This window comes from Sylvia atricapilla, chromosome 2 (genome assembly GCF_009819655.1).
Source record: "Sylvia atricapilla isolate bSylAtr1 chromosome 2, bSylAtr1.pri, whole genome shotgun sequence".
In the NCBI taxonomy this organism is placed as follows: domain Eukaryota; kingdom Metazoa; phylum Chordata; class Aves; order Passeriformes; family Sylviidae; genus Sylvia; species Sylvia atricapilla.
This window is the reverse complement of record NC_089141.1, coordinates 1,462,845-1,531,440: the sequence shown is the minus strand read 5'-3', so window position 1 is coordinate 1,531,440 and position 68,596 is coordinate 1,462,845. Positions and strand designations below refer to the sequence as shown.

The 68,596-nt window shown below is 55.5% G+C and overlaps 3 protein-coding genes across 6 annotated transcripts; 1 reads left to right on the top strand and 2 right to left on the bottom strand.

The window, feature by feature from the left end:
* The first annotated feature begins 9,388 nt into the window (after positions 1-9,388).
* WDR73 (WD repeat domain 73) lies at positions 9,389-15,168 on the top strand. Of its 2 annotated transcripts, XM_066340632.1 has the most exons (8): positions 9,389-9,443; positions 9,520-9,587; positions 9,925-10,013; positions 10,702-10,790; positions 11,863-11,930; positions 12,613-12,777; positions 13,829-14,203; positions 14,774-15,168. In XM_066340632.1, the coding sequence occupies exons 1-8, from the start codon at positions 9,403-9,405 to the stop codon at positions 15,010-15,012; spliced, it is 1,134 nt and encodes a 377-aa protein (XP_066196729.1). In that variant the 5' UTR covers positions 9,389-9,402; the 3' UTR covers positions 15,013-15,168. The 2 variants fall into 2 exon arrangements, with proteins under 2 accessions (XP_066196729.1, XP_066196730.1); XM_066340633.1 differs by lacking the exon at positions 12,613-12,777.
* A 3,485-nt stretch (positions 15,169-18,653) lies between these two features.
* Positions 18,654-31,884, bottom strand: ARRB1 (arrestin beta 1). Of its 2 annotated transcripts, XM_066340630.1 has the most exons (16): positions 31,468-31,882; positions 26,443-26,473; positions 25,779-25,839; positions 25,279-25,323; positions 24,739-24,935; positions 24,095-24,154; positions 23,919-23,986; positions 23,371-23,506; positions 23,207-23,291; positions 23,038-23,110; positions 22,563-22,700; positions 22,287-22,370; positions 22,067-22,090; positions 21,157-21,227; positions 20,730-20,781; positions 18,654-20,102 (listed from the first exon to the last, which is right to left on the bottom strand). In XM_066340630.1, exons 1-16 carry the CDS (start codon positions 31,485-31,487, stop codon positions 19,991-19,993), a joined length of 1,257 nt encoding a protein of 418 aa, XP_066196727.1. In that variant the 5' UTR covers positions 31,488-31,882; the 3' UTR covers positions 18,654-19,990. The 2 variants fall into 2 exon arrangements, with proteins under 2 accessions (XP_066196727.1, XP_066196728.1); XM_066340631.1 differs by lacking the exon at positions 22,067-22,090 and having other exon boundaries at positions 31,468-31,884.
* Positions 31,885-35,996: 4,112 nt separating this feature from the next.
* Positions 35,997-56,305, bottom strand: PDE2A (phosphodiesterase 2A). 2 transcript variants are annotated; one of them, XM_066340629.1, is made up of 30 exons: positions 56,193-56,305; positions 45,328-45,417; positions 44,694-44,782; positions 44,203-44,312; positions 43,722-43,777; positions 43,587-43,646; positions 43,329-43,488; positions 43,189-43,241; positions 42,625-42,699; positions 42,472-42,513; positions 42,317-42,385; positions 42,066-42,196; positions 41,826-41,937; positions 41,700-41,739; positions 41,221-41,284; positions 41,051-41,129; positions 40,790-40,967; positions 39,890-40,002; positions 39,555-39,632; positions 39,237-39,359; positions 38,963-39,033; positions 38,484-38,606; positions 38,293-38,380; positions 38,136-38,183; positions 37,954-38,028; positions 37,698-37,797; positions 37,350-37,462; positions 37,054-37,092; positions 36,800-36,906; positions 35,997-36,618 (listed from the first exon to the last, which is right to left on the bottom strand). In XM_066340629.1, exons 1-30 carry the CDS (start codon positions 56,283-56,285, stop codon positions 36,393-36,395), a joined length of 2,805 nt encoding a protein of 934 aa, XP_066196726.1. In that variant the 5' UTR covers positions 56,286-56,305; the 3' UTR covers positions 35,997-36,392. The 2 variants fall into 2 exon arrangements, with proteins under 2 accessions (XP_066196726.1, XP_066196725.1); XM_066340628.1 differs by lacking the exon at positions 56,193-56,305 and having other exon boundaries at positions 45,328-46,125.
* Positions 56,306-68,596: the final 12,291 nt, after the last annotated feature.

The following is a 68,596-nucleotide window of genomic DNA, read 5'->3' as shown; positions in this document are numbered from 1 at the left end:
ATGAGCTGGGATCATCCACATCTGCACCTTGAGTGAGTCCTATGGCTGTTCACCAGCCTCAGTTTACCCATGTGCCCAGTCTGGGCTGTTCAGATTATTTGCTCCATGAATCAACCCACTGACACCCACTTCTCAACCCACTCCCCAGAAAATTCACATCTCTGCCTATAAATTTGGGGCTGCTCAGCTGAACAGCATCCTGGAGGCTGTGTGGCATGAGCTGCACGAGACTGACTGCATATTTGGGAATCACCGAGTCCTTCACCCCTTTGTAACAGGATGAGACATAGTTGGTGCACAGGAAAAACACAAATACAATGGGGGAAGGAGGGTGCCATTGTCCTTCTGACTCTGTACCTCTCTCAGGTGTTGTTCTTGCAATTTGAGCACTGAGGATGATTTGTATAAACTTCACGTGCTGTAGGGAAATGTATTTTTATGGCATCCAAATACAGATTAGATCCAGCCATGTCACTCACCATATTCATAGCATATCTGTTTATTAATCTGCCCTTATTCCACTATTTTATTAAGAACTGATTGTGCACACTTGGTAAAGCTGGGGAGGTGAAGAGTGATACCAAGTATTTTATCTACATAAAAAGAAATGAGCATTTTCCTACCCAGGACTTTTGAAATTCCAAATCAATGGTGTGGTAAGTAGTTTTTTAAACTAGGGCAAGCTGGGATCTTTATTCCTGAGGCATTTGTTTGGTCCTGTTTGGGATCATGCCCAGCTCTAGTAGGGAGTAGGGTGGAGGGGAAGAACATAAGGTGAATGCAGAGCTGACATTTGAATGCCCCCCACTCCCTCCTCCTGAGGTAGGAGAAGGAGATGCTCTACAAAATCAGTAAAGGAACCTACTGAAGGAGAGAATAGAGGTCTGAGCAACCTGGTCTAGTGGAAAATGTCCTTGCTTATGGCAGCAGGTTGGATAGATGATATTTAACAGCCCCTTCTAACCCAGACCATTCTGCAAGTCTATATTCTTGTGATTCTGTAATTCTATGAATAGTTAAAAACAGATAGGCAGATATGTTATTTTAATTTTAAGAAAAAATTAAATAAAGAGAGTAAAATTTAATTCAGATAGCATCAATATAAGATTTTTTTTTACATAAATTAATGCTTCGCTGAATCTTTAACTCTGGGATCTATGTGAAAATTAAAGTATTTCCCAGAAAGTCATAATCAGGAGAACAAAAACCCTTGCTGTACCCTGGGTCATCCACAGAACACAGCAGTGTTCATGAGTTTACTTACAGATGGACAAAAAGAAATGGTTCTAGGATGATGCCCTGCATCTGCAAAGCAGCCTGAAGTGTAACCTTTCTCTGCAGCCCAGGTCCCACGAAGATCCTTCACGTGGGCAGAGCTGCAAAATAAAATAGAGTTGAAAGGGTTTCATCTCATTAGAAGCCCCACTGCATGCTCTCTAGGACCCAGGCCATCTGATGCTCAGGCTGTGTGAGGCTTCAGCATGCTCCAGCCCTGACTGTGCAAGCCTCGATTGTGTTTGTCTCCGAATATTAATTATTATGAAAAGCATTCCTAAAACTCCAAAGATCTCCAAGTCACTGAGAGACCAATTTGCACTGTTTTTACTGGTACCGCCACCCAAGTGGAAGAATTTGTATTTCAAAACAACCACATTTGGAAATACAACTTCTCCCAAATGTTTACAGGGAAGGTTTTTAATATGAGTGTCCAGGGACTGCAGCACGAGGGCCACCATGTCCGCTTGTACGCAATCAGAAATTCAAGTGGGAAATTGCTCTCGCAGTCATAGGATATAAAATCACAGAATTATTTGGGTTGGAAGAGCTCTCTGAGATCATCAAATCCAATGTTCCCCCAGCACTGCTAAGCCTACCATTAACCCATGTCCCCAAATGCCACATCCATGTGGCTCTTAAATCACTCCAGGGATGGGGACTCCACCAGAACTCTGGGTAGACCATGCTAGGGATGAACAGCCCTTTCCAAAAAGAATTTTTCCCCAGTATCCAACCCAAACCTTGGCACAACTTGAGGCTCTTTCCTCTTGTCCTGTTGCTTGTTATTGGGAGAAAAGACTGATCCCCACCTGGCTACAGCATCAGAAGAACACAGACCTCTTGGATCAGATCTGGAGGACATCCCAAAGATATTCTGAGGGCTGGAGCACCTCTTCTCCAGTCAGCCTGGAGAAGAGAAGGCTTCAGGGACACCTTGGAGCCCCTGCCAGTGCCTAAAGGATCTCCAAAAGAGCTGGAGAGGGATTTTGGACAAGGGTCTGGAGGGACAGGACAAGAGGTAATGGCTTTCCACTGTGAGAGTGCAGGTTTACTTCAAAAATATCAGGTGGGAAGAAACTACTAATTTTCCTTCAGTTTCCCATTGGCCTTGACATAACAGCTTATTTCCACTACATGACAAATGCTGGGTAGTGGAAACTCCTCTTTTGCTGCTCCTGAGTATATGGTTATAGCATCTCCATCTGCTGTGAGGGGGATTTAAAACTGTTGAGATGCTCTTTTGGGATAATAACATGTGGATTAAATAAATGTGTGAGCTCAAGCCAAGAAAACCTCCCAGAGAGCATCTGTGGAGAGCAGGGCAGCAGGCTCAAATGTGATCAGTATCAGCAGTAGCTGTGCCCATTGATTTATTGAGTGCAGGACTTAGGCACTTCCCACTAAGGATAACACTAAGGAAGGGAAAACACATGTTAACTCCAAAGTACAAGTGAGTCATTGCTGCAACTATTCAGTTAATAGGAAAATATTTTTCAGACTAATTAAGTGTTTCATTATGATTTATTTTTTTCTGTTGGGGTCCAGGATGGAAAAGTATTATTGTAATCCATGTCAACAGGCTCCAAGGGATGAGAATTTGATCTAATATGTCTGAAAACAACTTCAAATCAATGCTAATTTTAAGGACTTTACATGCTGGGAATTTCATTTCAGTACAATAAACTATCTTGGGTTCTTTAATATCATGGAAGTTTTGTATAAATTACATCCTCAAAGCTTACCAGTCTGGGAAAAAAAAAAAAAAAAAACAACCAACAAAACCAAGGATGAGAAGTGGAGAAGGTTAGATTAGATGAGAGGTAGAGAGTAAATAAAATATCAATTGCACTTAAATCTTGGAGCAGCAGAAAATCTATTTATTTGTAGTATTAAATGGATCCCTCCTATATGGTTATGGAGATGAGTTTCTAGGTGAAAGGTAAAACTATCTGAAAATTACCAGAGATTTAATAAAGTACGGAAATTGCATGAGATCAACCCTTACTCTAAACTACTCATGGTCATGCACAAAACATTTCCAAGTGAGCTTTATTTCCCTTCCCTTAAACTGGGATAAGGAAACCAAGGAAAAATATAAAACCTTAATTAAGCCTAAAAACCTCCTTTTTTAGCTTAAACCTAACAAATACAAGGCTGAGGGGTTTTTCTTAGAAACATTACCTTAGTTATGATTTACACACTGTTAGAGAAAAGAGATAAATTCCCAAGGAATTTGTGCCCATGAAAGGTCAGAAGCTCTTTTGTGGCTTGAATTGAAGTTGTTGCAAGTTATTTATTTCTTTATTCCCTCTCTTAGCGTATGTTAATAAAATCTATCTGGTTTTGCTTCTAAGTTGAGCCTGCCTTTGCCTTTTTCTCCCCAAATCCTATCTCTCAGCAAACAAATTTGGCAAATGTAAAATCTCCAGACAAATGGTGCCGTGACTTGGATAAGCAAACCTAAACCACTGTACACTACCAAAAATGTACACACAGATTGGAATTCATTGAAAAAAGCGATGAGAAAGGATTAATCTAAACATAGTGGTTGATTTGGGTGGAAAGTGTTGGTTTTAAAATGTCTGTAGACTTTCACTGTTTTCCTGTTGAGTCCATAATGGACAGAGCATCTTCTCTATCACAAGCATGTGAGCAGAAGCTGTGTAAGAGTCACCACAGGCAATGGCATAGCATCATCTTGGTTGTGTAAAAGTGGCTACCATGCTCAGGGGCAGATACTCTTCCTCCACATGAGGAGGCACCATGGGATCCAGTCAGGGAACATCAGATGCCCATGTATTAGTTAGCACATGGAAACTCAGCACTGATCTCATTTGCAAGAGAAAAGACCTGCAGAAATGTCAAAGGAGAGATTAGCACCTTGCTGGACCTTGCTGACACACTAACAGGCACACCACGTTGAGGGCTTTAATGGGACAAGGAAATCTCTAATGAGCTTTGAAGAATTCAAAGGATTAGCATGAGTTAGAGGTGCCATGTATCATAAATTCTCTCTTGGTCCCAACTTTTGCAGACTGTGACTTTTGTGTCTTGAGTTGACATCTCCTTGCAGCACCACAATATACTTTGATATAGTTCAATTGTTTTCCGTTTTCAGTTGAAATCCTTCCCCTATAATGACCAGTGAAATGTTCTTTCTGCTTTACTCTCACTGTTAAAAACTTAAGCTTTATTCCCACTTTGGTGTGATTCATTTCCCACCACAAGAACTTTTGTATTTTTTTGTCTGACACCAGATCCCTGTGGCCTGTGTAAACTCACACATGATGATCCAACCCTTGCATATGAAATGAGTGCCCAGAGGTTCAGACTGTAAGACACACTTTCCAAACTTTCAAAAATTCTCTGGATTATTCTTCCAACCCTCTGTATGTTCTAACATCCTTTTTAAAGAAAAACCATGAAAACTCAGTATAATAATCCCATATTGGTTGCAGCATCATAAAAGAGAGATTATCCTTACCCAGTGGTTCCAGCATTTCCCTCCTGGAATATATAGGATTGTGTGACTCTTCTCAATAAGTCGTTTCTCAGAGACAAGTGTTCCTGAGGAAAAAAAAACCTCAATATATGAATTTCAGCTACTGTTTGGATTGCATGGATGTTTCCAAGTTCCCCAAGGATGGGAAACAGACAACACATCAAACAGGGAGCTGTGCAAAGCCCAGCACTGTGGAGGTGCATATCCCAGAGGGGTGTCTTCCAAACCATCAGGGCATAGGCTGATAGCATTCAGGTTGGAAAAACCCTCTGAGACCACTAAGTCCAACCATTCCTGCAGCCACCTCTAAATCATGTTCACTTGTACTTGGCAGTACTGGGAGAACAGTTGGATTCAAAGTCTCTCAAGAGGGCTTTTCCAGCTTTAAGGATTTTGTGATTCTATGATTTTAAGGGAATAAACCTCCCCCAAACCACAGGTGTCCCCTCTGGGTGCCTCACAGGGGCTGTCTACAGGAGCTGCACCAGAAGGCATCATTCCAGTACATTTGTTACATTGGTTACATCACACTCACACAAATCCACTAAGGAAGGGGCTTCTGGTGCTAGAGTTTTAGAAGCAACCACTGGATGGCTGGAGACATATCCTGTGCCTGACACCACTGCCCAGAACACCATCCTGGGCCTTGAAAAGCAAGACATGGCACCCCAGAAGGAACTGAGGTGGTTCTGACAACAGAACTTATACAAAAAACAGCCTTGCAGAGACCTGAGGCAGAGACCACAGGATTGAGAGGGTGTATCATATTCCCTGTCAAGCAGTCTCTGGGAAAATTGAATGGTACAATGGACTATTAAAAATTACAGTCCCAGTGGGACCTTCAAACACTGGGATATATATTTAGAGAAGGCCATGTGGTTAGCTAAGAACTGAGGCTCTGCCAGTCAAAACCTCTATGAATCACAGAAAGGGATAAAGTCCTTATGGTGCATATGAGAAATGTCTTAGGGAAGAGAATTTGGATTAATCCTGCCTCAAGTAAAGGCAAACCCATCCTTTGGGATTGTTTTTGCTAAAGGACCTGGGTGTACTTGGTGGGTAATCCAGGAATAATGTGTTCCTGGATGGGAATCTGACTTTTCAGAACAGTCTGTAATGTTGAATTCTATAATATTGGTTGTTGAATGATACTCTATGTCACAACTGCCATGGCCAGTGAGGATGGATTGCTCCAGATACACCATCTGAGTGCCCCTGATGCAGCAAGCAGCCAACAGCACACTCACCCTCATGCCCTGAAAGACATCTAAAGACATTTCTCTTTCTAAAAGAGACAGGGCTCACAGTCATGGACTGAATAAACTCAGCAGACACCTGGAAGGATGGCCATGACTACAGAAATTATACTTCTGCTTGTGTATATTTTTATGTCCATGTATATAGTTGAAAGGCATAGGATCTGGGCATGAGTAGATGGTACAGAATCGGGGGAGGGATAATATGCTAGTTTTTCTCACAGGTATGGAGAATGGGCAAAGCTTAGAGCCATGTGGGCATGGCAAGGTTGCTATTCTACACCACTCAAATCATCACCAGGGTGCAGCTTCGGGGGGAAGGAAGAGGTGAACACACACCAGAAGTGGTGCCATTCTCTTCCTTTTCTTCTTTGGAGAAGTTGCCACAGTTGCCACTGTGGACTCCACCCTTGCTCCCACTGCCCAGAATTCATCATTCTGAGGGATAAGAAGGATATGCTGTGCCTTCCACACGGGCACCAGTGCTGGAAGAAGCCACAGGGAACAGAGCAGCAGCAAGCAGAGCTGAGCTGAGTTAAGCCAAGCTCAGCTGAATACTGCCAGACACAGCCAAGCACAGTGGAGCAGTCAGAGCAAAGCAGCCCAGACAAGGTACAATACAGTCCTGCTCTGGGTCTGACCCCCTTGGGACTTCATTTAATGCATCTTTGCATCTTGGCAATAAAGATCAACAACTGCTCTCTTTGTCTCTGTTTAGTATTCACCTTATAGTGAATCGAAATTCTATAGCAAATCTAAATTCCACTGCCACAGTGTGCTTAAATAACACAACAACAACAACAAAAAAAGCTTTAGCAATGCCAAAATGCACATCTCTGCTGTTTCTTTTCTGTTGAGAAACTCAGTTTCCGTGTTTTCAAAGGAAATTCGTTTGCTCTGACATCATTTAATATTGTGTATGACTGATATGGTTGTTTTCAGAAACACCTTGGTTAAAAAAATAGTATATTTGCTTTGACTTTTATGAATGCTTTTGAAGTTTGTGAGGACTTTTGTCATTGCTGCTCCTGCTTTCAACAGAGCTGAGATAAAATGTTATTTTTGTACCTTTGAGTGTGGAATATTTATAGCAACAGCCTGGCCTATGCCAGTGCACTGTGATTGCATTAGGTGAACAAAATAAGGAGTGACATTCAGAGATGCTGCCTCCTGATAACAGTGTGAAGCATTCAGGTGAAAAAAATTACTTATCAGCACTTACACAGTTTTATAAATTGCTACAGTTTCACTGAATTTACTGAGAACTTACCAGGGCAAGAGGATAATTTATAACAATAATAACAATAATATGCTATTTGTTCAACAGAGAGGTGAGTCTCCATGTTCAAAATTACTTTTAGCAATAGCATCTTTTTAGCCATGCAAAAGCCAAAGCATTTAGAAGGTCTACAAGAGTGAAAGCATTTAGAAAGTTGTCTTTCTGAGAGATAGCAAACCCTCCTCCTCTCTTCATGGTAGAACTATTTGGTAGAACAAAGCACCTAGGAACTATTCAAGGGGAATGCTAACGTGTCTTCTTCATTTCCATTTTCCAGCTTATGCCAAAGAAGTCACCCATGATTCTGTAGGGTCAACTTCTTATTTTTCTCATTGCTTGACCAAATCTGCAGATCACAAATGCCACCTGGACAGTATCACTCACCCTTATCAGAGAGGGGACAATGCTGCCACTGAACAACACCACGCTGGGAGGAAAAGAATGCCTCCAGCTCCAGGGCCCCCAGCACAAGGACATGAAGCTGCTGGAGCAAGTCCAGAGGAGGCCAGAGAGATGCTCTGAGGGCTGGAGCCCCCGTGCTCTGTAGCTAGAAGAGCTACAGAAGCTAGAAGAGCTAGAAGAGCTTGGGTGGTCAGTGTGGAGAAGGCTCCAGGGAGACCTCAGAGTCCCTGCCGGTGCCTAAAGAGGCTGCAAGAGAGCTGGAGAGAGACTTTGGGCAAGGGGCTCAAGTGACAGGACAAGGGGAATGGCTTCCCATTGCCAGAGGGTGAGGTTAGATGGGATATTGGGAAGAAATTCTTGGCTGTGAGGGTGGGGAGGCCCTGCACATTGCTGTCCTATGTGCTGTCCTATGATGCTGTGGCTGTCCTATCCTTAGAAGTGTTCAAATTCCAGGTTGGTTGGGGCTTTCAGGGATGGGGCAGCCACACCTTCTCTGGGCAATCTGTGCCTTTTTTTCCTGCTCTTTCTGAGTATTTGTCTCTCTAATTCAGATATCTTTTCCATAGGTGATAGTCCTCAGAAGAGATATAATCTTTCCCCTTAACAGAGTGATCCATGGCATCTCAACTAAGAGACACGATTAAACCCACTTAATATTTCTATTTTCTTGTCATTTTACTACTTTTTTTTTTTTTTTTTTTATGTCAGAGACCACATGACTCACCTGCATTCAGTTGAAGGTACCTAGTCTTTGATTTTTGCAAGATGCCATTGCCACACAGTCACAGAACCATCAAATGGTTTGGGTTGAAAGGCACCTTAAAGTTTATCTCATTCCAAACCCCTGCCATGGAGGAGGCAAAGGATTTCAAGCATGAAGCATTGAAGATTCTACTACATGAAAAGCTGGATATGATCTGGCAAATGAGAGATGTGACTGTTCCTGGCTCTGGCTGCTAACAGAGAACATCCTGCAGTTGTTTGATTGTAGGCTTGTGTCATGTCTGTAAAAGAAAACAGACCAAAAGGAAGTTGAACAGGAGTGAGGCTTGACATGGGCCTGGAGCAACAGAACAAGGGGAAAAGCAGGTTTTATGTTTAGAAGTAACACATTCAGCTCTGGGACCCCAAACATCAGGACATTCAGGTGTGCAGCAAGTGCAGGGAAAGCCATGGAGATGCTTCAAGGGCTACAGCCCCTCTGCTCTGGAGACAGGCTGGGAGAGGCTGAGGGTCAGCCTGGAGAAGAAAGGCTCCAGAGAGAAAAGGAACCCCTGCCTGGCTGAACAGGGCTCCAAGAGAGCAGGAGGACTTTGGGCAAGAGCCTGGAAGGACAGGACACGGGGGCATGGCTCCCCACTGCCACAGTGCAGGGTTAGAAATGCCTGTCTGTGAGGGCGGTGAGGCCCTGACACGGGTTGCCCACACAAGCTGCGGCCGTGCCATCCCTGGGAGCGTTCAATTCCAGGTTGGATGGAGCTGGGAGCAACCCGGCCTAGTGCAAAACGCTTCTCCCCACGGCAGAGGAACAGAAGCGGGTAAACCCTGAGGCCACCCCAGAGAAACCCGCCGCGCCGCCTCACGCCGCCCGCCGCCCTTCCACTAATGGCGGCGCCTCGGCGCCGTGACGTCACTGCCGCGCGTAGGCGTGTGACGTCAGCAGCGCGCCGGGGGCGGCCGTTGTCATGGAGGCGGCGGACGAGTGGCTGCTGCAGTCGCTGCGACTGTGAGGGAGCCCCGGACCCCCGCAGCCCGGCGCTGAGCCGGCCACCGCCGGCCTCATACCCGCCCTCTCTCCGCAGGTACCGCGACCTGCACACCTTCGAGCTGCAGGCGCCCACCCGCCTCATCGAATGGGCCCGCGGGAGCCGTGAGTGCCAGGCGGGGAGGGCTGAGGGGACAGGAGGCGCCGGGCTGGGCTCTGCCGGCGTGGGGCGGCCGCAGGGACAAAGGAGGGCCAGGGGCCGGGCCGGGGGCCGTGTAGAGGGAGAAGGGGGAAAGGAGACTGTGGGGTTGGGCCAGTCTGAGGGTGCACGATCAGAATCCCAGAAGTGGAGCTGAGTGGCTGGAGCAGCTCCGAGTTCAGCCTGGGCTCGAGCTCAGGGTCTGCGGGTCTCTGCGGTAACTCGGGTTTGTCTCAGGGAGGGTGGGCTGGGCACGGGGACAGCCCTCACCGTGTTCCTGGCTCTTCGTGCCCACCCTCCAAGGTGTCTGTGTGGCTGGCTATGGACGGTCTGATGGGAACGAGATCCTGCAGCTGATCCCACCACCAACGCTGCTGACAAAGGAGACCCAGGTGGGTGTTGCAAGCCAGGGTGGCACCAGGCCTCTCTGACCTCCTTGCCCTGATATTTTCAGAGACCAAGCCAGGGCTTGGTGGACTTCATGAGCTGTTACCTGTTGCTGTGACAAGGGCATGGCCAGGGATTGAGCAGCTTTGGTTGAAAGGTAAAGCACATAAGTGACCTGTTTGTTGTCTAGTCAAGTTATCCTGCAGCTGCTCTGCAGACAGCTTGGGTTGTGGACACTTCATCTCCAGGTATGTGAATAAAGGCGTTTCATGGGAAGAGAGGACAGATGAGGACAGCAAGCCAAGTGAGGAAGGGGCTTGCAGAGCAGCCCAGGCATGGGGGACCACGCTGCAGAGCAGCAAGGTTGGCCCTTGGGTGGGTGTTCTCTGCACTAGAGTAGAAGGTGGTGTTTGGTCAGTGGGTAGGTAGAAAGCTCCTGAGCCAGATGTGTACAGATGGCAACAAACACAGGCAGAGGGGCAGAGGTCTTGGCAGCAGCTTTCTCCAGATTTTTGTTCTCTATGACTCTTTTGGGATCCTTCAGTTCTATATCTCCTGTTGAAAAAGGCAGTGCTGGACAGGGCAGAGCTATACCAAGCAAGAGTTTGCCTCGTGTCTCTGTCATTTTGCGTGATAACTGAGCACAAGTTGTGCGTCACTGTGTGAAGAAATGGCTTTGCCTCTGATTTCTAGGGCCTGTGTCCAGAGAGAGATTTCAAGGTAGAATGTGGTGGATTTTCAGAGCGCCCAGTGTACAGCCTGAAATACGTGCCAGACACCAGGTATGACCACAGGGTGTATTGGAGATGGAAGGGGGACTTATCCACTGAGAGCAAACTGCTTTTGCATGCCTGCTTCCCAGCCCAGTTGGTAATCCTGCCAGCTTTGAGAACAGTATGAGTCTGGGCCAGTGACATACCAAGAACTGCTGATGTTGCTGTTCCCTACCCCACTTCTGAGCAGGAGGGGTCTGTAGAGTTCTCCTGCTCTACCTTCCCTTCCTTCTGCATTTGGCAATGTTTGGAGGTTCTCAGTAGCAGAACAGGACACTGGTGACTGGTGCCACTGCTCTGCAAGACCCTGTGTGTGTGCAGGTTCAGAAGCCTTTTTTCCTCCTCTGGATTTAGACCAAACAAACACCTCTGGCTGATTTATATCCCTTGTTCAGTCTCTCTTCCTACACAAGTCTCCATTGACTGCTTTGGGGCTGTCTGCATCGTTCTTACTCTAGTCCTTCTGGAAAGTGTGATAATTAAATCACAGAATCATAGAATCATTTAGGTTGGAAAAGCCCTATGAGACCACTGATTCTAACCATTCCCTTATCACTGCCAAGCCCACCACTAACTCGTGTCCCCAAGTGCCACACACGATTTCTACATCCCTCAAGGGATGGCAGCTCCACTCCTTGCCCTGGGCAGCCTGTACAAAAGCTGGACAACACTTTCAGGGAAGGAATTTTCCCAATATCCAACCTGAACATCCCCTGGTGCAACTTGAGGCCGTTTCCTCTTGTGCTGTCCCTTGTTCCGTGGGAGCAGAGCCCAGTCCCCACCTGGCTGCACTCTCCTGTCAAGGAATTGTAGAGTACAGAAAGGTGCCCCCTGAGCTGCCTTTTCTTCAGGTTGAGCCCCCCACAGCTTTCTCAGCCACTCCTCATAAAATATTCTTGTACATGCTGTTGCCTGGGACTCTGTTGCATGAGGAGCTCTATGGTCCTTCTAGAACTCTGCTCCAAGCAGAGGCAAGAGTTCCTGCTTACAGGAGCAGCCGAACAACTTTTCCCAGGCTGGGGAAAAGAAGGCTTTTGTCTGCTCCTGAGGAGACTCTTGTGAGACTCTTCTTTCTCCTCAGCTTGCTGGTAACAAGTGGCCCACCCGACAGCTCCCTCCAGATCTGGCAGGTGTCAGCAGAGGATTCAGGTAAGGGTTTCTGAGCTAAGGTACTTTCTTCATACTGTTGTTGCATCTCACATGTCTAGTTTCCCCTTCTTCCTGTGTGTCAGATGAGGACAGGAGTGCCACTTCCACGTCCTGAGTGACCACCCTTGTGTGGCACAGGCTACAGAAGGGCACAAGACAAGGGTCTACATCAGTTTTGGTTGTTTGGACTTAACAGCCCAAACTTCATCAGAGAATATGTATGTTTAGGTCTGTCACAGTAGCCTTGTACTGCATGTAGTTGGCACAGTGTCCCCTTAGTAGCACCAATGGATAGAAATAAAGCTCCATCCATTGCCTTTTGGGATAGACTGTGATCCACCTTACTTCTCTCAAAAAAGAATCACAATTGTGATTCAGGCTGCTACTGAGAAATACTTGTAAACCACCAGAAAAGAAATGCAAAAGGAGAAGAAAACTTCTTCACTGAACATAAACATCTCAATTTACAAATTTTCATTTGTTTTGTTTGGTGTTTTGTCAGTCCTTGCTGGATGGGTTGGGAAAAGGTTTTACCCTGAAGAGAAGGTTAGGCATAATTGTATTTCTTAGTGGGTTTGTAGGTCAGTTTTACCTATGTGAGGTATTGTTATGAAGCAGCTTAATTGGATGGATTGCTTGGTTCTCAATGTGTTTTACATCTGTTTCTTTCTCTTCCTAACAGATGTTATTAAATTTGTAAGCACCTTAGCAACAGAAAATGACACTGGGCAATCCTGGGCTAAAATTGCCACCATTTCAGCCAAAGCCCCATGGGTCCTTCACGGCTCAAGACTTGACAGAGTCCAAATTACAGAGGTTGAATCAAAGAAAAATGTCTACACAGCAGGTATTCAAGGCAAGCCTAATGTGTTATTTTTGGAAAGGTGGAGTTTGGGTAAAGCAATGCTACCTACTTGAGTAGCAAACATTTCGGTGAGCAGGTACTTTTGGACATATGCAAGGGGTTATAAAGATACTTGCCACAAGTATATTGTCTTGGGGAAAGAGGTGACAGTGGTCAGGTCCATCTCCAGTTGTTTACCACTCACCTTGCTCCAAATCTGGACACTGTCAGAGTCCTGTGCTGTCCAAAACAAGGGAGGTGACAGCCTGGTTACAACAGGGGGTGGGTGCAGATCTGGTTTCCTTGGGGATCTGGGGACTCTCTGCCTTCACCTATGCAGTACAACTCAGTCCCCACAGAGCTCATCAGCAGGGAGGGAAGAGGAGATGTGTATATCCAGTGGCAGTATCACACCATGGAGGAAAAAGAAAATCTCTCTGTCACTGTCCCTGTGCCACAGGGACTGACAGAATATTGGAGTGGTTTAGCTTGGAAGAGACATTTAAAGCTCATCTCATTCCAACTCCCTGCCATGAGCAGAGACATTTTCCACCAGATGAGGTTGCTCAAACCCTGACCAACTTGCAGGCACGAGGCTGCCACAGCTTCTCTGGACAACTTTGTCAGGGCCTCACCACCCTCACAGACAAGAATTTCTGCGCAATATCCCATTTAACCCTGCCTTCTGTCAGTGTGAACCCATACTCCCATGTCCTGTCACTCCAGGCCTTTGTCCAAAGCCCTTCTCCAGCTCTCCTGGAGCTTCATTAGGCACTGGATGGGGCTCCTTCTCTTCTCTCTGGAGCCTTCTCTAGACTGAACACCCCAAGCCCTCCCAGCCTGTCACCAGGGCAGAGGGGTTGCCCTCAGAGCCTCTCCATGGCTTCCTCTGGATTCATTCCAGCATCTCCACATCTTTCTGATGCTGGGGGCCCTGGAGCAGGACATACTACTCCTGAGCATACATCCTGCTTTCTTTCTCAGGCAATACCACAGCACAGCAATCCTGAAAATGCTCCTCATTGGACCTGAGACCTGCCTCTCTTTTTTCCAGCTTCCAGAGGCAGCGAGGAGCTCAGTGGCCTGGCTTTCCTGGACTGCAACACGCTGCTTCTGTGCTGCTCCACCGGCCGGCTGTGCCTGGCTGACATCCGGCAGCCACAGAGCCCCGTGGAGGCCACGCCGGTGCCCTCGGCGCCGGGCAGCGAGCTGTGGTGCCTGGGCACCAGGCAGGGAGCTCAGGCCTTGGAGCCCAGCTCACAGCCCGTGGCTCGCCTCTCGAGCAGGGGGCTCCTAACCCTGACAGACCTCAGGAAAACCTCCGAGTTCTTGGCCTTGGCAAAGGTCGGAGTTCCCTCTCCTGGCTCGGCTGCCGAGTTCCTGTGCGTCTCCTGGGCTCCCGCTCTGGAAGGCTACCTTGCCGTTTCAGGTAGGTGCTTAAGGCAGAGATCTCCTTTTCTGGGTGCTTTTTGGTTTTAAATTTTTGTCAAGGCCCAGTTCACTCCATCTAAAACCCCCCCAGTGACAGGGTGGCTTTTCAGGGCTGCCCCTGGAGCCAGTGGAGATGCCAGGTAATCGTCCTCTGCAGCTGCTGCTTTCCAACAACTCCGGAAGGGGCCTGGGTGGGTTCTGGAAGATGCCTGCTGCCATTCTGTGAGATCAAAGGCCCCAAGCTGACCACAAGTACTGCCCTGATAGTGCCAGTGACAGCCTGGCTGCAGGCTACAGCATTGATAATGCCAGCTGGGCAGCAAGGCTGCCTCTTGACCAGGGCCTTGCATGTTCATGCTCATGAATCAACAAACTTTAGGGAACTGGTCTGGGCTCTCCACAGCAGCTGTTTCCTCGAGACACTGTCCTCAGAGGCAGGGCTGCTCTCTTCTCACAGGTTGCTAGGCTGGGCCACTTTTCCTTGTTCCTCCTGGGAGGTGATCCTGAGCCCAGTTGGACTAGAGCAAAGCAATTAATTTCTGCACTTTCCAATTCCATTTTGTCCAAGGTTTTGATGGCACTGTGCATGTGTATGACACGCAGAGCTGGGACAGCTCTGGCAGGGAAGCAGAGCCCGTCTTCGTTCACAAAGGCCACGCATTTGGTGGAGCAGGTGGCAGTGGGGACCTTCCCCTGGTCACTGTGCACACATGGCATCTGCAGAAACCCAGAACTTTGTTGTCAGCAGCAAATGATGGTTCCTTGCACGTCTGGGACTGGGTTCAGCCCTGTGGGAAGTGTGGGTAGGTGGTGTTTTGGTGAGCTGGGGCATTTCCTGCCTCTGCTCTAGTTTGCGTGGGTTGCAGGGTGTGTGTTTGCCTGCAGATACTGTTTGGTGACTGTTGCAGTGAGCAGAACTGTAAAATTTCTATTTTAATAATAGTAAAAATTTTGGCTATGTTACTTGTTCTCTTTTATACCAGCTTTCAGACGAGAGCTGTGCTGTGGTTCTGACTGTGACTGCTGGCAGAGAATGTCCTGCTGTTGTTTGATCATAGGCTTGTGTCGTGTCTGCAGAAAGGGAGAGGAACAAAACGAAGAGATACTTGAGAAGGAAGGGCCTGGAGTGACAGGACAAGGAAGGGCTTCACACTGCCAGAGGGCAGGGTCAGATGGGATATTGGGAAGAGGGTGGGGAGGCCCTGGCACGGGTTGCTCAGAAAAGCTGCTGCTGCCTCATCCCTGGACATGTCCAAGGTCAGATCTTTCAGCAGCCTGGTTTAGTGGAAGGTGTCCCTGCCCATGGCAGGGAGTTGGAACTGGATAAGCTTTAAGGTCCCTCCCAAACCAAACCATTCTCCAATCTTATGGAAAAAATCAGGAGTTTGAGGAAACAGGCTCTCCTGTGGGATATTTACCCACTGTATTCCAGGCTCAGAGCACCAAGAGGAAACTGCACCCCCTGAGGGGTGTTGACATTTATCACGTGCACGTATGTCACAAGCAGTGACCTCTGCTCAGGAAGTTTCAGTGTGACCACTTGACTTGTGTTCCTGCTTGCAGCCTGCAAAAGGAACAGGAACAACCTTTCCAGCCCCAGCCTTCTCCAAACTCTGCCCCTTCCCCTCTAGATCCTGAGAGCACCTGGTCTGAGACAAGGCTTTGGTGTCCTTTGGCTCTTTTCCCACCAACTGCACGTTTAGATTCGATGGAAGTGATGTGATTTCCTGGGCTGAGGAAGCAGGCAATGACTCCTGCAACACCCACACTGTTACCAAGGTGTTAATTGGGAAGTAACAACCTGCCTGCAGAAGCCTCCCTTCTGCTCTGGGTGTCGGCTGAGGTGAGGAGGGGTTGAAGACAGACGAGTTGGGGTGAGGGCTGTACTCAAGAGCACCTGGGGAAACCTTACACTGGGAATGTGCTGTACTGACTCACTCTGTGCCATGGCAACACTTGTCTGCCTGGCAGCTGAGCCTGGAACCTGCTTCGTTCATTTCCCAGGACAAGCCATGTGGGCACTGCCGCTTCCAAAACTGCCTGGCAGCATGTAAAGCAGGGGCAACATGTCCTGCCCAAGGCTGGGGATGTCGATGTTTTGTCACTTACTAAAGGTATGGATCTGTGTCACCACCAGCAGCAAAGGGAAAAGCCTGTTTGAGTCCTAGAGGAGCTGAGTTCTCCTGCACAAGTGCCTGAGCATCCTTTCCACTGCCAAAGGTCCACAGCAAAACCAATCCATCTGAGCCAGAGCAGAACTGGGGGAAATGGGTTCTGACCAAGAGCCTGGGAGCATTTCTGCCCCAGTGCAGACAGCAGGGAGGGCTCCTGACTCTCTTCATCAGCTCTTGAGTCAGTTCCTTCCTGCTGTGGTAGAGCTGAGCGTGCCCCTCCCTTGCACAAAGACCCGCAGGTTCCTGCATTTAGGAGCTTGCCTTTCTGCCCCATGACTGAGACCCGTAGCAGCCCCAGGAAGGGCAGCAGGTAGCACACAGACATGAAGGGTTCCCAGAGAGGGATCTTGGACTTCGGGGGGTTTTCCTCAAGCATCCCTGGGAGCAGGTGATTTGACAAACAGAGGTGCAGACTCAGATTGTGTGGCTCCTCCTTCCTGGGGGTAACACCCACAGAGGGAGGAGAGAAAATGATCCCCCTCCTTGGAGGAGGTGAGCTCTGAGGCAAAGAGAAGACCACTGGAGCCTTCCCAGTACCCCAGCTACATCTTCCTCACTGCCTTCTTTGCAGGGACGTGTGGAGGAACTGACCCCCTCCCACATCAAAGTGATGCAGACAGTGCAACAAGGACAGGGAATCAAATTTGCTTGGCTTTCAAAATGGGGCTTAAGCAATAGCTCAGTTTGTAGCCATCTAAACTTCCCTTTTTTTTTTCCCCTGAAATAACTTAAGCCTTCTTGTCCAGCTTGAACCAGATTTGACAGGCACTGGAGATTTCAAAAAATAGTAAGTACTCACAGATGCTGTGGGAAGGGATTATGCACACAGGAAGGATCTGGAGAGTTGTGCTGGGCAATAGAGACACTGCTCCCAGGAATGCACCACATGGAGCCTCTCACAATGCCCATGTGGGATCAGTCTGGTTGTGTGACTGTGGAGACTTTGGCTTTGCTGGAGCCAGATTTGTCTTTGGCAGGGAAGGTTGGGACAGCCTCTGGCACAAATGCTGACACCCATGACGTGAACCAACTTAAGGACAGTCTCTCCCTCCCCACAGCATCAGCATGGCAAGGGGAGCTCAAGCTGCATGGGACATGAATGTGTCCAACTTCTGCTCTCCCTGGGACCACAGAAGGGTTCTCCAGAAGGTCTGTCTTCACTGAGGTCACAGAGTTTTAACCCCTGGGCAAGGTAACATAGCTAGGGACATAGAATCATGCAATCATTCATGTTGGAAAAGTTCTTTAAGACCATGGAGTCCAATCTTTACCCACACACAGCCAAGCCCACCACTAAACGATGTATGTCCTCAATTGCCACATCTACATCTGTTAAATCCCTTCAGGGATGGGGATTTAACCATCTGCAACCACTGCCCTGGGCAGCCTGTCCCAAGGCTGAACAATCCTTTCAGAGAAGGAATTTTCCCTAATATCCAGTCTAAACCTCCTCTGGCACAACCTGAGGCAGGGTTTCTCCTTCCTTGACTGTGAGGGGACAAGCCACAGCTCTTCTATGAGGGACTGTCTGTGAATTCAGGCCCATAAAAATGGAGCTGTTACTTGGCTCATTCCCCAGTCGTGGCTCCTGCTGTTCTCAAAGGGGATGAGAAGCTCCTTGCATCATTAACAAATGTTTGGATGTGGCTCTTGGAGACATGCTTTAGTGGCCTTGGCAGGGCTGGGGGAACCACTTGACTCTACAATCTTAAGAGGGTTTTTTCAACCTCCATGATTCTGTGATCCTTAAAACAATCAGCTCAGAGCAGCTCCTCAGCAGGACACAGACTGGACATGGCTTGCTTAACAAGCAGCTCGTAGTGCCCTGTGCTCATCAGGTACTGCATGGCCATGCATTTCATTTCCAAAACAATGCCAAATCCCTGCTGCAGGATACAGAATCCTTCATCCTTGGCTCCTCTCTGCATGTCTCTGCACACCAAGGAGGCTGTCATCAGTGGAGGGATGGGGTGGCCTGAGCAGGTAGGTAGCTGCTGCTCCCTGGTGCTTGCACAGGAGAGAAAAAATTCTCCTGTGAGGGTGGTAAGGCCCTGGCACAGGTTGCCCAGAGAGGCTGCCCCATCCCTAGAAGTGTTCAAGGCCAGGTTCAATGGAACTTTCAGCAACCCGATCTAGTGGAAGGTGTCTAGGTGGAGGACGGAACTGGATAAGCTGCAAGGTCCCTCCCAACTCAAACAATTTTATGGTTCTGTGGCTTGCTACCTGTGCCAGTTCCCCCATCCTTAGCCAACAGAAGCGTCCAGGCATTGGGACTATATTTTACTGCTTTTTCTTTTTTTTTCTTTTTTTTTTTTTTTCTGAGTTTAATAAACTAGAATAATTTATTCGACAGAACACAGAAACATCACAGACAGGGTGGAGAAACCAAAGCAGCAGGTATCAATGATCAGTACAAAGGAACCACTTTACAAAAAGAAGTACCACGCTGCCCATCAGCTTTACCCAAAAATTATGGGGTGAGGGGGGGTGGGCTCAGCTCACCGGGTGAGGGGGATGGAGCTATTCCCACAAAATGCTCTCAGATGACAATGCTGACTGCAACAGCACAATAAATAGTGGGAATGGCCTCTCAGTGCATGGTGGGAGACCAGAGACCCTTGGAGGGAGGAAGGGGTCCAGGCACCACCAATCCAGGAGGTACAAGCATCTGTTGAAACACTGATTAGGGTGGCAAACACTCTGCTTCTCCCCTACCCCCAAATAGGTGCTAGATCCCATGCAGGCAGAGCAAAATATCAACCAGGAGGGCTTTGCAGCTCGGCAGGACAAAAGTATCCCTGGCACCATCCCGCTGGGGACAAGGCTATTCTGCCACAACACTGCCATGGCTGCGAAGAGGCATTTGAGGCATCTCCCACAGCAAGCAGTGCATGGCAGATGGCACAGACCCACAGGGTCCCCTCTGCCACCTTAACCTGGCCCCAGCAGCTTCCAGCTCTGAGCTGGTTTCCTCCAGGGAAATTATACTGGTGTGAAAACGGATGCAGCTGGGGTTGGTCACTTTGGGGGGACTTGAAGAGAAGTGGGGGTGCTGCCCATCCCCTTTGTTTGGAGCAGCTGGGGCAGGGGCCAAAGTCAAAGCCAGGCTCGTGCATCCCAGGGAGGGAACACATGCAGCAGGGCTGGACAGTGGGGGACTGGCCATGGGTGAAAGGAGGGGACACCGAGGTGCACTGGTGCCTTTTCCCATGAGAAGGCTGCCTAAAAAAACCACATCCCCCCCCATTCTGCTGCAACCCCCCTCCCTGTAGCAAACTGGTGTTGAGACTGGGCTTATATAAAACTCATAAAAGAGGCAGCTCATAGGCAAGGGCTCTGGTAAGTGGCAGGAGGCTGGACATGGACGGGGTTATGGTGAGCCCCACTGCCACCAGCACCCCCATGGCCGTGCCCTGCACGGGAAACAGCAGCTCTGGCAGCTGGATGAAGAGACAACATGGCACAGCTGGACGGTTACAGGTCCTGTGGCCATCAGGTGATTTGTAGGCTCCCAGTACAGGTAGAAAACAAAATTAATTAATTATAGAAAAGAGAAGCAGCCTAATGTAGGGGTGTCCCTGGGGCGGGGTGGCGAGCAGTGGGGGGCTCGCTTATCTGTCGTTGAGCTGGGGGGAATTTGTCCGCTCCTCCTCGTCCTCCTTGTCATCCTTCATGCCTTTCAGTCGCTGGCGGGCGAAGTCTTCAAACACAATGTCATCATCGCTGGTGGGGACACGAGGGAGAGGGTTTAGGTGGGGTGCAAGGTGAAATACCCCCTGCCCCGCTAAGCTGTCCCAGCTTGCCCAGTCAGCTCAACAGCCACCATGTTACAGCAGCTCAGGGGGCCCCAAAACCCCCCATCCCTAGCAAACAGCCTCGGTTTTCAAAGCCTTATTAATCCTTGCCCATTGCACCCAAAAAAGAGCCCCCAAGCTCTCCAGCAGGTGCAGCTTTACCAGGGCCATTGGCATTTGCCCCACTTTGGGGGAATCACAGACTGGCAGGGAGTAGCTGGGTGGGTAAAATACCCTAAAACCTCCCAAACATATCACCAGCCCAGGGAACACTGTGGTGACAACCTCCCACACCCCCAACACGATCCCAGCGGCCTCTTACTGCAGTTTCTCCTGTTTTTTGGAAAGCCATGCAGGGAAGGGTGAAGGAGGAGAGAAGAGAGAGGGGAACAGCACACGTCATGCATTACAGGTGACATGCGTGGGGTTTATCACACGTGCCAAGCCCATGGCACAGCAGGTGTTAGAGCACTGGGGGGGTGCTATGCAACCGCCATGTTTCACATTCCCACACCACATGTGGGAATTGCGGGAGGGGATTATTTTAGTCTCTTACTTTGTATCGAGCTCTATCAGGTTTGTATCTATGGGTGCTTCGTTCTCTGGAACTGAACAAAAGGATGACACAGGATTAATCACGGGGTTGCGACTGCCATCCCACCAAGGTGGGTGACACCTTCCCTCTGGGATGGTCTCTGCCCTCCTACCAGGGTGGGTGACACCCCCCTGCAGTCATCAATGCCATCCCACTGGGGTGGCTGAGATTCCCCTAGGGTTGTCACCACTGTTCCAGTGTGTGGATGTAACCCCCGTGGAGTTTGGCTGCACTGGGGTGATAGGAGCACCCCCATGATTTTAATGCTGAGGCCCTGTGAACAGGGCCAACAGGAGCCAAGAATCTCCCTCACACAGCCTCACTGACCCTCTTTGCCTCCACCCACCCCCAGGGACGCTGGCCCTGTCACCCAGGGACAGGCACTCACTGTCCCGGTGTACTGGTTCCTCCCTGGGTTTGGGATGCATCAGCGTGAAGGGCAGCTCCACTGCAACGTCACTGCAAGAGACAACAGGGTAAAGCACGGCCACACCTGCACTTTACATGCAGAGTGAGGCAGATTTGCAGAGGGGGAACAGAACAGCACCCCCCATTACAGCTGCTGTAGAGACCACAAATCTGGGAAAACCCCTGTTATCCCCCATGGAGCTGCTCAGCAGCTCTCATGCCTCTTGGCTGAGCTTGGAGCCCACGATGGGGGATCAGCACAGGCCCCCTGGGAAGTAAAGGGGCATCAGAGGGAGGACAGCATGACAAAAATCTGTCCGTAGCAGCTATGGGGGGGATCCGAATCCCCTGGGCTTAGGCTCCAGCTAGCAGTGCCGTGGGAATGGCAGGAGGTGCACCAAGTTTTCCCAGTGCTCAGTGGGCACAGTGACATCAGGGTGTGACAGCCTAAGCACAGCCCTGAGCTGCCCCAGGGGCAAGTGGGACAGAGCTCAAAGTGTCCCAAAAGAGGACAAGTAGTCCCAAGGTCCCCGTAGGACCCTGTGGGAGGGAAGTGATGTGAGGATGAAGACCTGGGAAGCCCCAGAGACTTGACTCCCCACATCCAGAGATGCTCAGCCCTGTGAAGCCACCTCTGTGCCCTGCTCCCTCTCCCCAGCAGCACCCACAGGCCTCTCACTCCAGTACAAGTAGGAGGATGCACGAGTCAAACCCTGCCAGCATTCCCAGCCTCACCACCCCAGACCCACCTCTGCCAGGCTTTTTGCTTTAGTGAGACAGCATCCCCAACACAGTGGAATCCCACGGACAGACATGGGATCAGGTAGCACCCTGAGGGGCTGGAGGGTGCATTGAGGATTGGGGGGACGCTGGGGGGAGTGGGGTGTTACCTGGAGGCGAGGTCTCCCAGCAGGCTGGCATGAGTCAAAGGATACAACACATTAGTCACTGTCCCCTCACAAGGACACACAACCCCCACACACCTTTTGTCCCGCCCGTGCTGCTTAGTCCCAGGGGAGCTTTAAGGATGATGGGGCCCCACCTGCAGCACAGACCAGTCCCAAGGTTAGAGAGGAGGTGCAGCACGGTGGGTGGGTGCCCAACACTCACCCTCCTCGTGACACCACCAGCTTCACCTTCACCTTGTAGGAGACAATGATGCCCAGGATCTCCTTGTTGGCTCCATCTCTTAACCTGGAGGAAGGGGCAGGTGGGCATCAGTGAGGGGACGGCCATGAGGACCAGCCCCGTCCTCCTGAAGGTCCCCCCATGGGACCTCCTCCACCCCTAGCATCACCCCTGGGGCAGGGGCTGGATGCCCACCAGGGCCAGGTCCTGCCCCCATGCTTCAGGGGAGACAGGAGCCCTGGGGATAGAGGGGCTCACAGCGTGCTGGAGGCCAGGTTGGTGTCCTCGTGCTTGAGCTTCCCATCCAGCGCCAGCCCCCGCTTCTCCCGGTTGTTGGCAAGGAAAGGGGTCAGGGTGTAGACTTTGCAGAACGTCGAGCTCGGGGCCACCATGTCACTGGAGATGATTGCCACCATCAGCCAGAGCCCCAGCCACCCACAGCTCCCACAGACCACCCCAGACATCTCCATCTTAGCCTGGTGAACTTCTCCACGTATTCCCATCCCTGCCCCAGCCTGATGAACATCTCCTTCCTGGAGGATGCAGAGGGTGACATCCCCAGGATGCCATCAGAAAAAAGGTCTCCACCTCCCTGTTCTTCCCACCGGTCCCTGCTTGCCAAGTGCAACATCCCAGTGGGGCTGCACTGGGGCAGGAGACCTCCAAGGTTCCTCCAAGACCCCTCTGAGGTCTCCAGGGCTCCTCATGATGTCCCCAAGGGGCCAGTACTCACTCAGCATCCTCCACAGCCACCGGGCACTTGTACTGGGCAGTGTTGAAGAGGCAAATGTCGGCATACTGGCGCACTGGGGTGAGACACAGCGACGGGGATCAGGGTGGACCCCCATGGCGATGGGGACAGTAGCACCACTGGGGTGGGGGACATCAGCCCTACTCCTCACCTGAGATCTTGATTTTCTTCACGGTCTTGTTGGTGTTGTTGGTGACATGCACATTGACACTGATGGGCTCCCCGTGGTAGTAGATCTGTAGGGGACCAGAGCAGAGAGGATGGTGAGACCCCCAGGGTCACCCCACCGGTGTACACTCCCCAGTCCTTGCCCACCTCCTTGTCCAGGGATGCCTCAAGGTGCAGAGGCTTGTCTGACATGAGGAACTGCCGAGTGGTCTCTGCCATGGGCTGGGGACCGGGTCTCTCTGGTGCATACTGGACCTTACGGATCACCAGGCGCACCGAGTTCCTGGGGGAAGACAGCGAGAGGAGAACTCAGGCTGCCCGCAGGCTACCCTCCTTCTTGGTCCATTCTGGGTCAAATCCCTCTTTTCTTCTGGTCTGCTGCATCAGAAAGAGGCCATGGAAGGTCTTGTCTGGATGCCCACCAGAGCTACAAGGGGAAAGCCCCATGGCCGGACCAGGTTGCCCACAGCAAGTCGCTCCTTGCACAGTGGTGGATATCCCAGCCCCACGATGTTCTCTGACCCATCCCTACCCTGGAGAACACCTCCATCCAAGCCCCATCCTGGAAGACAACTCCATCCCATCCTGGAAAACATCTCACCCAAGGTGAGTAAAAAACTGTGGCGTCCCTTTCCTGCTGCCAGCACCAGGAGGATGCTGCTCCCATTCAGGGTGGATGGATCCTCTCTGCTTACCTCTTGTGGATCTTCTCCTCCAGGTTCTCAGCACAGAAAGCTTTGACCTCGTAGTCCACCCCACAGGCCTGAAAACCAGGAAGGGGAGAGAAGGAGGCAGGGAAACCCCTTTGCACTCACTAAGGAGGTGGCCACTCACCACAGCTTAGTGGCATGGGAACATGGGGGGACCTTACCTTCCCCGTGTCCTCTGGGCCTGGCTGCAGCGTGACAGAGCAAGGCAAGTTGGGGGGGATCTGGAAGGGAAAGGGGGGTGAGGAGTTTTTTTGGGAGCTACCGGTACTCCCCTTTCCTATTCACACTGGAAAGAAGGAAATCCATTTAAAAAAATCATTTTACTGTTGCAGTTTCCAAATCCCAAAGTGTTACAAAAAGACATTATTTTAGAGGGTTTTAATTAATCAGGGCAATTCTGAGAAATCAGGGTGTCAGATCCATTTTTGAGGCCACAGGATTGAGCACTGTAAAATGTCACAGAGCTCCAGAGGGGGTAACCACCATTGCCAAAGCTGTGCTGGGGAAATTGGAGGAGCAGGTGCATGAAGCAGGGGGTCTACCCACACCAAATTCCCTGCCAGAGCTGTCCAGTGCTGGTAAGGATCCCCAGTGTCCCCCAGTGCTGGCACAGATTGCCAGTTTCCCTACTGGTAGCTGCTTTCTGCTCACGAGTTTGACAATCCATCCACCAAAAGCTGCATCTTGATCACAGACAGCAGCAACTCACCCCCAACCACGACCCCACAGAGCCAGATGGGACCCTGATGTTCCCATCACAGCACCTTGTCCCTTGGAGCACCCAGAGCACCCGCTGTCACCCTACCTCGAAGGTGAAGGGGTAGGCATGCTCGCCCAGCTTCTTGATGAGCCGCTCCTGGAGCCGTGTCAGGGGCTTTTTGTCCTCGGGGACTGGGGGGAAGGCCTGAGAGTTGGCCACAAACAGGTCCTTGCGGAAGGTCAGCCCCAGGACATCCAGGTCCTCACGGCCATAGCGGAAGGCGCAGGTCAACGTCACAAATACTGCAGAGGGTGACAAGGGGATGACAGAGGGGACCATCATGGCGTGGGGGCACTAAGGTGAAGTGGCATCCCAGCTCGTGCCAGTCCCAGCAGCACTGGGAAGGAGTGGTGGCTTGAGGACATGCCATGTTGAGGATGTGAGGATTCGGCGGCCAGCTGTGCCTTGGGATGCCCACAACAGCATCCCCATTCTCCACAGGACAGGGACCCTGCCATGGGGACAGGGGCCTGGAAAGATGTCACCAAAGGGCCCAGAGATACCAATGCCTGCATGGGACTGCACAGGGATGCTAGCATCACTCTGTGGCAGTGCCACTTCTGTGGCCCCAGGGGTAGACATTACCTTTTCTCTCCTTCAGGTATTCAGGATCCACCAGCACTACTCCATCTGCAACGGAACAGCCGGGTCAGAAATGCTTCATGGAGACCAGGGGGGACACACTGGCACATCAGGGAATGCAATGGCAGGGTTAGGGGACATGCTACTGGGATGGGGGCACACTGCTGATGGGGACACACACTGTCAGGGGACATGCTGGTAGTGTTAGAGGGGAATGTACAGGCAGGGGATGGGGGGACACCAGCACAGTTAATGGGGACATGCCCCACTTTACACAGAGAGTCATCTCCTCCAAGCTGCCAGCTGTGGCTTGGGGGGAGCATGTTGCCAGCAGGGACAGTCTGCACCTACCACACCCAGTGTATATGCAAAGCCACAGCAGGACATGAATATTGTCCCAAATCAGCTATTTTCTGCTCCCCAAAATCCTTCCTCCCAAACAGCCCGGCCCACCCTGGAATGCTTCTCCCTGTGACTGAGATCCCCTTGCTGCAATCACATACCCACGGGGTCCACCACATCGATGTGGTCCACAAAATCTCTCTTCCCAAGGTAGACAGTGAGCTGCAGGGGGGAACAGGGTGTCAGGGGTGCACAGAACAGACCCCTCAGGGTCCCCCACGTTGTCACCATCCATTGGGGTCCATATTCCTCATCATTCTCAGTGTCACCCTGTCCCTGTGGTACCCAAAAGCCAACCCCACCCCATTCCAGTCAAAGCCTGGAACCTTTCCAGATGTCCCAGGAGCTGGAGATGTTTTGCATCTGGAGACTCTTGGGTGGGACCCCAGGGGTTTGTACACCACTGTCGGGCAGGGATGAGCCCCCCAGTGTCACCCTCTCACCTTTCTCCTGATGGGGAAACTGAGGCACGGGGCAGGCAGCTGGCAGGCAGGTTTTCTGCCTCAGCTCCTGCTGCCAGACCCAAAACCCCCACAGGCAGGGTCACCTGCAACCCAGCACTTCAAAACCTCTCTGCTTGACCCCTGACCTTGGGAAAGCCCCTCCCAGCCCCACTGTGCCTCAGTTTCCCTTCCTGCTGCCCTGGCAGGATGCTGAGGCAGGCAGAAGTGCACAGGGTGGAATCTGGGGTTCAGGGACATGCCCATTCCCCAACTCCCAACCATCCTTGTGACCCCATGGTTTCCCCCACCATGTCCCCCTTACCTTCCCATTAGGACTGGCTTTCTTAAAGACCCTGCAAAACAGCAACGGGTGGGGATGAGTGCTGGAGCAGTGAACTCCACTCCTGAACTCCCCACTCTGCTCCTGGCTCCCTGCCCATGGAGCTGTCCAGCTGTCCCCTTCAGGAAGGGTTCCTGGGGGAAGGAGCATCCACTGGCACAGTCCATGGTGGGTGCCAGGTGCATCCAACCCTCAGCACCCACTGGCTTTGGATAATGGAGGTGTCAAGATCCCAGCCCACCCTTTTGCCTGAGGGTGGCACCCAGAGACTGCTGTGAAGGGCAGCAGCAGCCTGGCACACAGGGTCAAGGCACACAGGATGGGAGCATCATCCCACGGGATGAACCTACCTCACCATTACCTCACATGGATGCATCCCAAAGCCACTGGAAAAGCAAGAGAAGTCGGTGCTCCTGTCCCCAGGGCTTTTTATTCCCATTGCAAACCATGGCACTAGCCCCCAGACAACCCTCTCAACTCCCCAAAATCCTTCTGGAACACCCCACAGAGACATGGGATAAAGGATGTGGGTCCAACATGCCACTGCTGGGAAATGCCAGTGTATTCCCAGTCTGTCTGCTGCAGGCAGGGAGTGGGCAGAGGCAGGTAGGGTGCCTGGCACTGCCACATTTTTCGGAGTCTGCCTTGGCACAGAGCCACCCATAATGGGTTCTCCTCAGATAATCCCTCCTCGTCTTTAAATTCCATTAAAACCATCCGGGAAGATTAGCAGTGGTTTTAGGCTGGAAAAAAAAAAAAACAATTTCCCAGGGCAGCTGCTTGGCTCTGCCGAAATGTCCCAGGCTGCTACTGGATGATGGACCCTTGGCCACACTAGGCCACCCTGGTGCCTGCAGGTGCTCACACTGAGCCAAGGGGCAGGCAGGGAAGGCAGCAGCTGGTGGGTGACTACTCGATGGAGCAGGATAAATCCGGAGATGTGTGGGCACACCTCTCACTCCCATAACCCTGAAATCCTCTGTCCTCACCTCCCCGTGTCCCTGTGCCTCCACATCTGTGCACATGCATGTCCCTGCACTCTTGCATGCCCAGGTCTCCACATCCCACTCTCCTGAGAGCCATGGAGAGCCTGGCCAAGCTCTGCCCAGGAAGCAGGATCTGGTCTGTAAGGGAGGTGGGGGCTGGAGGCCCTCATTCCCTTGTCCCCAGACAAACCACAGGAACCCTCTGCCAAACACATAAAATACTGGGGACATCCTTCTGGCTCTCCCAAGCCACTGGGAATGTCAGGAACATCCTGCTGGCTCTTCCTGGATGGCTTTCCCCTGTGGGGGTTGGGATTGACTTTTCCCAGTCAAAATGGGAAAGCATTTGCACAGTAGGACGTTTGCTGGTGAAGGTGTGGTCCTGGGCTGGTGCAAGGAAAGACAGAATTAATGGGAATGCTGCTGCAATTAAATAACTTGGGGAGTTAAAGGCCTCAACTTGCCATGGAAGGGCATCAGCACCCCACAGTTTTTGGGGTGTGAAAGCCTTGGGGGGATCAGTCTCTAGGGTCAGGGAAGGAGGGGCAATGAATGCATCCTCCAGAGAGCGCAGAACAACTGACAGCAGGATTTTCATGGGTAGTTAATGAGGCATTACTTCAAAGCAGGATGAGGAGCATCCCCTGACAACCTGTCACCCCCTTGTCACCCCACAATCCACAGACCAGCTCCCAAGGGAGACCCCAGAGAGCATGCAGCATGCTGGATCACAACCAGAGGTGTGCTGGGAAGCCCCAGAAAAGGCAGCCAAGGCTGGAGGCTCAGTGGGTGTCACTGCCAGACCCCTGGGACACAGGTGACATTCCCCCCCGAGCCCCTGAGACACCAACAGAGCCACTAATGAACCCAGGGCAAGTGAGATGGATGGCAGGCGCCGCGGGAAGCCACTCCTCAGCACTCTGCCTGGCACACACTCCTGCTGGCCCCACACCATCACGGGAGCCCCACAGAGCCTGACACCTGCCCAGCCACACGCTGCAGGTGCAGAAAGCCCCGTGTTACGGCTGCAGAAGCTCCACAGAGTTTGAGACCCACACTGTGTCTGCAGGAGCCCAGGCTGGCTCCACAGCGTGGGTACACCAGTGTGCAGTGCCCTCATCTTGTGGGTGCAGCAGCTTTGCCTGGCCCCACACCACGGGGGCAGGAGCTGGCATCTCCCCTAAAGCACCAGAGGGGGAAGGGAAGGGACACATGGGGACACGGTGGCCTGTCGCTGCCAGCCAGGGTGACCCTCACCCGCCACCGGATCTAGAGGGAGGAAAGGAGGAAGTGTGAAGCCTTCCCTTCCCCCCCCAGCCCTTCCTGGTGTCGTAACATGGAGAGTCGAGGCAGGAAGTGGCCTCCACCACTGCCCATCAGGGGCCTCACACCATGGGCTGGCAGTCCCCGTGTCCCCTGAGCCTGTCCTGCTGCCACACAGCCAGATCCCATCCCTCCTGCCCTCTCCCTGCCATGGATCCCATCCCTTAATGAGCTTGTTAGGCACCCAGCCAGGGCTAATGATGGCTATATCGGGTGGCCAATAATTGAGTGGGGCCCGTTGGATCCTGGTTGAGAAGATTTACGAGGATTTGATTCCCCTGGGCACGGGAACAGGATCTGATGGCAACACCACTGACGGCCTTTGAACCCGGGGCGGAGAATTCCGGGGTTTTGCCAGACCTCACCCTAACAAGGTCGGCTGGCAGGTCTAATTAGCTAGAGCCACGTTAAAAGGGACCTCTGGGAATAACGGAACCACCAGCAACCACATCACAGGCACCGGCACAACGCCGTGGCGGCGGCCAGAAGCTCGGTGCCAGCTGTGCTGGGATGAGCCTGGAGAACCATTCCAGCCAATCCCACAGCAAGAGCATCCCACAGGCCCAGTGCTGCATCCTGCATCCCCGCTGTACCCATCCATGTATCCCCTGCCACGCTCAGCAGCAGCAGCCCCCAGCTGGGGCACAGCTCCACCAGCTTCCCTGGCGAGGAAACGCCTCAGCTGTGTGCTCCAGGATGTGTCTGGATCCTGCTGTTAGTGCCAGTTTGCTCTCCAAACAACATCCAGGAAGCAGGAGTCTCCCGTCCTGGGCCACCTTTTGGGCTCTTTCTATTCTCAGTGGAGATCTGTGTCCTGCTCCAGATCCTATGGCTTCATCCAGGAGGATAAATGGGATTATAGAGGGACTGAGCAGCAGCTCTGGTGGCAGGTGACTTTGTCACCCCCCTGGCAGGAAGATGTTATGGTGGAACACTACAGAGGGGCTGGATGGGACTGTGGGGCCAGAGGAAAGGTGCAAGGGGTGCTTAACACCAGCCAAAGTGGGCTCTGGTGTACTAGAACCAGAGCAGCACTTCCCAGCCACCAGGAAACCACCCTCAAACCACAGGCTAGGAACCCCAGCAGCCAGGAATTCCAGTAGCTGGGCATCCTGTGTGGGGTTGCAGCTGCTCTGGCTGAGTCCTGAGTGGGAAGAGCAGGGAAAGGTGATCAATGATGCCAACAGCCACCAGCTCAGTTGTTTCCTCCAGCTCTTCCCACTGCAGGGCCTGGTGACTCCCAAGAGAAGTGGGGTGCCACGGCAAGAATCAGAAGAAATGGGCTTTTGGGGAATCATATCGTAAATCAGTTCCTACAGCTGAACCTCCTCGTCAAACCCAGTGGATCTGGGTTTGGAGATCTAAACTGGAGAGGAAGAGGGATTTGTCAGCCTAATTCTTCCTTTCCAACCCCCCCCTGCCCCCCCTGGCTGCCTGTGTATACGCTGCGTAGGCAAAGAGAAGATCAGCTCCTGTCTCTGCTGCCGACACGCCTGCTGATGGGAATGCCGCTCACCAAACTCCCCATGGTACCCCCAAAAACCAGCTGCAGCCAGGGGTTTGCACCCAGACTCTGGGGGAACCCAGTGGGTGCTCCAGCCCCCTGACCTGTGGGGCTGTCCGCCTGCTCCAGCAGCCAACACGAATTCTCAATAATTCATGAGCATGGAGGAAGAGGATGCTGTCAGCTGTCAGAGGACCCTGGGGTACCAACACCCAGCAGGCTGGCAGCAGCAACAACCGCTTCCCAAAATGCTGGAGGAGTTCAACAGGAACCCACAACTCCCATCCTGCCGTCCCAAAACCCTGCATTGTTTCTGGAAGGTTCTGCCCAGGCAGGCCCAGACCCCTCATCCTTCTCTCTGTCATGGCCATGGGGGAAGGGGAGGGGGTAGAGGCTGCACGGAATCCCCCCTGATCCTGGTGCCAAGGGGACACGGGGATGAGCAAAGGGAGAGCAACAGGAGCACCCTGAAATCTCTGCTTCTCCACGATTAATGGCCAAGGGTGAAGAATGAGAATGTCAACTCCTTGAGCACTCTGCCAGAGGCAGCAGGTGAGCAGATGTCACTGGAGATCGCCCAGGTCTCCCTGCAAGGGACTGGCAGGGGTCATCGGGCTCTCTCAAATCCCAACAGCCTCCTGCAGGATGTGCAGCCCGGTGGGTCCTGCCAGGATCTGCACTTGGAGCCCTGGGGAGCACAGGGAGGTCCCCATCCCCCTCTGCACAGGGGTCCCCAAAAGCCAGCATCCCCACGGCAGCATTCCCATGGGATGCGGGCGTCGCACGCCCTCGTGTCCCCGCGCTCCAGGGAGCTCCACGTGCTCCCCGACACCCCCAGCTGTGCCGCACGCTGGCAGTGACATCAGGGCCCGGGTCCCCTGGCGTCACTGGGATGACAACAGCCTCCTCCATCCCAAATCCATGCAGGTTCCAGAGCTGGCGGGGAGGGAGCAGCGACGCCCCCGATAACTCCACGCACCCAAGGCGGGACTCCCCAAATGTCCCCCTAACCACCGGCAGTCTCCGGCTCCTCACCACCCCTCGGGGGGCACCACATCCCAGCGGCTGGGGACATCCCAGCCCCGGGGACCGCGGCTCCAGGGCAGGGCACGGGCAGCGCCTGTCCCACCCCTCCCCCGCCATACCCAGGCGTGTCCCCGCGGGATGCTCCGCTCCGTGCCGCTCCTCACTCACCGGGTGCCTTTGTCTCCCATGGCCCCGCCGATCCTGCGGGCTCAGCCGGGAAGCGCCGGCCGGGCTTGGAAAATTACTGGCTGGCTGCTGGAGGGAGCGGCGGCGGGGCGGGCGCGGGGCCCGCTGCGGCCCTGCTCGGGCCCGCTCGGAACCGCTCGGAACCGCTCGAGCAGGCTCGGAAACGCTCGGAACCGCTCGGCTCGGCCAGGGCGGACGCCGCGCCGGACGGTTCGGGGTGGCTCGGAACCGCTCGGGCAGGTTCGGAACTGCTCGGAGTCGCTCGGAACCGCTCGGAGTCGCTCGGAAACGCTCGGCAGGACTCGGCCCGTCCCGGTTCCGGTGCGAACGCCGCCGCCGCCGCCGCCGCCGCCGCCGCCTCCGCCCGCCCCTGAGCGGCGCGGTCCCGGAGCCGGGGGCGGCGGCGAGCGAGGGCCGCACGGGCCGGGAGAGGGCGCGGGGAGAGGCTGGGGGCGGGCGGGAAGGCGGCGAGGGGACCGGAGAGCGCACACACAGACACACAAAACACACACACACAACACACACAACACACAGCACACACACGGAGCGGCGGGAGCGCGCCCGCGCCTCGGAGCGCCCCCCAGCGGCCGCGCCTGCACACACAGGGGCGGGGGGAATCCCGCGTGTGACCGCGCAGGGACACGTGTGTCACCGTGCAGGGACACGTGTGTGTGTGAACAGGGGTCTGCGTGTCACCGGACACACGTTTGTGAGCACGCACAGACGCGTGGGTGAGCACAGACACGCGAGTGTGAATACAAAGGACGGGTGTCCTTGCACCTACACGCACCCGCACCTGCGTACCACCGCCCACGCACGCGTGAATTCACGCGTGCACACACAGATGTGCACACACGTGCACATACATGCATGCACAGGTGTGTGCCTCCACGTGCCCAAACACACATGAACACACGCATAGGCGCACACAACACGTGCGCCCGCACACACATACACACGTGTGCACGTGTGCGCACAACACACACACACACACACACACACACACACACACACACACGCACGCACTTGCGCACACTCCGGCCCCGAGATGCCCCTCCCCTCCTCCCATGGAATCCGCCTTCCCGGGAGGAACACGGCCGTCCTCCCGCCCGCCTCCTGTCGCCGAGCGGCCCGTGGCCAACGGGCTCCCGGTGATTCCGGTGGCCAACGAGCTCCCGGTGATTCCGGTGGCCAACGAGCTCCCGGTGATTCCGGTGCTACGTCAATCCCCGGCTGGAGCATCCCCTGGGTATGCCGCCCCCACGGCCACCGCGGGGCGGATGGAGGGGACTGACAATGGACAAGGGGTGTCTGCTCTGCCCCATCCTTGGGGAAACCTGCATCCCACCTTAGGGACCAAAGGACAGAGAGCAATGACGAGCCGAGGCTGCGGGTCTGGAGGGAAGGCTGTGATACCCTGATGTGTCCAGGGAAGGGATGTCACCCAAGGGCCATCAGTGGCAGAAGTGGGGCAGCTCCTGCCTGGGGACCATAAGCCCTGCTCTGGGATTTATGGTCGGAGGATTAAAGGGATTTAATCCCAGGATTTGAATGGGTGCTTGGAGCAGGATGTGGGCATTTGGTAGTTTGGGCAGTTTTTCACCCCAATTTTGGCAGCTCATGGAGCACCAGAGGATGCCAGCATCCAAGCCTCCAGGGACTTTTCTTCTGGGTATCAAACGCCCAGGATAAAGCTGTCACATTGAGCTGCGATGGAAGTGCTGCATTGATCTTGGGTAATAAATTGCTCCTTAGTCAGATGGCGGGAATGCAAACCACAGCCCTGGTGCACGGATGATGGGCACACTAAGGGATCCCCTCTGGGACTGTGCAAGGATGGCTGCAGGAGCCAGAGGAGCAGCTGGATTCTTCCCCAGCCCTGGAACATTTCAGGTGGGAATGGCACTGGGACCAGAGCAGCTGGAGCACTCAGAGGGGATCAGTGAATCCTGGGGCATTGGAGCATTCCATGAGAGAGCAACATCCAGGGAGGAGTTGGAGCTTCATGGAGGGGTCAGAACTACATGGCCCAAGCTGGATTCTCGCCCTGAGGGTGATTTTGGGGTTCATAAGTTTTAACTGGAGCTCCCCAGACCCCAACAAGGCCACCCACCAACCTGTCACGGGGAGGTTGACATATGAAATTTATTTAGGAAAACCAGAACCCACCAAAAAAAAGAGAAATAATAATAATAAAGAAGGAGAAGGAGGAGGAGGAAGAGAAACAGTAGGGGGAAGAGGAGGAAGAGGGGGAGAAGGAGGAGGAAGACAAGCAGGAGAATAAGAAAAGAAGGAGGAGGAGAGGAAGAAAGAGAATTTATCTCCTCCTCAGGCTCCATTGGAGTCCAGAACAACCAGTGCCGCAAGACAGAAAGACAGAAAAGCTGGAGAAGGTTTGCACACCCACACACGCCTGTGCACACTCGTGGGTGAGCTGGGCTGGGTGCGAGTTGCACTCCCCAGTATTCAGAGGGGTATGTACAGGGGCAGGAGCTGGGAAAGCATTGACTACCTACACACACCAGCAGCAGGGGCTGGAGAAGTGGGATACAACTGGGAAACGGGCATCCTCGTGTGCCCCCACCATGGTGTGGTACCCGGGATGCAGAACCCAAGCGCAGGACACTCCCACATCAATTGGATGGAGAGATCCACGCGGCATCTGGCATCCCTGGATCAGCACTGGGATGCAGGGACTGTCTTGGAACAGTTGTACCTACTGGCATGTTGGTACTAGGGCTGTACCAGCGTCACAACGGGGATGGAACTGCTGTCCTCTTCTTGCAGCTCGGGGGTTTGCTGCCTTCTGGGAGCATCCCCACCCCCTATGGCAGTGTGGGGAGGGGGAGAAGAGCTTAAGGGGGGTCTTGGAAGCAAAGCCATGGGCCAGCAGACAGACTCAGTCACCAGGTGGGTCCCACCAGGGTTTGGGCAAAGCATCTCACTAAAGGCATCTCCGAGTAGGTAAGGCAAAAGGAATTCAGGTCACTTCATCCACGTGGAGCAGCTCAGTGGTGGGGTCTCCCATTGCTCCTGCAGACAGACACTCCACGTATCTCGAGCACACAGGCAAGTCATCGCTTACAGACAAGCCAAGGAGAGAAGCAGCCGCTGTGTAGCCCAAATCCAGGAGGGACCTGCTGTGGCACCGCTGGGGACAGTGCCATGGGATACTGCAGAGGAGTGGGGATGGGGCAGCAAATGGCCACATGTCCACTCTTGATCCCAACACAACCAACAGCAATGCCTGCAGTGCCAGAATTTTACCACGCTGCTCCCATCGCCTTTCCCTGGGGTGGTGGTGGTGGACTCATCCGGCTCCCACAAACTGCATGATGCAGCCTGAGGGCTCAGTGCACCCTAACCTCTCAAGGCTGAGCACCCCCTCTCAGCCCCAGCCCCCTCTTCAGCTCTGCCCCAGCAGGGCAAGCTGCTCCCTGCAGTTCCCCTGCTCTTGGGTGTTTCAAGTGGCTTTAGCTGGGGTGACAGAGCCCTGGGTCACATACAGCTGGTCAAACCCTGGAGGCTAGTGGAGCCCCTGGGACTGAGAGGGTCCGGATGGGTTGGATTGTGAGACTGGAGAGACCACAGGAAGGTCAGCAGGGTGTGTGCACAGTGGGCTGTAGGACAGGAGGAACCAGAGGAGAGCATTGGGGTCCATGCATGGTGGTCTGCAGGACCAGAAAAACCGCAGAAGGTTGGTGGGGTGCATGCGTGGCAGTCAGGACAAGAAGGGAGTCATGGGAGAACACCAGGGTCCATGCATGACCAGATAAACCATGGTAGGCCAACAGCATCCATGCATGGTGCCAAGTAGAACCAGAGGGACCACAGGAAAATGGCAGGGTCCATGCATGGCGGTCTGCAGGACCAGAGAGACCACAGGAAACCAGTGAGGTTCGTGTCCAGTGGTCTGCAAGACCAGAGAGATCCCAAAATGTCTGCAGGATCCATGCACAGAGGTTGGTATGGCAGGAGTTGTGAAACCACTGTGAGCCAGGGATGCTCACAACATGGTCACCAGAGAAGCTGCTTGTAGTGAGGAGGCTCCCAGCTGGACACCTCAGAGGAACACCAATGTAGTGGGGACATTGCAAGGACATGTATGGGACCAGATGGAGCCCCTGTGGAGCACAGCCTCCCCTGTGCATGCAAACCAGCAGCAGGACCCCCCAGCCTTGGCAAGTGTGTAGCCCTTGTAGGGGACGCGGTTGTGTGGTTGCATGGGACTGGGCTGTGTGAGAGAGATGAGCCCTTCCATGGGTGAGTGGGTTCAGGGGTCCTAGAGGGGCTTTTAGCCAACAGGTGCTCAGCAGCTGCTAGGAAGAGGCCAGAGCTGGTTCTCTGGGGTGGAACTCAGCATGGCACATCCCCATGGCCGTCCCACTCTAGTGTCTCTTCCCTCCTCCAGCTGGAGCCAACCTTCTTCCATGGACCTGATCCATGGCAACATCCCCCATAGATTCTACAGCCACCCCACAGCTCTGCTACTGCTCCTCACCACCCTGCCCCACACACCCCCATGCCATGGTGACCGACCACTCCATGGGTGCTTCCACCAAGGACATCATTCCTATTGTCACCCCATGGGGACAGGACCTGCAGTCTTAAGGCAGCTTAAAGCACATCCATCCCCCAGCCCCACTGTGTCCCTTGGTGCTCCCAGCCACCAAGGCAGTTTCCCAGGGACCACCAGGTGGACAGGACACCTGAACTCCTGCCCCGGAGGGAGGAGATAGTCACCCAGTGTTGGGGAAGGACGGGTGGTGAGTGCTGGCAGCACACAGCCCTTGCTGTAGTAGTCCAGAGTCACTGATATCCCCCCAAACCTCCTCCCCACGGGCTGGGGGATGAGGCTTGGGGATGCTCCCGGCCCAGCCGCGGCTGTGGCCCCCCCATCACCTCCCTCACTCAGCCCCAGCCTCAGGAGGCTGCCCCGCCTCAGGTTCCAGGCAGCCGTTGAGCTGGGGGTCAGGGGCTTGTGGGTCATATTCCTCATCCAGAAAGTCCAGGGAGTTGTTACTGGGCAACCCCCGGATGGTGAATTTGTGGGAGACCTTGGTCCACTGCTCCCGGTTGCTGGCCACCCGCTCGTAGAGCTCCGCTGCCTTGGGGAAGAGATCCTGCAGCAATCTGGGGAGTGGGGGATGCACTCCATCAGCACAGGGCTGCAACCCACTTAGTTAAGTGCAACCCCATGCCCATTGCTTGGAACAGCCCCCAGCATCTGCCAGACTTCCCAGAAAGCACCCCATCCCGCCCTAAGGGAGGTGGGGGGGCAGGGGGTCCTCCCCATCCCGGTTCTGGGGCTCACTTGTAGATGGGCATGGCGATGTGCTCCATGAAGCTGATCTGCAGCTCGGGGATGTAGGCTTTCTCCCGGTCCATCATCTCCAGAGGGCTGTTCCCCATGGCTTTCTCCTGCAGGGATGGCAAAGCGGAGTCAGTGCCAGCGACACTTTGCTCCCATTCCCAAGCAAGACCTCTCTGCTCACTGCCCACACCCCCCATCCCATCGGTGCTTTCTAGGAGCACTGGCCAAGCCCAGCCCTGCCGGGTGGTACCTACCAGGTCACCCTGGGAGAAGAACTCCTTGTAGATCAGCTCCTGCAAGAGATGGGTGTCAGCACAGGGGGTGCAGCCTGGGATGATTCCCCATCTCCCCTGCCCTCCAGACCCCTCCCCACAGCTCTGAATCATGCAGGGACATGGTCCTGGCTTGGAGGGACTGCTGCCATGGTCCAGGGTCCTGCATGGAGGGACCCACTCCATGAGGGGAAGGTGTATGCCTGGGGACATGCAGGTGGCCTACGTGGGTGGTGAGGTGGCGTTTAGGGAGTTTGGCTCCACGGTGTGGCACTCACTGCAATCTTCCTGGTGGTCTTCCAGCCCTTGGTCTGGTCAGAGAGGTCACAGGAGGTCATGAGCAGGCAGAGCAGCAGGCTGCGGTGCTGCTTGTTCTTGGGGTCATATCCCACTGTGGGCAGAGTGTGGGGCAGGGGTTGGGATGGGGGCCTCATGGCAGAGCTCCATAGCCCCCATCACGCCACACATGAGGACTTTAGGGACAGCCAGAAGTGTGGCTTTTTCTACCGTGTCACATCCCAGCCTTTATCACACACGACAAAAGAACCTCCTGTGCCACCTCCCAGCCTCGGTGGGATGAGTTCCTAGCACCCCTCAAATCCCAGTCTCCATCCCAGGAGCTTCACCTTCTGCCATTTTCTGGAGATCCTTGAAGATGCGGAGGTGGTGGGCCAGGTCAGTGGCCAGGATGATATCCCTCATCAAGTCCAGCATGCGCTGGTAGTCCTGTGGGCAAGGCAGTTGCCATGACCATCTCTGTGCCCCTGCCAGCTCCCACATCCCCTAAGACCCAGGGATGGGGAGCAGGAGGTCTGCAGAGGACACAGGGGCTCAGCACGGGCAGGGCGTGGCCTGAGAGAGGTGTTAAGGTGGGGGGCTCACCTTTCGGGAGAAGTGGTCAAAGATGTTGCAGCCTTGGCTATTGAGGATAGCGATGGCTTGGGCAAAGTGGTGTCTCTGTGGGAGAAGGCAGGACCGTGAAAGCAGGCAGGGAGCAGGCAAGGGTGCTGCCACACAGCCAGAACCCAGGAGAGCTGGGCAATGAGAGATTTGGAGGATCTTACCTCCATGACAGAGCCCTCTGAACTGTAGAGCGCAGCCAGGACTGATTTCTGCAAGGCAGAGCAGCTGGAATGATGGAACTATGGGGGTAAAGACCCCCACAGCTGTCCCTATATCCTCCCTTCCCCCTTGCCCATCCCAGCCCTGGGCTCGGCTCACCGAGGCCACCTGGAAGGAGTTATTTGTGCCTCTGTGGTCCAGGTCGTGGCACATGCAGGAGATGAAGAGGGCAAAGATCTCGATGTCTCTGGGGAGGGGGAGGAGGGAAACTGAGGCAGGCAGGAGAGCAGGGAGCACCCCAGCCAGGCCAGGGTGTGGAGAACAGGGACAGGGATAGCACCTGGCCTTACTCCAGGTAGTTAACGAGCTCCAGGTTCTTATAGAGCAGGTAGCAGAAGTGGGAGACGGAGAATGCGTGCATCCAGTTGTGGTAGGGAGGGTCACGGTACCCCTTCTTCACCATCAGGCAGAACCTGGACAGGGGGCAAAGCCATGCAGGGGGGTCTCACCCCACGGGGACCTCCATCTGGCCAGATGTCCACCAGGCAGGCACGGGCATGAGGATGGGGATGAAGATGAGGATGGGGAAGGGTTGGGGATGGGCAATGGGAGTGGGATGGGGACAGGGAAGGTAGACAGTTATCTGGATGGGGTGGGCATAGGGATAGGGATGAGGATACAGACAGGGGACAGAGAAGGTGGACAGTGGTGAGGATGTGGATGGGACGTGTGTGTGGACGGGGATGGGGAAGAGGAAGGGAATGGGGAATGTGGATGGTGATGTGGATGAGGATGGAGACAGGGAAAGTGGACAGAGATGGGGACTCACCTGGTGAGTGTCTGACGGTCCATCTTGTAGTTGTTGATGAAATTCATGTCCTGCAGCATGCTCAGGATGGCCTGCAGAGGGGACAGGGTGTGTGGCAGGGAATGGCAATGCTCAGCAAGGTCCCCAGCAGGCCACCCCCACCCCTTCTCAGCAGGAAAATGCTCAGGGGTGCAGCCACATCCCTTCACCCCAACACCTCAGGGTTGGGATGTATGACCTGACCGAGGGCAGGCAGGGCATGGTGGCAGTTGAGAGTTGTCCCCATGGTCCTCACCATGGAGGTGTCATCCTCAGGCAGTGAGCGTGGGGTGTAGGTGAAGCTGGCAAAGTTGGGATCAATGGTGGACACAGGCTGGATGCCTTCACTCAGCAGTTTGGCGTACTCATCGTCGGACACCTGCAGGAGGCACAGCCAGTGGCCCACACTGTGACCACGTCACCAAGTGTCCCAAAAGCCACATGAGCCACAGTGAGAGCAGAGAGCCCTGGGGTGTCACCACCAACAGCTGTGTGACCCCCCTGGAGTAAAGTGTGGGGGCCTCATGCTGGCAGCAGGGGTCCCATCCCTGTCCCTGTCCTCATGCCACCTCACCTTCATGTGATACATCATCATCTCATTGGCCAGGTGGCTTCGGTACTGCGCCTCATTCACCTTCTTGTACAGCAGGGACTGTGGGGCAGGATCAGAGCATGGCAGTGCTGGGGGTGGGCAGACACCCTCCAGCAGCCCCAAGCCCACCCTGGCACCACAGCACATCTTTGTGCCCGTGAATTCCCTTCCCATCCCGTGGCCACCATCCTTTATCCCCAGTGGTTGGGGATCACACACACACATATCCCCCCATCCCCACCCCTCTGTGCAGTGGCAGAGCTGGGAGCCCACCTTGTGTGTGACCCCCTCCAAGTGGAGGACCCCCCAGCACATACATGGGCGATGCTGATGCCGCAGTAGATGGAGAAGGCAGTGGCCAGGTCCTCGTCAAACTTGCTGAACCAAGGGCCATTGATCTTGTTGACCAGCTCTGCCACCCCAATGACCTCTGGAGCAGAGGGGGGAGACAGCAGGGGTGTCAGGCCCTTGTGCTGGGGACAGGGTCATGTCTGTATGCTGGGGACAGCACTGTGTCCGTGGGCTTAGGGCAGGGTTGTGCCCAAGTAGCAGGGACAGTGCTATGCCTGTGGGTTGGTGACAGCATGACACCAACATTCTGGGGACAGTGCAGTGCCCAGGGGCTGGACAGAATCATGGCCACGGGCTGGGGGACAGTGCTGAGTGTCTGTAGCGGGACAGGATCATGCCTGCAACTATGCTGAACGCATGGGCTAGGACAAGATCATGTCTGTGTGCTGGGGTCAGTGCTGTGTTTGTCTGTGGGGGTACAGGATCACACCCAGGAACTGTGCCCTTGTGCCACGAGACAGCACTGAGCCCAAGGGTTGGGACAAGACCATTGTCCCACATCCATGGGACAGAATAGAGCCCTAATGCTGGGAACCATGGCATTGGGACAGGGTCATGCCCATGTGCTGGGGCTGTGCTCTGCCTACGGGCTGGGGACAGAATGGTGCCCATGGGCTGGGGACAGAATGGTGCCCATGGGCTGGGGACAGAATGGTGCTCACATGCTGGGGAGAGTGCTGAGCCAGGATTGTGCCCCTGTGCTTGAACAGGATCCATGCCCCAGGCTAGGGATGATGCTGTGCCTTGCATGCTGGGGACAGTGTCACGCCCACATGGTGGGTGACCAAACCACCTTGCTGACTAAGGCACCTGCTGGGCCAGACCTGTGCTCCCCTCTTCCCTGTGTGCCCCCATCACTCCCTCACCCTGGCTCTCGTTCTTGATGGGGAAGCAGAGGATGTTGCGGGTGCGGAAGCCGGTGCTGTCGTCCACCCCGCGGTAGAAGAGCGGGTGTGAGTAGGCATCCTTGATATTCAGGATCTTGCCAGTGGTGGCCACGTGCCCTGCGATGCCCTGGTCTGCTGGGATGCGGATCTCATAGCTCTGTGGGCAGAGGAAGAGGATCACCAGCAAGGCCTGGGAGGAGTGACACAACCCCAGGAGCCCCGACTCCAGCCTGTGCTCACCTCATCATCCACCACTCCACCATCAAACACCTTGGCCACCAGCTCATGACTGAGCCGGTCCAGCAGGAACACAGAGCATCTGCAAGACAGGCCACTGACATTGGCACCCACGGGGGAGCTCAGTGTCCCCCCGTGTCCCCTCACCCAGGTGCCCCGTCACCACCACTCACATCTCAGCATTGCTGAGGTTCCGGGCCTCCGTAATGATCTCCTGCAGCAGGACAGAGACATCATCTGCAGGGGTAGCAGGGAAGGGTCAGGGACCTCCAGCCAGGCAGCACTGCCCCCTCGTTCCCCACTCATGCAGTGAAGGCAGGGGAGGAGGGTTTAGCTCAGGGTCCCTCTGGGGGCACAGAGGGATGGGGGCTGTGTGGGGCACGTCCAAGTGTGAGCATCACAGTGGACACACACAGCTGCACACGTGCTTCTAAGAGCTCTGTGGTCATGCTACACGCATGCATGCAGACATGAAGGATCAGTGCATGCCAGGTTCTCTGCCAGCTTGTATCACCATTCCCCAAGGGGACAAGGTTCTCCCTGGCTGGGGACAGAGGCCTCAGCGCCACCACCCTCCAAGGCTGGGGGTAGGGGATGGTCATCCATTCCCCCCACTCCATCCCTCACCAAGGGTGCTCTCCGATGCACCTACCCAAGTGGGTGAAGAGGTTCTTGGCCACCTGCAGCAGGGCCTGAGGGGACAGAGAGGACACCATCAGTGACTAGAGCAAGATGGGGCACACACACACACACGTGACGTGGCCCTGCAGGTGCTCACCTGGCACTCACACTTGAGCTTCTGCTCCTTCTGGAAGGCCAGGGTGCTAGTGAGCACCGTGGAGGTGTAGCAGAAGCAGTGCTGGATCTTGTGCTCATCCGTGTCTGTGTAGCTGGCGGGGGCACACCTCAGTTCTCTGTCCCCATTTGTCCCCCCCCTTCTCCATGGCGACAATGCTCCAGCACCCCAAAAGTGAGGGGGTGCAGTCCCACAGAGAGTCCCAGCCCAAACGCTGCTCACCTCTCCCCACTCAGTTTGTTGAAGGCGCAGGCCAGTGCCACCACCTGGGAGGTGGCCCGGCTAATGACAGGGACACAGAGCATGGAGGTGACCTCGCAGCCCAACATGCTGCTTAGCTGCTTGTGCTCCTCCTGCAGGGAGAGGCGAGATGGGGCTGGAACCAGGATCCCTGGCTCCCTACAGGAAGCCCCGTGGGACACTGGGGTGACACCCGTGTCCCCAGGTGTGGGAGGGACACAGCTGGTACCCACCTCACTGATGTCCTTCAAGGTGATGGGCTTCTTATCCTCCACCACCTGCCCCAGGCGGCCAAAGGTGAGCTGCGAGGAGAGGGGACATGTTAGCACGTGGCAGACACTGCCCACCCCCTTGACCTCCCAACCCCTCACCACCTCCCCCTGCTCACTGAAAAGCTGATTTCCTCATCCAAGACACGGTCTCCCACCACCTGGAAGAGATAGGAAGAAGGAGGTGCCCATGAGGATGACACAATGTCGGGGGGGAGTCGTGTAATCCTCTGTGGGGCTCAGGGCTGGGGGACTGGCCCAGTGGCACCGACCTGGCAGAAGAGCTGGTGGTTGTCCTCAGAGACGAGCAGGAGGCAGCAGCACAGAGACTGGGTCTCCTGCTTCAGCTGGGGAGTAAGGGGAGGGTCAGCACCCCAGCCTGCCCCGAGCACTGCCAGGTAGGATCCAGCCCCTCCTCTGCACCTCTGTGCCCAGGGCACCCACATGTACCACAGAGAACCAGGTGCCCCTCCCCAGAACCTCCTCCCCGTGACTGAGCAGGTTCACTCCAGAGATTACTGATGGCAAGGGGAAGGCTGCTCACTCTGGACACTGCTGAGGGTCATACTGAGGTACAGAATGATAGAGAGCAGGAGAGGAACCTGTACGTCCTCTTAGGGAGTTTTTGGGGTGAGGGTGGCGCTGTTAACTCTGGAGAGCATTGATGGTTGTTACAAGGCTGCTTACTCTGGTCACTACTGATGACTGCACAGCTGATGCTTGAGGTTTTTCTTGGCTTTGGGGAATTTTCTCGTTTTGAAATGAAACAGGGCTCCCTGGTGTGTCCTGGGGCTGGGGGCAGAAGGGGACAGGGGGCTGGTGGAGCAACTACTCACGTAGTTGATGACCTTGAGCTGCAGCGAGGTGGCATCCAGGTCATACAGCTCACCTGTGTGAGGGTCACAGTGCCGTGAGGGGCTGAGCATGGTTTCACCCTGTCCACACACCCCACCCTCCTCATTGTCACCCCACTCACCACAGAGCTGTAGGATCTTGCAGTCCAGGTCACTATAGCTGCTCTCAGGGGCCTTCTCGGGCTTGGCCAGAGACGTCTGGGAGGAGCTGGTGGAGAGGCTGACCTGGGGCCAGGGCTGCAGCTTCTGCAGGGCTTGCAGGCGCCGGAATGCCACCAGGGCCTGCAAGGTCGGGCAGAAGGGACAAGGGACAGCGGGGCTGAGGAAAGGGTGATAGGTCTGCAGGTGGCAGGTCCCACAGTTTAGAAGGAGTCACTCACATGTCTTTCTAATGCACGCAAGTTCTGCTCGTCTGAGTCACTCAGCTGGCCACAGTGCACCTGGAGGAGGAGTGGTGTCAGGACCCTCATGTCCCCAGCCCGTCCCCAGAGCCCTGCCCATGTCCCTGCACTCACCAGGATGACGCATACCACGGCCCCGCTGTTCTTGTCCACCAGTGGGATGATGAGCACTGTAAGCAAGAGAGTGTCGGTCCCAGGTGGGCCCCAGGGGCAGCCTGGAGCTGTGGAACTCAGCTCTTGAGGTGCATGTCCCTGTTACATCCTGCTGTGTCATGACCCAGCCAGCCACCTATCCATCCATTATCCATCTGCCCACCTCCATGCTCACTTGTCCCTGAGAACAGCCCTCAGTCCCAGTGCCCACCTGTCCCTCATGCCTCCATCCTGTTTCTACCCACCTGTCTGTGCATTCATCACTTACTCACACACTGCTGTCTCAGCCACTGCCTCTGACCATCCACGGACCATCCACGCATCCATCCATCTCCTCACATCTCCATTCCCCTCCCTGTGCCTCCACCTACCTACCCACCACCCAGCCCTGTGCCCATACCCCATATCTGTCCACCAAGACCTCCCTTCCCACAGCTCCCACCTTGTGTGCCAGGGGCCAGGGGTGCTGCCAGGGGTCCCAGGTGCCGGCCAGGGAGCTCAGCAGGGAGCAGCCCCCCACACTCCAGCCGCTTCTGCTTCTGCACAGCATCCCTGCGAGGACAGGGATACTTTGAGTACCCCTAGGAAGGGCACCTGGGAAGGTAAACCATCAGGAAGGGCAGAGGCACCCTGGGATAAGGACAGGCTCAAGGACTGTGCAACACACGTTCATATGTGTGTCCCTGCATACATGCACAGCCCCTGGACACAAACATGTCTTCCTGTGCACACACAACGTGTGACCCTGTACATACACAAAGCCCCTGTGCACATCCAGGATGAAGAAGAGGATGGGAAGGGAATGGGGATGGGCACAAGGGTGGAGGTGGAACGAGGATGGAGATGGGGACAGGGATGGGAACCCTCCTGCCTTCCATGCACACCAGCTGGGCCACACACGTGTGCCCATGCCCAGGAGGTGGCCGAGCTCACCTGAGCTTCCCGTTGGGTGGCAGCTCGTGGGGTGGGTCATCACAGAGCAGCCGTGTGTCCCCATCCAGCAGGTAGATGTAGACATGCTCCTAGGGGAGAGGGGAAGCCCACACCTGTGTGCACACATCCGTGCACAGCCACACGTGTGCACAAACACGTGTGCACACCCACAGTTCCACGTGCATACATTCAGATACACCCCTGCACACACACACCTGCACAGGTGTGCACCTCACATGTACACGTGTGCACCCTCACACGTACATGTGTGCACCATTCACAGCCAGCCATGGCTGGGGGGCCCCGTGGAATGGCACTGGCACAATGCCCAGCCACCATCAGCATCAGGGTCACCAGCATCAGGGCCACCAGCATCCTGGGGCCACCATGAGCACCAGGGCCACCACCAGGGTGCTGGTGGGAGAATTCCACTGTGGGCTGGGGATAAAGAGACCTCACCTCAAGCTGAACCCCAGCATCAACCAGTGGAGAATCCACTCTCTACTCCCTCCAGGGCTTCCCCCAGTCCAGGGGGTGGTCTCAGCAACCCCACAAGCACCACCCACCCAAGGAGGATGCTCTGCTCCCCGTTCCTTCCAGTCTCCCAGGGGATGCAGGGGCACTCGCCACCTACCACAGCGGGCAGCAGGGTGACAAGGGCATGGCGGAGGGCATCCCGCAGGGTGGTGGCATCAAGAGCAGCGCCCAGGCTCAGCAGAGCATCCTGCAGAGGGACAAGAGCAGAGCAGGGGGTTACTGGGGGCTGATACCATGGGGAAGGGCGCTGTGGCACCCATCCTCTGTCACCCCTGCCACAGCATGGGTCCTTCTGCCCCCAGACCCCTTGCAGTGGTCTCCAGCCTGCCCGGTGCCTTTTTTGGAGCCAAACCCTCCTGTGTTGGTCAATGTCAGTCATGTGGGGAGGTGGGAGGTCCCCAAAAAGGGCGAGGACACTTCAGCACTGAGCCACGCTGCTCTCAGTGCTAGCCATGCCATGAAGCATCAGTGGGAAGAGAAATGGGACAAGGAGATGGATTAAAGCTCATCTGGGGATTACAACCCCACGGAGGGACGGAGGTGTTGGGACAGACACAGGGGAGTGCTGGGGGGCACAGCAGGCTCTGTGGTGTGATCCTCCCTGCTCTGCTCCTGCCTCCAGCCCTTGTCTGGGAGGCTGGGATAAGGATGACGTTATGAATCTCCGAATCAGACACTGGATAACGGTGTTGGGATTTGCTCTTCCTCTGGTCCCAGCTTTGCCAGGTGGCTCCAGGCTCCATTCCTGATAACCAGACCTGGGGACATCGTGCACCCCATGACCCCATCCAGGACAGCAGTCCCTCACAGGGCCATGCCACCCACCCACCCCAGGAGCATACTCGGCCATGGGGCCAGATCCAGGTGGCCCTGGGAGCGTGGCTGGTGGTGAGGGTGCTTCCAGCAGGAGACATTGGCACTGGATGTTATTCCAACAGGGCCGCATCTCCAGTCACTTACTCACACTGGAGACACATGCACTGTAGAATACAGCCAGGCCTCAGCAGGTGGCTGTCCTGCCATCCCTCTGTCCAGGTGAAGATAGGGCAGAGCCTGAGTGGGTCCCTTGGGTCTGCTTGGGCCATCAAATGCCGGTGGCATTCTTGGTGTGGGGACGGACAGGTGGCAGCTGGATAGGGGTGGTGGCTTTATCAGGGCTGGGAATATAGGTCCATCCCTGAAACAGTGAGGGGAAAGCTGCAGGAGCTAAAAGAAGATATTCCCAAGACAAGGAGACAGCAGCAGAGGTTGGCAGGAGGGTTTGCAGCCGAGCAAGAAGGTAGGGAGAGTGAGGGTGGGCTGGGAAGGACATCACACTCATTCCACTTATCCCACTCATCCTGCTAAACTGCTTCTCCCACTCATCCTGCTCACTTCACTCAGCCTATTCACTATATTAATCCAGTTCATCCCGTTTGATGGCTCATCCCACTCAACTCCTTGTCCCACTCGTTCTGCCCATCTCACTCATCCTGCCTGTTCCATTCATCCAGCTCAGCCCACTCATCCCACTCAGGGGCTCAGCCCACTCCTCCTGCTCATCCTGCACATCCCACTTGCTCATCCCACTAATTCCATTTGTCCCACTCGTCCCACCCCCAGTCCACATCCTGCACCTCAGAGCAGAGGTTTACCCCAACGCCCTCGTCCCCTGTCACCCCATGTCCCTCAGCCCTGAGGATGCTGCAGACCTGCTCTGGGGGCTCTGATGGGACACAGCCTGGGCCCAGAGCCACCACCACAGCCACATCCCAGTCACTGCCATAAACAGCCTTTCCCTTTCCTGTCCCACTCCCAGCAATCCACACCATCCAGGCGTTAGTCCACTTTGGGTGGGGGCTCCTCCAGATCCATCCCTACCCCACAGATGTCGGGATGTTTGGATGTGGCAGCAGTGGCACAGGCATCCCCAGCACCAGTGGAGAGAGGAAACCATCAGCCACCCCACGCCTGTCACCAGGAATGTCACTGGTACCCACTGAGCCAGACTGACACAGCCCTGTACCTGCATCCAGTGGGGCAGGGACCAAAGCTTTCCCAGGGAGAGCTCCCAGCACCTGCTCTGCATCCTGGCTTCCACAGAGGGCAGAGCTATGGTAACACTTCCCAAGTGAGGGTTAATTCACTAAAACAGGAGGAAGCACATAGGGATTGCAATTCCTAGCTGCTGAAGCAGAGTCCAACACCCTCATCCCAAGTGCTGCACACCCACCACCTCTGGAGGGAAATGCTGTCTAGAAATGGGCGTGGAGAGAGGGCTTTGGGGACAAATCCAAGGACAGGGTGTGGGCAGGGGATACAGCACGGCATCGCTGACAGCCCCAGGAGCTGAGCATGCTGCTCCTGCAGAGCAGGTGAACAGCACCCTGTCCCTGTCCTGTCCCTGTCCTGTCCCCATGGTGCATACACGTGGCCCTGTGGGGCACCCACCCAGGAACTGTTGTCACCTTTTCTCTGGGTGCTGGTCTCACCTGCCAGACTCCTGAGCTGACAGGATGCCCCATGGAACCTCAGTGCTGGCAGGAATTTTGCCAGCTCTCCTTGGGCAGCATCCCACGGTGCAGCACAACGCCAGAGCCCTATCAGCCTCAATATTCCCACTGAGCTGAAGATTAATGACACCATTCATCTCCAGGAGTAAGGATTTGTCTCTGCTCCAGCGTGGACCCCCCACTCCAGCAAAGCCAAATCCTGCCACAGGCCAGCCTCCAAAGCACGACCTGCTCTGTTCCTCATGGAAAATGGCCCTTTTTCTCCCCTGCTGGTTTTTCCCCCTCTTTTCTGCTTTGGATAGCTGCAGCAGCGGCAGGAGGTGGTGAGGACCCCATGCACAGGCTCCCCAGCCCCATCCCAGCCTTCCACAGACCCTGCTGGGATTTAAAGGCAGCTTTTTTCAGCAGAGGGAATTCACCAGCAGTGAAAACATGACCTTTTTCAGGAAGATTAGCCACGTCTGTCCCCTGCTCCCCGACACCAGGGGTGGAAGCTTGGTTTGTCCCCCATGGCACCCCCAGCTTCTCTGGATGTTTGTGAATTAGAGAAATCCCATCCTGGCCAGCTTCCTCTCTAGAAAGGTTCCTTTCACACCTGCCATGTGGTGGCCTAGAGGAGTTAGACACTGACCTCACAGGGTCTCAGGTCTCTGAGCTTGCACTCCCTTCCCCTTGCTTCTGGGAGATGAATGATGGAGGCCCCTCAAGGGTGAGGAGGAGCCCCCCAGCAGCAGGCAGAGGCTGGATCCAGCGCAGTGAGGCACCCACTGGGATATTCAGCCCTGCTGAGGTACCTGGAGCTTGGAGTCTCTCTCACCTGAGCACTTAGTGAGGAGACTTTGCATGAGGCAGAGCTCCAACCAGGACCTGCTACGCACTGGATTCCACTTTAACCATGGAGAAACAGGCACAGGGAGCCAGGCAGCAATACTGGGTGCCTGAGAGTATCCTGCCCCCAGAGGGGTGCTGAGCAGAGCTGCAGGACCCTGCCTTGTGAGGGGATGCTAGGCTGGGAAGGCCCCAGATGGATCCTGCCATCACTGCCAGAGCACCCATGGGTGCTGATTCTAAAGGGGGATGCTGGCAGCAGCCCAGGCTTCTGTGGCAGACTCCTGCCACAACCCTCCCCAAGGAACCTCGAGGAAATGAATCATCTCCCTCCCGAGCTTCCAGCCCAGCTTTGCTGTAAAAATTCCAAGTAAATGATCTGCCAGAGGTGAGCTTGAGCTTGAGGCATCCATGGCACAGTGAGCCCTCACAGCTCGCTCAGCTCCTGCCCTCCAATGGGACTTTATCCATCTGTGAATGCAAGGAAAATGAGCCCAATTAATTTTGGCAGTGGATTAGTCTATTAGCCCCTGCCTGAGCAATTAGCTTTGGGATGGAGCTGGACATCGTTCTGTCTGGACAACTTCACCCCCAATTGCTGGCCCCAAATGAAATCAGAGCATCCAAGATGCTGAGCGTGCAGCTCCCGGTGCCTGTGGGCACCACATCCCACTACCCACACCCCATGGAGACGCTTCCCAGTGGATTGCTCAGGCTGCAAAGGGATTGAGATGCTTGGGAGTACAGAGCACAGCAAGGAGGGGTCCAGGGCAGAGCAAAGGACCCCGCTGGAGCCTGTCTCACCAGCCCCAATGTCTCTCACAGGGGTTTTGCAGATTTCGAGGACAGAGGAGCTGTTCCCCAGGGAATTCCCTACCAAGCAGAGCCCTGGATGAGGAGGGGGACTATGTGGTCACCTCAATGCAAGGCTGAGAGCCAGGGCTTGGGGCTTAGGGCTCCCTCCCACTGCAGACACGATGCATTTTTTTAGCCACCAGCCTCTAGATCTTGTTACATTTGACAGGCGAAAAGCAAAATTCCATCTGGATTCCTGGGAGGCAGCCTACCTCCACTCGCTCAGCCCCTCACAGCTCCCTGTGTCCCACCCACAGGGTGCCTGGCTACCTGTCCCTGTCCAAGTCCAAGGGCTCCCTACCCAACCCTGCAGGCAGAGACCCCCATCCTCTCTCCCATGCCCCAGCTCTGCCTTTTCCCAGCCCTTTCCAGGGAAAGTGATGGGGAAACTTTCTCCCCTCCTACCTCCCCTTCAAGGAGGAAGATGCTGCTTCAGGAGCCCCTTTTTCCCCCCACCCATCACACCCAGAGTCGTTCCCAAGCGCATGGGGACAGATGTCCCTGCCTTTGTCACCTCTCCACTGCATGGCTGCAGGGTGACAACACCACGGGGAGCAGCTGATCCCCCTAGGCCCCCCAAGCTGAGCCACAGCTGCCAGCAAACACCCAGCCTGCGCCCGCACCGCCCTGCCCAAGCATTTGCTGAGCAATCTGGCGGCATTAAAAATATCCCAAAATATCCCTGAGCCGTGATTCATCCTCCTCTCCCACCTCCAGCAATGCTGAGCTGCCCCGGCCCCACTCCAGTCCTGGGGGGCTGCTTTCCCCTGGCTGCTCAGCCTCGTGCTCCAGCCACGGTGGTTAAATATAGCCAAGCTCTGGCTGTGTGTTGGCAACACCAGGCTGACAACAAGCAGGCAGGAGATCACCAGCTTCTGGCAGTGGGGTGTGAGTGGGGAAACTAAGCTAAGGAGCAGGGAAGCGACTCCTGAAGGCAGCATTTTGCTGTCACCAGCTGTACTGCGGGCAGAGTGACGCTGCTAAAACCCCGTCACCCTGTCCTCCACACTGCTCCTTCCCGAAGGCACAATTTCCCAGGGAATCCTCCCCACAGAGCTGGGGAAATAGGGGCAGCATCCTTGTTCCAACACCCCCAGGAGCATCCCTGATAGCCTTCCACTCTGCCACGGGCTGAATGACACTGCTGACACTGTCACCCCCCACACTGCTCCAGGCTCCTTCCCTCTGCCCCACAGCCACAATTCCCCAGGAAATCTCCGTAGGGCTGAGAGAACAGAGGAAGTATCCCTAGCCCCCAAAGCAGCACCCCTGGTAGCCCTCCAGCAGTGTCCCTGGAGCAAGGTCCAGGGCAGCAGAGGATGGAGGGATGGATGGGAGGTAAAGCTGGCAGCTCTGCCCAACTCCAGCTGGGAAGCCATCCATCCATTTCCTCCCAGCACCACTCTTAGTCCCAAATTACATTGCTTTAATCTAATCAGGCAGCAACAACCTGTAACACGGTAGCTCCTTAATTACCTCATCTTTTCCAGGGGATAATGAGGGCAAACAGGAAGGAAACACTTCTGGGATATCTCTTGTCTCCTCATGGTCATTTGCCTGGGGTCCTGGTGCAATGTCTGGATGGGAAGCAAGGGCTGAGGTGCAGGACCCCTGTCATGGAGCCACCCAGTGATCCAGGCTGAGGATTCCAAAGGCAGGAGGACGCAAATCTGTAGAATCAGCCATCTCCCCAAAAAAAAAGCACACAAGTAGCCCCTCATGCCTGTGCCTACCTCAGTTTCCCTTTCTGTGGAGGTTTCCTACCTCAGTTTCCCTTTTGTGGAGGTTTCCTACCTCAGTTTCCCTTTTGTGGAGGTTTCCTACCTCAGTTTCCCTTTCTGTGGAGGTTTCCTACCTCAGTTTCCCTTTTGTGGAGGTTTCCTACCTCAGTTTCCCTTTCTGTGGAGGTTTCCTACCTCAGTTTCCCTTTCTGTGGAGGTTTCCTAACTCAGTTTCCCTACCTGCAAAGGCTCACGGCCGTGCAAGACCTGCTTAGGATGGCACTAGTGTTTAGTCCAGGTGGAATGAGCCGTGCTGAGCCCCAATGTCTCTCTGCATTCCTCACCCCATCCTCCTCCTCCCCCCTCATGCCCCCATACATCAGCCTCCCTGCAGCCTGGCGTGCTTACACTGCCCAGGACATTTGCACAGACCATTTGCACATGGAATTTCTACAGCCTGGAAGCAGGCAGATGCCCCTCCCTGAGGATCCTGCACGTTCTGAGCGGGATATTTTGCTGAACCAAGCGAATTTCCTAACCTCTGGCAGCTCACAAGTCCTTGGGGTGCTCCTAGTCTGTCCCCCCACATCCTGGCCTAGCCTCCCGGGGCCAAGAGAACAGGGCCAGAGTCAAGGTTGCTTCCTGTTGATGTCCCTTTGTTGGGCAGGACAAATCGGGACAGCAGCCACACTCCTCAAGGATTTCCGTCCCCAGAACATCGTGGCCTTCTTGGAACAGCCGGCTGGGCCACTAGCCTAATGATCTGTCACCAGTTTGTCACTAATTAGTTCACTGTTGTAAGAAAGATGGTGGTGAGGGCTGGGGGTCTCACTGTCACTTGTCTCTGAGCAGTGTCAGAGAGGGGGAAAGGGACCCCACTCAGCCCCCTGCCACTTGTCCCCAGCCCACGTCAGAGAGGGGCACATGGATCCTCCTACAGCAGCTGCAGGGAAACTGCTCCGTGCTTAGGAGAATCCCTGGGATGCAGGTGCTTTCACCCCAAAGGACAGAGACACCCTGGCACCCAGCTGGCACCAGGCTTTGGGTGCTGGCAGCGCTGACAGCGCTGGCATGATGCACATTCCTGGGACATGGCACCGTTGGAAAACATTTCCCTGGCGCACAGTCCCCTTCCCATCCACGCTGGCCACCCAGCTGGGTTTCCAGGACTTTCCAAGATGTTTTCTGGTGGATTAGCCATGCAGGGGTCTCCGTGCCTGGCTCTGCTTGGGAGCAGCATGGCAAAGCTCTGGGGATGCAGCCAGAGAGGGGCTCAGGGGACATCTAGGTCCCTCGGGGAGATAGGAATCAGTGGGATGGGAAAGGGGATGCAGCATTCCCAAACCCATCCGTGCATCCCCTCCTGGTACTGCTGGTGCTAATGGGATCTGCACAGTGATTAGGGACCTCATTTATCAGCCTCTGATGGGATCTGGGAAAATTGAATTCCTGGCCATCTGCAGCTGGGGAGGAATTCGATTTGGGCAGTGCTCCGGAGCAGGGTGTGGGGGAGCAGAGCTGCCCCTCCCCAAGGGGTTCCACTCTGTCTGTATTTTATTTACTGCTCTTATTTTCCATGCATGAGAGGGTTCAGGGGTGGGATGCAGCTCTTAATTGCCATGAAGGGGGTCCAGGAATTCGGGGGGGTCTCACTACTCAGATGGGGAAATTGAGGCACAGGCAGGAGAAGCCCAAAGCCCATTACATGGCAGAAAAGATCACAGTGCTGGTGTTTAATGTGTCAGCACCCAGCTAGGGGTTCTGGCCACCAGCCCCCATTTGTCTCTGGGGGGTTCCAAAACTGTGGCCAGGGCATCCAAAGATTCCAGACACCCTGCATCTGCCAGAACTAGGCCAGGAGCAGTGATCTCTCCTGCACCAGGAGGAGGGAGAGCCAGGAGCTAGCTCTGCTCTGTGGCATTTTCCACCCCATGGCTCCCTCGGGCAGGTCACCACCATCTGTGGGGTGGCCAGGGTGGGTATACAATGGGATTAAGCTGCAGAGGTCCCAGGCCAGTCCCCAAATCCAGGGACTCAGCTGCCAGAGGGCCACTCTCCAGACCCAGGCTTTCAGGGGACCCCAGCCCATCATCTCCCTGTCAAATGTCACAGCTTGACTCCAAAAAGCCAAGGTCACCCACGGGGCTTATCCCATTGAGGGGAAGATGCCACCATGTCACCCTGCAACAGGAGCATCCTGATCCCAGCTTCTCACTGCCCAGGGTGCAGCAGAACTAACCCCATCCAGCTCCTTCTGCTTGGGGTGCAGCAGGAACACCCCCGTCCCAACTCTGCCACCTCAGACCTCCCTTCCCAGCTGATGTCACGGGGCATGAGAGCACCTATATCCCAGACCCCACTGCCCCTCAAAAATCAGCATCAGGACACTGCAGTGCCAGCACAGGCTGATTTCAGCTGCAAGCAGTCACTCCTGGAGAGCCCCACACCTTTGGCCTGTGGGGACCACCTGGCTGGGAGACACTGGGGTGCAGCCACCCACCCCAGTTTTGGGATCTGGCTCTACCCCCCCCGGCCCTGCTGAGTGTGGGAGGAAGCCAGCCCTGCCGCATGTAATGGAAAGAAGCTGCCACTGCCCTTTCCTCCCCTTTATTGCCCTGCTGATGTGTTTGTGTCTGCCAGAGGAAACGCAAGGACAAACGCCCGCATAGGCATGTCCCCTCACTGCCTTCAACAGGTCCTCAGCCCACTGAACACGGCTGGCCCCACACAGGGGGAAACTGAGGCAGGAGGAGCCCCATGATGCTGGCCTAGCCCCCCCAGTCCTGGCAGGTCAGTGAAGGTGGCTGAGTGAGCCCCCTCCCAATCCCCGGGGACGGCGTGTCCCCCCTCCACCCCTCCTGCTTCTCCAGGCTGTGAACATGTATCAATTAGGCTTTGATTCATGAGCCAGTCCGCAGGTAATTGCATTGGAGCTGGTGGCAGAGAGGGAGAGGAGGAACAGACGTTCTCAGCCTCACCCCACTGCAGGGTGTTGGGGGGTAATAACGCCCCAAGCCCTATATCTATATAGCCCCTATGTGCCCCCCACCCAGGCTCGGAGATGGGAGTTCCAGATGCAGTCAGTGCATCTGGATGTCATGGGTACAGGGCTCTTGTGGTGTTTTATGAGCTGTTCCTCACCCACTCTGGGCTAGGATGTGCTGGAAAAGGGGCAGGATCCATCCCCACCACTCACTCCTCATACATCCCGAGTAACATCCCATCACCACTGCGGCCTCCCATGCCAGAGATGGCTGGGGCTACATCTCTGCCCCACTGTGTGACCCACTCCTCCTCTTTGTTGCCACCCCAGCACTGGGGCTCTGGGTTAAAAGCAGCCTGCCCATCACCACCCTATCTGGGTGGGTTTTCTACCCCTCAGGCCGGGAGTTGTGGCTCCTTACCCCCCCAGATCCCCTTGGGGGCTGTGTTGGGGGTTCACAGCCTGCCCAGCTGCCAGTGCCCTCCTCGGCCAGTCCAGTTGGGTTCTGTGAGGCTGGGACCCAGAGGGATCACAGGGAGCCCGGTGTGATGAGGAGTGTCACATCCCAACGCCGTGCTGAGGGACACAAGCCACCACCTTCCCACCCGGAGGAGGAGGAGGGGGGCTCGTTTCCCCCCGCCCGGGCACGGGCCCTGCTCAGCCTCTTTCTCTCCGTCAGCAGCTTTCGGCAATTTCCCGAGAGCGTTTCCTTCCCTTCGTTCCCCAGCTTGAATCTCCCGAGTTCTCGCTCCTGTTTTAAACCCGCAGCCCTAAATAAGCCCCCCCCAAACAGCTGTACCCCCAGAGTGACCAAGGCCACGCTTCTCACACCCCAAACCATCGGCACACAGGTCAGGGATCCACCCAGGCCAACACACAGCGGCGAGAGGGGAAGACCCCTCCTCAAAATCACCCCCTCCCCGAATTTGGGTGCGCTCGAAGGCGCAAGAGCAGCAAGGACCCAAGTGTTTTCTCACCCACATATTGAGATGCAGCCTCCATCTCCCCACAACGTGCCGCTGGTGCCGGGAGGGCGGGGGGCTCAGAGCTGGGTGCTGCTGGGGTGCTGAGGGGCTCCTCCCCAGCACACCCACCCTGGGGTCCGCCCGCAGGACCGGCTCTTGAGGCTGCCACCGCCAGGGGTACGGGAGAGGGGGGACTCCAACCCCCCCAGACATTCCCAAGCAGATGACCCCCCCAAAAACCCCCCAGGACAGAATGAACCCTTAGCCCGAGGCCACAGACCCCCCGAGGACCCCCTTTCCCCAGGGTGGCTCACGGTGTCCTGCAGAGTGCCCATGGCGCTGCCCGGCTCCTGGCGCGGCTGAGGGAGGCCCTGAGGGTCCCCGCGGGACCAGGCCGCCCCCCCGCTCCCAGTCCAGCCCATTTCCTCCCGGGATCCCGCCGGGATCCGCACCCCCCAACCCGCTGCCTCCTCCCTGTGTGAAGCCCGGAGTGTCCCCAAGCGTCGGGTGGGTGTGTGGGGGCACCAAACACCACCGTCACCCCCCGCCTCGGGAGGCCACATTCGTGCCTCAGTTTCCCTGTCGAGGTATCCCCATGGGGTTTTCCCTCATTGAAAAGGGAGAGACAAAGGTGCTCGGGAAAGGCCCCTCGGGCCCTGGTGTGGGAAGGGATGAGGATCCAGCAAGCCCCGGCCCCCAACCCCGGCCCACAGCACACACACACGGCACCCACCGCCCCCGACCCACTGGGGAGGGAGGCCGTGGGATGGAGGTCCCGCGGGGACAGGAGCTGGGTCGTGCTTTGGGACGGGAGGAGGGTCCCGGGTGGGAGGAGAGGTGCTTGGGGTGGGGGTCCCCAGTGACAGGGCAGGTGACTCGGGTGTCCCCGGTGTCAGGGGCTGTGGGTCGAGGTCCTGGGTAGGGGCGGAGGCGTGTCTGAGTTCCCGGGCGGGGCGAACGGATTGAGGGTCCCGGGTGGAGCGGGAGGTAGTTGGGATTGGGGTCCCCAATGGGAGGGGACGAGGTCGGGACATGGAAATCCGGGTTGAGAAAAGAAGGGTTCCGAGCGGGAGGGAGGCGCGGAGGAGCCCTCGGGGTGGAAATCCCGACGTCCCTACCTGTAGCGCTTCGGGGCCGGGAGCGGCGTCCCCCGCCCGCAGGAAGCCGCGGCTGAAAAAGCGAAGGAACGCGATGAGGAGCCGCGGCACCATCCCGGCACCATCCCGGCACCATCCCGGTCCCGCACACCCCCGCACCGCCCGCGGGCTGCGGGCACGCCCCCGCCGCGACACGCCCCGTCACGATACGTCCGATGGCTCACGACACGCCCCGCACCTGCTGTGTGTGAGTGCCAGCCGCTCCTCGGGCTTCGGGGCGCCGAGGATGGGCGGGGGGATGTGTGCGGGGGGACAGGGGCTCGGACATCGCTCCCCAACAGGAGATGGAGGGCCCCGGTGTGGGGCCAGGGCGAGAGGCTGGTCCCGATGTGGGAAGTGGGTCGGGGTGTCACTCCCCGGGGCTGGGAGGGGCTCAGGGGTGGCAGTCCCAGTGTGGGGTGGCGAAGGGGGCGCTCAGGCTGGGAGAGGATCAGAGCATCGCTCTCCAGTTTGGGGGGCTCCGCTCTGGCAGCGCTTTGCTTGTGGGGCAGGTACAGGCTCTGGTATCTGGGAGGGCAACAATCTCCGTCCTTGTTAAACCCTCTCCTCGTGGGGAGCGGGCCAGGAGTTCCCCCCTTGCCCCTTCTCCCTTCTGGGGCATGTTTTACCTCCCAATAAAGCGATCCCTGCCGCCTTAAAAGCTGCGCCTCACTTTTGGGGTGGGGCGGTCTTCCCCTCATCCTTCCTGACGGAGGGGCCGAAATCTCAGCCCATCCCTTGCCCTGGGGTAACTCTGATGTTACAGTACAGAAAGTCTTCCCTGCCCCATCCCGTAGGGTACTGAAGGGGATCAGCATCCCTCTCTTGGCTAGGGAGGGACCCCCATCTTGGGGGTGCCTCAGGGTCTGTTCGCCCCCAGCCTCCTATAAACCCCTAATTGCCTTCAGTGAGGAGTGACACCTCCTGTCCTTTCCCCCCCGACACAAGGGGGATTTCGGGATGCTGCCCCTACCCAATGTCCCCAGGGAATCTGCACGGAGGGTCGACGTGCTCAGCCCTCGCATGATGGCAGCACGGTGAGAGGGACACCGACAGCGTGACAATCTCCATCCCTCCTCCTCTAAGCAGAGGAGCAAGTTCTGGTCTGGGGGAAGATGGTCTGCTCTTCCTCCGCGTCCTGGGACACCCCTGTCCCCAGGAACTCCCGTGTCCCTGCACCCGTGTATCCTTGTCCCTCCATGTCCCTGTGTCCCTGCAGTGCTGTGTCCCATTCCTTACCCAGGCACCACCGTGTTCCTGCACCTCTGTGTCCCTGTCCCCAGGGTGCTCTCCAGGGACAGGGTGCTCTGGGGTTTGGCTGGTGGCTCGTAAAGGACTCGACCTTGTCGCATATCTCTCAACCCTCGTTAGGACAGGTCGTGACAAGGAAATGCGATCTCGAGGCAGGGGCCAAGCAGGGAAGGGTTTAGGGACATTCTGGGTGCTGCACCCTCCATCCTGCTCCCCAGACCGCCGGGGGGCCGGGCCGGGGGTCCCGGAGGAGGGGCAGGGTGGCCGGTGGAGCCGCGGGGCCATCTAGTGGCCAGAGCCACCCGGAGCTCCCGGGCTGGTCCCGGGCACCCTGCCACAGCGATCCCGGCCTCCGGGTGCTCCTGCCCCCGGGGGTGACACAGGGCCACGGGTGTCTCTCCCCGGGGGTGACACTGGATCAGGAATATCTCAGCCCGACGCAGTCTCCACCCCAGGGCAGCGTCTCACGGTGTCTTTGTGACTAGGACACCACCAGAGCCGCCAGATCCCCAAGATCAAGGCGTGGAATCCCCTGCTTTAGGCTCACGGTGCTGCAGGTACCAAGTGTCACCCCAGCCCGGACAGGTCCTGCCGGCACCCGGCGGCTCCGGGGCTCCATGAATAAAACAGAATTGCAGATTCTCTGTGGGGCCAGCAGTGGGAACACCCCGAGAAACCAGGGTCCATGCCGAACCTGGTCCAACCCTGTCACCAGAGCCACCCACAGAGCAGCTCACAGCCAGCACAGCTGCCCAGAACACAAAGCCACTGCTGGGCACAAGGACACAGCACGGGGCTGTCCCCAGTGCTCGCCCAGAGGTGCCTGGTGGGACATGGGGGTGGAAGGACACAGGAGCAGGGACACAGGGGCACCTGGGGACAGAGGACTGGGACACGAGTGCAAGGACACGTGGGTGCAGGAACTTGTACCACTGTTGCATCCATGCATCACTGCTCGTCTCCCAGTCAGTGCCCAGGTGATGATGAGCTGCTCCCTGGCTCTTCTGTGTGCCCCAGGAATGGCATCCCTTGGATGGGAATGTCACAGCAGTCCGATGGACACACACAGCCTCAGAACCCAGCCCTGGAGCTGCTGGGGAATCACTGTAGGTGCTGAGGAGAGGCAGCAGCGTGGGCTTTCCAGCTGGGCTTCCCACATATCCATCCAGTCTGTAGTTTTCCCCTGTTGCCAACCTGGGGTGGCTCAATCAGCGCTGTGCCTCCTGTCTCTTCCTGGGAACTTGGGGAGCAGCCACCCGCATCCCATCTGGAGGGTGTCTGATGGCATCAATGGGAATAAAGTTCATGCAGGCGAGTAAATATTAACCTTTGTGCCACGGTAATGGAATATTCCACACCAAAGACACAGAGGTAAACCCCATTCTGGCTTTTCCCTGAGAGGTGCTAGCAGCAAATGGTATCAAACCCCCAAAATTGAAGATTTGGGGGGGTTAAGGCACCGAGAGGAGTCTTCACACTGTGTAACCCTGAAATTCCGTTTCTCCCCATCCCTAGCAACCGCAGCAGCCTGCCCTCAGAGCAGCATTTGTGAGCATACTGGTTATACTGGGAGCACTGGGATGGGAGGAGAGCAGGGCAGGAGGGCAGCACGGCTGGCTTTTCCCAACTGGGCTAGGTCTGCTGTGAGTCATGTGGGATCAGCAATGCTCCACTAAACTGTGACACCGGTATGGACCCAGGGCCAGATGCTGGCTCTGGAGAGGCATAGGACCGTGCTGCTTTCTGGAGCATCTCTGTCCTCCAGGGACAGAGGGGACACAGCGGCCAATGCAAGTGACAAATGGGGCTGGGGTCCTGCCCACAGAACAGAGATGACTGAGACCCAGCTGAGCCTGGGGGACATGGCCACTAAGGGACCTGCTGGATGTGTGAATGAATTGGGGTGTTATTGCTCTGGAGCTGCTAATCCAAGGTACACTGACAACTCTAAATCCCATCAGAAATCAATCCATCTGCTCTTCCGCTCTGCACTAATCCCCGCAATGGTCGATATCCCATTTACTGCTCTGTGGTTTCCCCAGGGATAAATCCCACCCAGTGCTGGGGACACAGCTGCAGTGCCTGAGAGGGGCAGGGAGTGCTGCAGGGCAGGGAATGCTGTGGGACAGGGAATGCTGTGGGACAGGGAATGCTGTGGCGTCACTCATCCGAGCACCGCCGGGCACAGTGCTGGGGGTGCCAGGAGGCTCCATGGCACCAGCTGGGTTCATGGCCTGGATCTGCTGGGAGCAGCAGGAGAGTTGGGAATGTGTGGAAGCAAGGAAGAGCTGTGCCTGCAGCTGTTGTGCCTGTGTGTGAGTGTGTGTGTGCACCACTGTTACCCCCAGAAACAGCAGCACGCCAGCAGTGTGGGATCCGGGATCCAGGTGGATTTCTTGCTCCACCACAGGAGCTACAGCCCAGAATGATTTCAGGCTGGGCAGGGATGGGGATGTCCTGGCACCAGCACCTCTGCGAGGATGGCCCTCAGAAGTGTCAGCTGCAGAGACATGGTTGTATCAGGTCTGGGGCTTGGGCTATCATTGGATTCAATGTGGGGTAACAAAGGGATGAGGAAGGGACGAGGAAGTCCTGTGCTCTTCAGCATCTTTATAAATGACTTGGACACAGGACTGGAAGTTCGGACTAAGCAACTTCCCTGACAATAAAAAACTGGGAGAGGCTGCTGAGAAATTGGAGAGTAGGACAATCATCAAGTCTGTGAAGTTGAACAAGGATTCTGCTCCTGGGATGGGGCAACCCTGATGTATGTACAGACTGGGAAATGATTTGCTGGAAAGTAGTGGAAAGGGAGCAGGGGCATGATGGTCAACAGTAAATTGAACATGAGTCACATGAGACACACCCAAGTCCTAGGGGGGCATCAGACTGAGTGAGGGAGGGGATTGTCCCACCCTGCTCTGCACTGGGGCAGCCTCACCTCTAGTGCTGGGGCAGTTTTGGGCATCAGGAAATAAAAAAGACATTAAGCCACTAGAAAGAGTCCAAAGGAGGGCAACAAGGGTGGTGAAGGGCCTTGAGGGGAAGCCATATGAGGAATGGCTGAGGTCACTTGGTCTATTCAGCCTGGAGAAGACTGAGGAGAGACCTCATCACAGTTAAGCTTCCTCCTGAGGGGGAGAGGAGGGACAGACACTGATCTCTGCTCTTTGGTGACCAGTGACACTCCCAAGGAAATGGTCTGAAGCTGTGTCAGGGGAGGTTTCAGTTGGACATTAGGAAAATATTCTTCACCCAGAGGGTGATTGGTCACTGGAGCAGCCTCCCCAGGGCAGCACCGAGCCTGAGAGAGTTCAAGCAGCATTTGGAAAGTACTTCTGGGCACGTGATGTGACTCTCGAGGAGGGTGTTATTCAGGGCCAGGAGCTGGATTTGATGCTCCTTGTGGGTTCCTTCCAACTGAGCAGATTCTGTGCAGGGACGATGCAGGGATGAGGAAGGGTCCAGCTGATAAAGTGATATTGCTGATGAGTAAGTGATGGAGCCCTTAGAGGGTCTCTGTGGAGACAGTTCAGAGCACGGTGGGCGCTAGGGAGGCCACCAGCAGCCCACACACACCACAGGGCTGACTGGGGGCTAAATGGGATGGCAGAGCCCTGCTGATCCCACTACGGTGCTCAGGTCCCTGTGGGGCTGAGATGGCTCTTGGCTCTGTTCCCACACCGCTCTCCCAATTCTTTGGCTGCTTTCCCAGTGGCTCAGACAGTCCTCATGGACAAGCTCTGGGCATGGTGGCCACCAGCATCTTCAGCCTGGCTAGTGGGATTTCATCTCCTGAGTCGCACACAGCCTGTCCCATGGGATTATCCTGCGTGGGCAGGGACAGGGCACACCCACACTGTACCCTCAGAGGGGTGAGGGAATATCCATGCATCCAGGGGGTTAGCATATGCCACGGTGAGAGCCTGCACCCAGGGGGACAGTGTGTATCCAGGGGACACGTGTCCATGGGGACAAACTGAATACAGAGGCACAGCATGTATCCAAAGGGGACAGCATGTGTCTGTGGGGACAGCAGGTGTTCGTGAGGACAAACTGAATCCAGGGGGACAGCATAGATCCATGGGGACAGCGTGTATCCGAAGGGACAGCGTGTATCCATCAGGACAGCGTGTATCCATGGGGACAGCATGCATCCACAGGGACAAATGTATCCATGGAAACAGCCTGAATCCTAGAGGACAGCATGTGTCCGTGGGTGACAGCCTGAACCCAGAAGCACGGCGTGTGTCCAGAGGGACAGCCTGCATCCAGAGTGACAGCATGTATCCACAGGGACAGTCTGCATTCATGGGACCAGCATCTGTCCAGAGGCACAGGTGACATCCATGAGGACAGCACGCATCCGAGGGACACCCTGTGTCTGGAAGAACACTACACACCTGGGGACAGCATGTGTCTTGAGGGAGAGCAGGTGCCTGAAAGGACAACACGTTTGCAGAGGGACAGCACGTGTCCCTAAGGACAGGAGTTGCCTGGAGGGACAGGATGTCTCTGGAGGGACACTTTTGGGGAAAGCATGTGCCAGAATGAGAGCATGCAGCAGGAGAGGGGACAGCAGGACAGCATGTGCTGGGGGTACACCAGCCCCTGGACATGCAGTGCCATGCCACTATTCCAGGTGGCCCAGCAGCAATAAGGAAGAGCCCAGCCCAAGCATATGGAGGACAGGAATTGATTGCCAGATTAAATAAAAGATGAGGAGGTGACATCCACTGGCACTGGCTGTGTCACTCTGAGCTGACCCCACTCCAGCTGCAGGACACAAGGACGTGGCCACCAGCTCTCACTCACCCCTGCCCCTCTCCTTGGCCTGTTATTTAGGGGTGGGGCTGCTGCCAGGTGACAGTGGAGTGTGGTGCCACCGTGAGCACCCAGGGGTCTGTTCAGAGGCAGAGGCCTGGTTCCCACCCACTTGGAGACCCCAAAGAAATGTGGCACTCAAGGAATAGGGTCCCTGTCCCTGTGCTGGTACCTGACCCTGCAGGATTCTCAGGAGTGGGTGTGAATGATAGTGTCACTTAACAAAGGGATGGTCCAAGCCCAGACTCCAGGCATGCTCTAAGCCCTGTTCCAATGGGTGCTTGGAGCCCAAATCCCAGGAGTGCCCTGAGCTCTGATCCCATGGGTGCTCCATGCCTCACTCCTAGGAGTGCTCTGATCCCTCTTTCTAGGGGTGCTCCGAGCTCTGGCCCCCTGAGGATGGTCTGAGTGGTGATCCTGGGACACTGAGCCCAGGATGCTCTGAGCCTCTCTCCCAGATTCCTCTCCCAGCTCCCCACTGGTGTCCCCAGGATTGTCCTCCCCACTCAGTACAGCTCTCCATGGGCATCCCTTGGCACCTGGATGCTCGCTGCCATTGTCTCACCTGGCACCTGCCTGCTCCAATTCTCCCTCATCATCTCTCCTGTTAGCAGAGCAATCACTCCCCAGTTTAACCTGGATTAAAGCAGTATTGCTCACTTGCTTCCTTGCTAGTTCTCTTCCAATTAATTTGTTCCTCGCTTTTATTTCCTAATTAATTCTTCAGGCTCTTTGGCAAGGAAACAACAGCGGTGCCTAGGGTCTCAGGAAGGGATCAGGATTAATTATCCCAGTGGGAATGAGCAGAAGGGAAGCAAAGCAGGGGCTTAGCCCAGGATGGGGACATGGATCTGGGCTGAGCAGTATTCCCTGAACCCCCCATAAGCATCCCACACAATGGAGGGCCATGGGATGGCTGATCCACAGCTTACAAAATTTCCATCTTCCCTTGGGAATATCATAGGGATAAAATTCTCACGGAAACCAATAGGATGCCTCTGCAGGGGTCATCCCAGGGGCAGGCTGAAGTGGGGGGCCAAGCTCTGCAAGGGTTAATGCACAGTACAGCACAGGGTGTTGGAGCTAAAAATACTGTGCCTTTCTTGGGATTTGCTCCAATGACTCATTCCTTTCTGTAATTTATTGCTCGTTACATAATCACTTTCATTTTCAGCTGGAGAAAAATGGAATATGTTTTTTCCCATTTTCTTCTCTTTTTTTAAAATGAAAAGGGCACTTTAGCATATGAGCACCAGCCATTTTCCCAGATCTTCCTGGCATCTTCCTGGCAAAGGGCTGGCACGCTGCTGCTGGCTCCAGCCTTCATCCAAAGGCTCCTTAGAGCCTGGTGAGCTCTGGGGTCTGCTAAAGAGGGCACGGGGAGCGAGAGGCCTCTGGGTGCTGGGTGGGCAGAGCACCCTGGGGTCAGCTCAGTGAGAGATTCTGGGATGGGATGGGATGGAGGGGCTGGATCCAGGGTGAACACCCCCTGGCACAGCTACAAGGGCACAGCTGGGCTCCAGCTGTGTCCCAGCAAACCCAGGGCTGCATCCCAGCGATCCCAACAGGGTGTTGCAGCAATTTGAGCACCGTGGCCTCAAAAACCCAGTGCTGTGTCTGAGCAATCCAAGGGCTGCATCCCACCCAGTCGAGTTGGGTGTCCCAGCCAGCCCCTGGGTTTGCTGCCTCCTAAAAATCCCAGTGCTTTGTTCCACAGTGCCCAATTCAGTGATCCAGCAATACCAGTGCCATCTCCCAGCAAATCCAGTGGCATGGCTCAGCCAGCCCAGAACTGTGTGCCAGCAATCCCCTTGCTGCATGCCAGGAAGTCCAGTATCATGCTCCAATAATTCCAGTGCTACTTCCCAACAAACCAAGTGCTGCCTTTCAGCAAACCAAGTTCTGTGTTTAAACCCAGAACGGTGTGTCCCAGCAAACCCAGTAGAGTGCCCCAGCAATCCCAGTGCCATGTCCCAGCAATCCCAGTGCCATGTCCCAGCAATCCAAGCATCTGCCAGCACAGCTGTCCCCACCAAACCAGGACAGGACACTCTGGTGGGGAAGGGAGGGCTCTGGCTCAGGCCCTGGCTGGGACTGGGACAATCTTCTAGCAGGGAGGTGAGAACCCCACTCTCTGCCATCTCCCCTGCCACCTCCACAGGGGGGCCAGGAAGCCTTGTGTTTGGAGCTGCAGCCTTGGAATTAACTGTGCCAAATGTTTTATTTGTGTAGAAACGCAATTATGTTAATTAAAGCATATCTGTAATTACAGCACTTAGTGGCCTATAAGTGCACAAGTGACTCTGGTGACTTCAGAGAAGCTGGAAGGCTGGAGAGTGGCTTGGCCCCAGCACCAGAGAGCTCTGTGGAAGGGCAAGCAGCAGAGTCCCCACGAGGTGACAGTGGTGACCCCAGTGCCTGTCCACTCTGCCAGGGATGCTGCAGTGACATGGGATGCTCAGTACCCACAGTCACATCCTGACCAAGCCACAGTCCTGCTGCTCTGGGAGTGAAGGTAAAAAGAAGAATATGCCTCCAGCACCTCAGGAATGAAAGAACAGGAAGAAAATGGGTCCCTGGGGTGGATAACAGTGTCTGGGCAAAAGGGTTTTTTCTGGTTTTTAGGCGGCAGGGGCTAAAGAGTGTATCTGTGAGGGGAAAATAAATGGGAAGTAGAGAAAGCTGACAGCTGCAGCAGCGGCCAACCAGCCCATGAAATGGCTGGGATCACATCCCACAGTCTCCAGGCGAAGGGAAAGGTGGCATCTGTCCTCACCTCAATAGAACCCTCGTTGTGGGCAGTGTGTTATGGAGTATAAGGACCCCAGAGGGAACATGGTCTGGGGCACAGGAGGGGATCAGGAGAGCCTGGACCGAGGGAAGCAGCAGTGGCAGGACATGGTTCTCTGGTGTGATGCTCCAGGATCCCCAGACACCTTTCCTCCATCACCAGAGCAGCCGCTCTCCCAGGCCAACACTTGCCGACACAGTTCCCACCTTCCCCAGCCTCCAGCAACAGAAAATTCCTGCAATTGCTCAGTCCAGAGCAAAAACATTTCACTGGAGCAGAAGGACCTCAGCCTGCATATCCCCAGGACAGACAGACCCCAGCGTGGGCACATGTGCTGAAGCAACACCCTGGCATCCACAGGCAAGAAAAGCAGGCATGGCTGTGTTTCATCTGAAGCCTTCATGAGCCCTGCTCTATTCCAAACCTGCAGAATAATGGGCAGGTGCTGCAGGATGCTGGGCAGTGACAGAGCAGCTGGCAGGAGCAGGGCAGGAAGGGGACCGGCGGCACCAAAGCTTTGCCGGGTAGGATTTATTTGCTGAGCAAACGCGTGGAGGCTGTTGATCCGGCTGCAGGAGGCTCAGCCCTGTTTGCTTGGCAAACACACTGCTCCAGGTGCTCTGCCCTGGAGCATCAGGTCCTGTGCAAGCAGCTGCCCTCACTGCCAGGCTGGGAGAGCAGCTCTCGGGGCTGCCAGGAGCCGCAGGAACGCTGCTGGCCCTGGAGATGGGGCTGGAAAGGCTGGCAGCCCTGCAAGGCTGCAAATCCCTGCCCACATTGCATGGCAGCCCTGCAAATCCCCGTGGTATGGCGTTCCTGGAAATCCCATTCCTGGTGGATAGCAGCCCTGCAAATCCCTATCCCCACTCCAGAGCATCCCTGCAAATCCCTGGGGCTGCCAGGAGCAACAGGAATGTGGCTGGTCTCGGTGATAGGGCAGGAAAGGCTGGCAGCTCTGCAAGGCTGCAAATCCCTGTCCCTACTGCATGGCAGCCCTGCAAAGCTTTATCCCTATTGCATGAAATCCTTGCAAATCCCACCACCACGGGGACCTCCAGGCAAAGCCACCAGCACCCCAAGGGAGCCAAACCAGGCAGGAGCACAGCAAGGGGAGAGAGAAGACACATGGTTATCCTGAATCCCAGGGGAATTAGCCTTGGATAAATGCAGCACTACAGATGCTGCTAACTCATCTTTCAATTAGTCCATTTAGCTGATAACTAGAGGGGGAAAAAAGCTGCTGTTGATGGTGGTTCAGCATGTGTTCATCACCTACTCTTTGCCTTTTTTTCATCTTTTTTTTTTCCCCTCTCAAAAATAGTGGGAATAGAGCAGGAGCCAGGAAGCTGCCTGTGCTTTCCATGCCCCACGTTTTCCATGAGCCACAGCTCCCCAGGAGCAGGGATCATCTCCCAGGCAATACCACGGATTCCTAACTGGATCCTCCATCTGTGAACATGGCACAAGTGGGAGCCATTCACTGGGCCAGGACTTCTTCCCAAACGATCCAAATATTCCCACCAGCCAGAGTTAGTGCAGGAAGTGGGAACCATCTGTGGAGGGAGAAGAGAGCATACAGCTCAAAGCCACTCATGCCTTGGAGGCTCATCAGGGTGAAAGTGGCTCTGTCTGACGCTTTCAACCCATTTCCCAGAGCCGAGTTGAGCTTTTAACTTCCAAAGCCTCAGTTTTCCCTCAGAGCAGGGGAAGGGGCAGCTGGGGATGGGAGTTGGCTGTGCACACTGCCAGTGGTGGGCTGGAGTGGCTACTGGGGGAGAGATGGAACTGGCAGAAAGATGCAGCTCAGCCCTGGGACAGGCATGGAGATGCTACGTGGAATATGAAAACAGAATTGTTGAGGTTGGAAAAGCCCCTCTGAGACTATGAAGCCCAACCACTTCCCCAGCACTGCCAAGCCCACCACTAACCCACGCCTCCAAGTGCCACATCCACAAAACTTTTACATCTCTCCAGGGATGGGGACTCCACCACTGTTCTGGGCAGCCTGTGCTGCACCCCTTCAGGGAAGGAATCTTCCCCAATATCCAAACCAAATCTCCCCTGGTGCCTCCTTCTGGGTTAGTCCCTGGCACAGACAAGATCCCACTGGTACTGGGACCAGTGCCGGAGCTTTTAATCCTCGATCATGCTTTCCATTAATTAATGGCTTTTCTGTGGTTGAACTGCTGGCTCCAGCTTCCCTGCCACACTGTGCCTGGACAGAGCACTGGCGGGACAGCTGGCAGACAGGTGCCACCCTTGTCCCCGTTCCTGTGTCACAGTCCCCATGACAGGGCTGGTTCAGGAGCCGGGATCCCACTGAGCTGCACAGGTGAGAGTGGAAACAGGGTTCCCAGAGTGTCACCACAATCCTGGGAGCACAGTGGTTCTCTGCTGTGTCTGCAGATTTGGGAGGGGACTGGGGGGACATAACTGGGGTCCCCCTGCCCACACTACAGCTCTCTGCACTCTGAGCTGGCACATGGAGCTCTGTGCACAGCGAAGCTCACCGTGCCTGACTCTGCACTTCTCACCAGCCCACGGACCTGCTGTCCCTGTCCCTGCCCACGCCGCGGGGGAGAGGGGCTTCTCCAACAGCCCCCACCTCCACAGAGCCCTCTGTCTTCCCCAGAACAGCGTGCCCACAGAAGCCAGCTCCCACGCTGTTCCTGGGGGAATGAGACCTTCTTTCCATCCTTGCATTCCCACAGGAGCAGCGCGGTGGGACAGGTTGCTTCACCTCCTTGAAGTCGAGGAGATGGTCACAACTGGATATGGGGTCCCAAACCATTCTGGGTTCCCAAACTGTGAGAAGCAACTGGCACTGGTGGCCCCTCTGCCTCAGCATGGCACAACACAGCACAAATCCCATTCCAAGGAGTTCCAGGGATGGCCTGTTGATCTGGTAGGTGCAGGATCAGCAGTAGGTGCCCCACAGGGACCCATGGCCATTCCCAGGAGCATCATTTCCCTGGAGACAGTCAGACCCAACAGCAGGCCCCCTCAACCTCTTCCTAAGCCTTGCAGGGTTAATTATAGCCAGCTCTCACTGTGAGCAACTTGTTTGCTGTGGCATCTCCTGGAGTGAGAGCTCACCTGGTTCTGCTGCTGCATCCACCTGCGTCTCTGCTCTGACCAAAGGAAAGCAGCACCCAAAAGGCATCTTAGTGCCCTTGGGCAGATTTTGGGGAAGGCTTGGCCCTTGGGCTGGCATTTCCACATGAACACTTCTCATGCCTCTAGACCTCCTTTGTCCACAGCCAGCACTGGTTTTCCACATTTGAGCTTTAGCAGAATACTCCAGTTTGGGGGTTTCATCCAGCGTGCTGCTGACTCAGCATCTGTCCCAGTCCCCAGTGAGGCCAGGACAGGTGCAAGACAAAACCAAACCACATGACAAGTCCCAGAGAGCCTCTGGGTCAGCCAAAGAGGGGAAAAAACACGGATGGGAAGGCCACAAGGCTGTGCTGACAGGGAAATGGAGCAGATTCTGTGGAGGCAGAATGGAGCACTGCATGCC

What these genes read in the sequence shown, in the direction of transcription:
- ARRB1 (XM_066340630.1), bottom strand. Translation starts at nt 31,487, where the DNA reads ATGGGAGACAAAGGCACCCG. An exon ending in CGATGTGGTGGACCCCGTGG is followed by an intron (nt 25,324 to 25,778) that starts GTATGTGATTGC and finishes GTTCCGTTGCAG; the next exon opens with ATGGAGTAGTGCTGGTGGAT. An exon ending in GGAACCAGTACACCGGGACA is followed by an intron (nt 20,782 to 21,156) that starts GTGAGTGCCTGT and finishes CCTTTTGTTCAG; the next exon opens with TTCCAGAGAACGAAGCACCC.
- WDR73 (XM_066340632.1), top strand. Translation starts at nt 9,403, where the DNA reads ATGGAGGCGGCGGACGAGTGGCTGCTGCAGTCGCTGCGACT. An exon ending in TGCTGACAAAGGAGACCCAG is followed by an intron (nt 10,014 to 10,701) that starts GTGGGTGTTGCA and finishes TCTGATTTCTAG; the next exon opens with GGCCTGTGTCCAGAGAGAGA. An exon ending in GAAAAATGTCTACACAGCAG is followed by an intron (nt 12,778 to 13,828) that starts GTATTCAAGGCA and finishes TCTTTTTTCCAG; the next exon opens with CTTCCAGAGGCAGCGAGGAG.
- PDE2A (XM_066340628.1), bottom strand. Translation starts at nt 45,609, where the DNA reads ATGACTGACATTGACCAACACAGGAGGGTTTGGCTCCAAAAAAGGCAC. An exon ending in CCTGGCCCCTGGCACACAAG is followed by an intron (nt 43,778 to 44,202) that starts GTGGGAGCTGTG and finishes TCTTGCTTACAG; the next exon opens with TGCTCATCATCCCACTGGTG. An exon ending in TCTCCAGAAAATGGCAGAAG is followed by an intron (nt 37,463 to 37,697) that starts GTGAAGCTCCTG and finishes CTCTGCCCACAG; the next exon opens with TGGGATATGACCCCAAGAAC.